The following is a 72,089-nucleotide window of genomic DNA, read 5'->3' as shown; positions in this document are numbered from 1 at the left end:
CCCAAAGTTTCATAGTATGACTCATGAGTTTTATACTATGATAGTTTGTGCAATCTTGTATATCACCCTTATTCCTATATAGAGGCACCAAAGTACTCTTCCTCCACTCATTAAACATCTTATTTGTCCGCCAAATCTTGTTAAAAAGATTTATCAACCATTCTAAACCTTTCTCTCCCAAGCATTTCCAAGCCTTGATAGATATACCATCTGGGCCAACTGTCCTTAATTTCATTTTCTTTAAAGCCTCTGCAATTTCTTTCTTTTGAATCTTGCGCATGAAGTCACGATTCATCTCATGAAAAGGAATGGAGAAGTCTCCAAGATCCTGAGCATGACTTCCATTAAATAGCTTATTAATAATGAAAGAAAGAGTATCTAACAATAATTGTAAAAGACATATCAGAGTTATTTTGATAACATAAAAGTAAATAAAGAAAAAGACTGAGTCACATTGTCCCTCTGTGATCTGTCCAGCAAAAGTGTGACACTCATAGTTCTAGCAGAAGCTAGTCGCTTCACTGGTCTCCTGTGGCTGTGAAAAAACCACAAATAGAGGGTGTCAGAAATTCAAAGAATTTTGCGTACGAATCCCTCTAATGAAATAAATGAGTATAAAGAACACCAATAAGATCCCATGCAATAATTCAGAGGAATGCAATTATGACAATTACATAATTCAATTAAACATTCATGCAACATGAAGCATTTATTAAGCATGAATGAACATTAATCAATAACAGGAATCACAAAATTGATGTACTTTTTTCTTGGTATGGGCCATAAACAAACAAGAAAACACAAGAGAAAAGCACCCACATAATCACAAAGATGCAATGATTTTAACGTAGTTCTGTTTTCATAACCTACATCCACAATCTCTCTCTTCTCTCAACACTTTTATGAGAGAGAGAGGTTCCTTATAAATAAACAGGTCGCATTACATCATGACTCTGGTCCTCGATAGACTCCTTGAATTCAGGAGTCTTGGTTAGAAGATAACCATTTTGGAGATTACACGTTGATTTGGATTGCCTATTTTCTCATTTGGGTTGCCAGTGTAGCTGGTAATGTTTATCACCTTACCACTATCTTGATGTAGTTCATTTGACGTGGGATCCAAACTACGATCTGCGTTAATATTCTTAACATGCCCCTGCAAGCTGAATGGCCTGAGAAGGATGTTGAGCTTGGATCTAAGCATAGCGAACCGAGTAGAGCTCAGAGGCTTGGTCATGATGTCAGCAAGCTGGTCCATAATAGAAATGTACAGGATATCCAATTCTTTCTTGGCCACATGACCCCGAATGAAGTGAAAATTGATTTCTGTGTGTTTGTTGCGATTATGAAAGACTGGGTTGGCAGCCATATAGGTGGCTTCAATGTTGTCACACTATAACGTGGGAGGACAACAAGGAACAATCTTAAGTTTCCATAAGAGTTGCTTGAGCCACAATAGTTCAGCGGTAGTAGACGTAAGATTCCGATACTCAACTTCAGTGTTAGAGCAAGAAACAATAGATTGTTTTCAAGCACTCCAGGAAATAAGAGTGTTTCCTAGATAGACAACATAGCCTCATGTGGACTTGCGATCATCGAGGCTCCTTGCCCAGTCAGCATCAGAGAAAGCAAAGACATGTAGATGAGAGCTACGACAAAACATGAGCCCAAAATAGAGAGTGGCCTTAATATAGCGAAGGATCCGTTTAACATTGCTCCAATGATTTGTCGTAGGCTAGTGCATAAACTGACATACCTTGTTGATGACAAACGTAAGATCTAGCCTAGTAAGCATGAGATATTAAAGAGCACCAACAATTTGTCTATACTTGGTAGGATCTAGATGCGACTCACTCTCCTTAAGACACACTTTGGTGTTGGAGGAAAGAGGGGTGAAAACAGATTTGGCCCCATCCATGGTAGTATGTTTGTGCAAATCAACAAAGTATTTCAATTGGGAGAAGAGAATCTCACCTATGACACAGATGGCTTCAATGCCCAAAAAATAATTTAGTGAGCCCAGATCCATAAGGGCAAATTCACGATGTAAGACAGGAATAAGATGATCAATGAAAGACAGAGAGTTACTGATAATTAAAGTATTACCCACATAAATTAAAATGTATGAAACCACGCTCTTTGATGAACAAACAGAGACGTGTCAAAGCGAGAACCAATAAAGCCCAAATCCTACAGGAATAAGCTAAAGTGGTGAAACCATGCCCGCGGGGCTTGCTTAAGCCCATATAGAGCTTGTGAAGCTTGCAGTTGTGATATGGATACCATGGATCCGTGAAGCCACAAGGATGGGTCATATAGACCTCTTCATTAAGGCATCCATGAAGGAAGGCATTGTGGACATCAAGTTGATGAACGTCCCAACTGAAATGGACAGCAATGGCGAGAACACTGCAAATGCTAGAGGCTTAACTAGCGGGCTAAACATTTCAAAATAACCAACGCGAGCCTCTTACGTGTACCGCTTTGCCACAAGTCGAGCTTTGTAGCATTCAAGAGAACCGTCAGCATGCCACTTTATTTTGAATATCCACTTGCAACCGACAATGTTATGAGAGAAAGATGGGGGATACTAAAGACCAAGTCGTGTTTTGGAGCAATGCATTAAACTCATTTTGCATCACATTGCACCAATTAGGATCCATGTGGGCCTAAGAAAAATAGGTTGGTTCGTGCATGCGATGAAGCTCAGTGAAGAAGACACTAGGGATAGGATATCGAGTGGTAGAGAGAGCCTTAGATGGGAGAGAACCTATTTGGGATCAGGTGACCATAGGATGAGATCGAGATAGTAAAGGAGGGGAAGTTGATGGGGAAGGTAACAGGTCCATATCCATAGCCGGATCAATGCCAGGCGAAGTAGGGTGTATAGGGGCTACATCAAGTGAGGAGACAATTAGCTGGCTGGACATATGACGAAGGAGGTTGGGTGAGGAGAAATAAGCAAAGGAGAGGGAAGAAAAAAAGACGCAGGGGAGGCAGGGTGAGTGACCATGTGTGGGGTGTCCTTGAAGGGAAAGGCTGATTCATCAAACACCACATGGCAATCAATCCAAGTCTTACCACTCCTCTGGTCAAGACACACATACCCTTTACGTTGGTTGGAATATCTGAGAAAAATATAATGGGTGCTATGAAAATCCAGCTTATGTTGATTGTATGGACACAAACAAGGGTAGTAGGCACAACCAAATACTTTTAAGAATGAATAATCATGTTCCTTATTAAATAACAAAGTGTAGAGGAACCGCATGTTCATGACAACTGAGGGAAGATGGTTAATAAAAAACATAATAGAAATAAACACATAGTCCTAATATTGCGTAGGAACTCCTGATTGAATAATAAGGGTGAGACCCATCTCAACAATGTGCTTGTGCTTACGTTCAACGAAGCCATTTTGCTCATGTGCGTACGGGCATGAGACGTGGTGACCAATCCCACATGATTTTAAATAAACAAAAACAAACCAATATTCACTGCCCCAATCACTTTAAAGTGACTTGATGGTTCTCCCAAAATGATTCTCAACAAGAGACTTAAAAGTTTGAAATGCATCTAACACATTAGATTTCTTTAATAAAACATAAAGCCATGTAAACTGATTGTAGGCATCAATAAAATGAACATAGTAGCAAAAACCTCTCATAGAAAGAATAGGGGCAAGCCCCCACACGTTCAAAAAAATTAAATCAAGTGGACCAGAGATACTATGCGATGACGAATTAAAAGGTAATGCATAACTCTTGCTTAGCTGACATGCTTCATATATAGTACTACTTGAGTTATTGAGAAATGGAAGAACAAATTTATTTATGACATGATTAACCACACACATTGTCGGATGACCCATGCGTTTATGCCATTGATCAACAATGGTTCACTCCTCAATGTGCAATTCTTTATTTTCTGATCTTGATAGCATAAGACTAATTTTGTAGAGACCATCTCTACTTGGTCCGCAGATCTTGATAGCATACGACTGATCTTGTAGAGACCATCCCTGCTTGGTCACTGAGCAACTAGTTTTCCCATCCAGTGAACCTTCATATAGCAAATAGAGGGGTGGAACTCAAAATAAATATTGTTGTCAGAAGAGAATCAATGCACAAGATAGCAAATTTCTAATAATATCAGGAACAAGGAGAACAACATGCATAATGAAATCTGAATGTTCAGATAAAAAAATGGAGCTACCAATGTGTTGGATATGCAAACATATGTTGTTACCCACATGAACGGAGTCACTACCTTGATAATCAGATTTGAGGAACAAATTTTTAAGGTTAGCGACGATGTGGTGGGTTGCATCGGAGTCAGGGTACCAAGATCCATCATCAGTTACTTGGGATGGAGCTACATGATAGACTTCGACAACAATTGGTTCTTTCTAAAACCAATAGGATTGACATTAAAGTGCACCATGGTCGTTCCTCCCGCAGGACTGGCAGACAAGTGGGGTAGACTGATTCCCTTGTTGACTTCCTTGCTACTGAGTTTGGTTCTGATTGACCCAATTAGACCAACCACCACTGTGGCTACCACCACGGGCACAATAACAATTCTGATTGTCGCTGTCGTTATTTCCAGCAATTTGGTTGCTGCGGTTTTGATTTACACTGTGATTGTTTTGTCGATAGGCAACATTGACAGTGGGGGTCATGGATTCACCAGTGTCAGATTCATTGACTTGAGCCTCATGAATAAGGAGCATACTCAATAGATCATCAATGGAAAAGAGGTCCACCCAAGTGGTTAACAAAGTGCAAAACACACCATAATCATTTGTAGGGAGGCCGACAAGAACAAAGTTGCATAAATCATCATCAGGAACAGGTTTGGATGCCATGGCCAACTGATGAGTCAACGTCTTTACCTTATGAAAGTAGACTGATATGGAATCAATCCCTTTTTTGATGGACTAAATTTGAGATCTCAATTTCTGAATGCGAGATCGAGAAAACACAATATACATGCGCTTGAGGGTGGTTCACAGCTCTTGGGATGATGTAATGCCAATAACTTGGTTATGCACCATATCAGACAACAAGATTAACAACCAACTTAGAAGCAACTGGTCTTGGCACATCTATTTATTGAAGGCCAAATTTTCATTGGGATCCTTGCTGGGCTTGGCAGGTAAGAATCGCGCAGGGAAGGGTGTTGATCCATCAACAAACCCAATCAAATTCAAATTGCCCATGAGGAGAGTGAGTTGGGACTCCTAGAGCGTGTAATTCTCTGACGATAACTTCGTCGAGAGAAAGTGTTGCGGATTTGTGGGTGTAGAAAAAATCAGAAGCATGGAATCAAAACTCAGACCTGAAGGATCCATAGAAAGGTGACCATGAGATCTTTGTCGCTCTAATACCATAAACGAACAAGAAAACACAAGAGGAAAGCACCCACGTAATCACAAAGAAACACAATGATTTTAACATGGTTCAGTTTTTATACAAACCTACATTTATGATCTCTCTCTTTTCTCAACACTTTCCTGAGAGAGAGGTTCCTTATAAATAAACAAGTTACGTTACATCATGACTCTGGTCCTCAATAGACTCCTTGAATTTAAGAGTCTTGGTTACAAGATAACCATTTTGGAGATTACACAAAAATCTATGAGACTTGTTGATTTGGATTCCTGATTTTCTCATTTGGGTTGCCACTATAGCTGGTAATGTTTATCATCTTACCACTATCTTGATGTGTAATGTTTATTATCTTACCACTATCTTGTGGTTCATTTGATGTGGGATCCAAACTGTCACGGGCTTAGAAGCAAAGGCCTTTGCGACGTAGCTTCGGATAATCACAAACACCAAAAGCAGGCCTTTTTAGCGCACAAGCAATGCACAACACACGTGCACGAGCGAAAGAAAGAGTATGTGCATGCACAATCACAAAGAGAGCAAAGAGGCAAGGATGCAAAAAGCTTCTTTATAGATACTTAAAAGCAAAGTACATCAAGAGGAGAAGAGAGGGTCCGAATACATGGGGTGCTTAAGTTATAAGGCCTTGTGGGGCACTCGAGAGTGACAAAAAGGTATATACATCAAAAACAAAAAGGTGAAAAACATGGTGGTTTGGAACACGCTCCCCCGTCTAAGTCAGCGCCATCCTCAATGCCAATTGTTCATGGTAGTCTTCTACAAGCTGTCGATTCTGAAACATGTCATTAGCCTTCTCCCAGGTAGCTTAACATTCTGGCAATCCTTTCCACTGCACTAAGTACTTTTTAACTTCCCCAAGGTAATTGTTGGAATGGTTGAGGATGACTTCAGGTTCTCTGCCTGGGATGCTAACCGTTGAGGGTGCATGCTGCAGAATGGGAGCTCATTGAGGCATGCTTTGTTGAAAGACTCCTTCATCTTCGTGGAACGACTTCAGGTTACAAATGTGGAATACCAGGTGCACTTGGAAGTTTGCTAGCAAGTCCAGCCGGTATGCCAAGTTTCCCACGCACTTGATAATGGTGAAGGGATCATCATACTTGCGAATAAATCCTTGGTGGTGGCCCCAAAAGATAGTTGTGCGATTGCAAAAGTGCTTCGCCTACACCTTGTCTCCAACATGTAATTTTGTTGGTCGACGCTTCTCATCTGCCCATTTCTTCATGCACTTAATTGCCTTATTCAGATTGCCTTTGCTAACTCTATCTGATCTTGCTAGTTCCTGATGAACTGGTATGCATAAGGCGCTTTGCCACATCCTCACGCAGAAAGAAAGTGCAGAGTCTACGGCTGTTGTTTGGTTGCAACTTCAAATGAACTGTGGCTGGATGACTCACTCTTTTGGCGGTTGTAACAGAATTGAGCTACATCGAGTAAATCAACCTAATCTCTTTGATTGTCACTGATAAAGTGTTGTTGGTATTCCTCCAACATTGTATTGATCCTTTCTGTTTGTTTGTCGGTCTGAGGGTGAAAACTTGTGCTGAAATTCAAGTTTTTTCCCATCAAGCAAAACACTTCTTGCCAAAACTTGCCAGTGAAGCAGGTATCACAATCGCTAACAATGCTCTCTGGGATTCTCCAATGCTTGACTACATTCTGCACGAACAACCTCGCAGTATCGACAACTCAGCAGGTAACAGGGGCATGTACGAAGATAGCATACTTCAAAAACCTGTCTACAACCACATAAATAAAATTATAGCCTTGTGCTTTTGATAAGCTCATAATGAAATCCATGGTTATGCACTCCCACAAACGGATTGGCACAGGTAGGGCTCCAGTAGTCAACCATGTCTCTGATTGATGGACTCACCTTCTTGGAAAATCAAGCAAGTCTGCACATAAGCATCCACATCATCGCGCATCTGTGGCCAGTAGAATGTGTGTTCTAACAACGCCAACGTTCTCTGCTATCCTGGGTAACCTGCCCAGGTAGTATCATGGCACTCGTGCATCAAGCGCCTCTATAGAGTATCCTGTCATGGAATATAACAACGGTCACCTGTTGAGTAGAGCAAATTGTCTTTCAGCCAAAATCTTCGCATATTTCCTTTATTCACCAATGTGATCGGTTGTTGAGCCATCGGGTCACTCTTTAAAGCTTCTCAAACTTGCTCGAGAAGATCACTCATCGGTTGGCTCACATTGTCGTCCCACGTGAGCAAAGCAACAAGTTTTACCTTTCGACTCAAGGTGTCGACAACAACATTAGTCCTGCCTAGCTTGTACTCGAGGACCATATCAAATTCTGCCAAAAAATCTTGCCAGCGTGCTTGCCTTGGGGTTAACTTCTTTTGAGTCTGAAAGTAGCTTATCGCAACGTTGTTGGTGCGCACAACGAATTACGATATCAAAAGATTGTGTCTTCATGTGCAGAGACAATGCACGACCGCCAACATCTCGCGCTCATGCACAGTGTATCGATGCTCGATGTCGTTCAACTTTCTGCTTTCAAAGGTAATGAGATGTCCTTCCTAGAGCAACACCCCTCTGATAGCAAATCCAGATGCATCGGTCTGCACATCAAACGGTTGCCGACAATCAGGCAACTTTAGCACTGGCTCCTCTGTCAAGGCGCGATTCAACCCATCAAAAGCCTTCTGGCATGCATTAGACCATAGCCATGGTCTGTCTTTCTTCAGCAGATCTGTGAGCACAGTAGCAATCTGCGAATATCCCTCGATGAAGCACCAATAATAATTTGCAAGCTCCAAGAAAGAGCATAATTTAGGAACCTTAGAAGGCGACTCTCATGCTTGAATAGCCTCAATCTTCTTATGGTCCATTTTCAGAGTGCCTCCTCCCATAATATGGCCGAGAAAGCAGACTTTCTTTTGACCAAATAGACACTTTTCTCGCTTGACATACAACTCGTGGTCCTTCAGAGTTTGAAACACAATCTGAAGGTGCTGAAAATGCTGCTTAATGGAATTGTTGTACACCACTTTGTCATCCAAGTACATAACGACAAACTTGTCAAGGTGTGGGTAAAAGATTTTATTCATCAGGGTCGAGAAGTTAGCAAGTGTGTTCGTCAAGTCGAAGGGCATGACAAGGAATTAGAACACCCCATATCGCATTACAAAGGTAGTTTTTGGCTCATCCCCTTCTACAACTCTGACTTGCCAATAGCCAGATCTGAGGTCCAACTTAGAAAAGACCATCGCCTTTCTGAGCTGATCAAACAAGTTCGTAATCAAAGGAAGTGGATACTTGTTCTTCATAGTCATTTTGTTCAGTGCCCTATAGTTGATGCACAAACGCTTTGACCCATCGTGCTTCGCGTGAAATAGCACGGGCGCTCCAAAGGGAGCTTTCGATGGTTAGATGATTTATGCTTTAAACATGTCATCCAATTGCTTGCATAATTCCTGCAGTTCAGAAATTGCCATGCGATAGGGAGCTATTGCAGGTGGTCGTGCACCCGGCACTAGCTCAATCTCGTGGTCTACCTCGCACCTCGGAGGTAGTTGCTTCGACAGACATAACATTGACAAACTCCTTCAATACTGTCGCTAAGGCCTTTGTGACATTTGCAACTTCTTCTGCCTCACCTGTAGCGCGGATTATGACAATAAAGTCTCGCTACTGCTTTTCATGCCTCTCTTCAACTGAAGTGTGGATACCAAGCGCTTGCAGGGCTTCACTGGTATCACAGTAACCATGCAGGGCTGATTCTCACTCTCAAAGCTGATAGAGTTGAGGTGAGGCATCGACACTGCCTTGTCGCTTCTCAAGAATTTCATCTCGAGGATGACTTTGAAATCATCCATAGGCATGACTGATAGCGTGATCCTTCCCAACCAGTTGTGGATCCGCACTGCAGCATCACGAACAACATCGTAGATGGCCTTGGCCTCCGAATTAACCGTTTTCATGCGGATCTCTTTCCTTTCCCACTGCAATCCCAATTGTTTTGCCTCTTTATGCGAGATGAAATTATGTGTAGCACCTGTGTCTACCAATGCCTTAGTGAGTCTCCAAAAATTGATGCATCTCGTAGATAAAGTTTTCGAGATCCTTTGAGTCTTGCGTTCCCTTATGCTTTGCGAGCTCAGATAGCCTGTAATGTAGTCTATCCATGTGCGCCATAGAGCCGCCAGCCAGAGCAGTCCTCAACTGCCGCTCCAACTGATAATTCTTTTGTCGGACAACATCCAACTCAGCAACCATGATGTTGAACTGACCCAACAGATCATCAAATCTGATGGCAAAATCCTCTTCTGAGTAACCAAGTTTAGTGGCAAGACTTTCTACAGAGTCTTTCACTCTCTCTACCATTGTCTTGATCTCTGCATTGAGATCCTTAAAAGCAATACAAGTCCCATTAACCAACTTCTCCATGTTGGTCACTGTCCCAATCAGCTTGGCAACATCAGGTGAGATGACTGACACCCGATCACCGGCCATGAAATCTTCTTCAGGAAGAACCATACCGCCTGAAGAAGTCATGATATTTTTCTTCGGTGCCATTGTTAATCCCAATATCGACAAGGCTTTGGTACCAACTTGTCACGGGCTTAGAAGCGAAGGCCCCTGTGACGTAGCTTCGGGTAATCACAAACACTGAAAGTAGGCCCTTTTAGCGCACAAGTAATGCACAACACACACGCACGAGCAAAAGCACGAGTACGCGCATGCACAATCACAAAGAGAGCAAAGAGGCAAGGATGCAAAAAGCTTCTTTATAGATACTTAAGAAAGCAAAGTAAATCAAGAGGAGAAGAGGGGGTCAGAATACACGGGGTGCTTAAGCCGTAAGGCCTTGTGGGGCACTCGAGAGTGCCAAAGAGATATACATCAGAAACAAAAAGGTGAAAAAACTAGTGGTCTAGAACATAAACTATGATCCACATTAAAATTCTTAATTGGCTGGCAGCCTGCTGTGATCAGTAACAGAATTTTACAAACAGCGCATCGTTAGAGATTTGAATATCACATTTGCTTGGCCGCGAATGAGAATATTTCTCTCATGGTTTTGAGAGAACTTTTCTAGTGTGCCCCCATTTCCCAGGTGCAAGCAAACATGAGAAAATGGGACAATAAGATTTAAGCCCGGCCATTTAACTCTCTTTTCATGTGATTCCAATACACATCATCCACCCGGTGATTTGGAATCACATGATTTCAAATTGAATGAGATGGAATCACATGAGATTCAAGCAAAAGATGCCCGGAATGTCACGTTCTATGTGCCATCATGACTTTCCACTTTCCTTTTTAGTGCCCATTTGTATCACAAGAGCGTAAAGAAGTGCCTTTCTCATGAAAGTTGTGCCCATCGCGAAACTACCTCATCCCATGCGGGCCACTGTGACTTCTTACATTCTGAGTACGTTTCCACTCATCCCCTATGTCATCTCTCATCTTCATATCCCTCTTAAATCTTATGATGCGAGTTGTTTGGATCAAATCTGGCCCTATAGATGGATTTAACATGGTCGATTTAATAGGAATTGACCCATGGATTATATTTTTTAATGAAAAATATGATTTATTTTTTTTAAATTACAATTTTTTTGTGTTTTGTCAACCGTTGATTTTTTAATCTCTAAAAAATATGGTAAGCAAGTGATCAGGTTTCGATGGTTTAAATGTTGAACTCCACTAAAAGAATGATGTAGATCAGATCTACTGAGTCAGATTTGATCAAAACAACTTGCTTCAATGAAATCCCAAGGAGGGGTACGAAGATAGGGATGACATAGGTGATGAGTCAAACCTATTTGCATCTTACATAGAGTGTTGGGAAAAGAAAACAATCAGCAGAAAGAGACAACATACATTTCGTTAAATAACGCGTAGGCAACAACTATTTTGGAAAGTAAAGGTGTGGGACCAAGTCACCAATTAACTCCATTGGGGGACATGTCAAGTGGCAGCTGTGCCAAGTTGACCTGGTTTCCTTGACCCATAAAACCCCTCAAGAATCAACAATTGACCAGCACTCCATTAAGAAAAATGGAAAAACTGTCTTTTTCCTTCTGATTGTGAGGAGAAAAAGAGAATGCATGTGCCCCCACAAAATTACAATGGGAATTGGTTGGAAGGAAAAAATAGTGCAGGTTGGGTTTGATTATTTCTCCTTGTAGTCCCTTTGTGGCATCAAACATTTTGACTAGTCCACAGTAACAAATATTATCAGTATTGTGAAAATATAGGGATTTTAACGCAATATTTGCAATGGATCATATTATGTTAATGCAAGTTTAAAGCAATATTAATGCAACGAAAACTATTTTTTGCAATTTTTATATATTATTTATACGATTACTGTATTTTTATTTATAAATTATGTAGAATCTATAATTTTTATATACTGATTTTTTAAGCTTTCTCGAGGAAACCATATTTTTCTAAACACTTATTTTCATGTAAACTTAACTCTCAAGTAAACAAAATCAACAACCTGGTTGTTATAATTAAATCAAACCCTTTGAACTCGTCTTGTGTGTGTGTGTGACAGAACCCTTTAGTTTGAAGTTTTCTCCTGAATAATGCTTGTGGGATACACAAAGATTTAGTAGTAGGGAAGAATAGATGCTAGGAGAGTTTCTTAGACCATTCCTGGCTTTATAAAATTGAAACAAGACAAATTTGAACAAAGTTGTCATTCTCCACAAGGAATCTCAATATTCTTCAATAGCTGCAATAGAAGAGTACTGCTTCACTTCATATGATCACACATCAGATTTGAAACAAGGATTGCTTGACCAATTAAAGTTCTTACTTCAATTCGTTTGGTCTTAATATATGCTTCCATATCACATGGAATTGCATGTCTAAATTACAGGTGTCTGAAAAATACATGTAAACAAGCTGTGCACGTGATTGTTTGGGGCATATCATGGAGTACTAGAGGACAGTCTGCTATTGCTTTGCAGTTTATTTAACCTGGTAAGGTATTATTACAAAAGTTTGCAGGTACAAATGCTTCTTGATCTCTATGGCGCAGGTTGTTTTAATCCAATCGGACATCATAGATGGATTCAGCTGTGTAGTGGGGATCAGCTTTTAAATTGTGCTTTTTCGATGAAATAATATGGTTTTATGACCCGGAAAGTATCATACATTATAGGCCTCTATGTCACAAAGACATGCGGACGCAAGGATGGGAGTTGAATTTTTATTTTTAAGAAAATTGGACAGGAGGGCACATATATTTTTAATTTTTAATTAATAAAAAAATTAAATTTTTGATAATTTAATGTTAAAAAATTCATTTATTGAAATAATACTTCAAATCTGCACGGGGGAGCCGTACACCATCATACATCCTGCAGGCTGATGTAAGGCGGTGTATGGCTCCCCCCTACTGCACTGTAGCTACAGTGCAGGTTTGGGAGTGCACACGCAACACCCCTTTTATGAGGTAAGACCTTTTCCTCCTTTTCAATGCATTAAATGACTGATGACCATAATGCAACTGTCATAACTTCCACAGGCTGGCAGGTTATTAGGTTTTTAAAGCAGTGGGGCCCACTGTACTGACTGATGTAAGGTAGAATCACAGTGACAAGAGTTAAATACGGTAATTTATCAGCTGTGAATTTCTCGAGAGAGAGAATTTTTTTTTATTGTTCTCCAGTTATTAGCTGCAAAATCTCAGGATAAATATAAAAAATCAAATAATTTTTTAAAAATCTCAAAAAATTAAACAAACTAATTATAGAATTAAAGTTAACTAACATCAATTAGCTAATTAACCCGTTGTACTATAACAACATAAATCTTAATACAAACCATACATTTACCCAAAAAAGAAAAAATCACCTGATCTCAACCCAATTCATAATCACAGTCGTAATGTTGATTCAAGATTACTGTATTCAGTCATACTTATCCCCTACATTTAGGGACACAGTGGACTTTGTCTCATAGCTTTCATTTTTCTAATCCCTACCCTCACTTTGGTTTCTATCTTCCTTAACTCAGCCATGATGCAGGAATAATTTTACTGATGTCCTTAACTCACTTTGAAATAAAGTCAGTTAACATGCAAAAGATGTCATAGAGTAGGCTATGGAGCTTTTTAAAGATGAACTACACTAGCTTACTATATGACTCAGTCAAAATGGTGACCGCAATATTCATGATCAAGAGTCAGTCACGAAGCCCCTATGCTATGTTACACACGTACACGTATGACATGCCCGAGTTTCACATGAAAGGGGCGCTACCCATTGGTTTTGAACTTGCGATGTCCCATCATCAATTGGATGACATTCACAAGTCAACCCTACCAGATGAGTGAAGAAGCCCTTTTGGGCGGTAAGGATGCTTGGCTATGGTGGTCGTGAGAAATCTGACACGGCCTTAACTCCTCTTAGCTGGACTCTTTTATGGATCTTAGTTCACATTAAATGATGAATACGTTCTTTCTAGAACTAAGTTTTGACAAAAACTTCAGTGGCAACTCAGTCAAGACTCAAAACTCTATGGTTAAGGGTTTCCCTGCTGGTTAAGAAACCTGGATCAAGCAACCGAACCAGCCAATAGAATTTTATGTCTGAGATTGACCCTCCAATTCAGCAAATTCCTCAACTCAAAAAGAGTAGAATCTTCAACCACACATCTCAAGTCGGTTGGTGCAAGTTGATGCATCTGCAGCCATTGGATCGAGCAAATTAAGCAAGCAGCTGGACCATTCTGGTGGTATCATGTAATACAATCCTTGGGATCAAATGGGTTGGTCTGCTCTTGGTCCATATATATCCACAACTATCTAAGGTTAGATGCTAAAACCACATTTGCTTCCCAGTATGTGTAATATATTTATTTCATTAATTTTATTTTTTGTTTTTGTTATATTCTGCAATTTCATAAAATAAGATCATGGTCATATGTATCCTTTTTTTTTTTTTGCTTTAATTTTAACTCAAAAAACTTGTTTATGGCTGTTTGTCATTGACTATGACATAATTCTATTATGGTGTGTTAAAGAAAATTTTTTTCTGACAGGCAAGCTGGGTTTAGGCTGACCCCTACGTAAAGTATCCAGTATACAAAATTTTCACCCTTTTATCAATGCGTGCCAATCTGGGGTTGATCTGTCCATAACTTTGTCATTCCCCCTCTAGCTAATTTAGCTCAATTTTTCAACAAACAAAAACCTTTACAATAGCTCTGACTAATATGGACTCTATCAAAGCTGTACAATGTGTTGATTAGACCTCTTGGAATTCCTCCCATCGAATCCCTCCCTTCCAATGATTTCAACAATCTATGGACTAGGTCCATTGTAAGACCTGAGAATTTTTGACATTTATTGAAATTAATAAAAATGGGTTTTCTCTATATAAGTTATTTTATTAAATGAAAATGAAAGCAATGGAAAAATTTGCAATATAAATACACATGAAATTAAAGTTATAATGAATTTAACTTACTAAATTTTAGGAGAAAATGGATTCTTAAGGTAAATGAGAGTTTAATCCAATTGAGTCTTGGATTCAAATAAAGTAATATAGATCCAGAATACGGATTTGGATATGATAATTGGATTTGGATCTCAGATATATCTAAAATCCAATTAGGTATTGGTGTTGAATTCTTAATAATCCAAAATAGGATCCAAGATTTATATTAAGAAACAAGAGTTGATGTAAAATAAAAATGTATACAGATATAAATTATAATAGCTTCCGGTATAAGATTGTAGATAAGGTGGCACGCCCCAAGTGGGACTCACCTAACAAGATGAGAGAAAAAAAAAGAACCGACCTTTCCTCTCCTCTTTTGTTTTGAAAGATGAAAAAAAAGAGAGTAATGTCAATAAGAAAGAACTTAAAAGAGGAAAGGATTCAAGTAACTTTGAAAAAAATATCAATGGGATGATTCACATGTATTATATTTTATAGATGCCTATGCTTTCCATTTTGGCAATATTGAATTGCTCTCGTACCCACATGTTTTTTATATATTTAGATGATTCTACTTTTCATTTAGACAATAATGATCAGCTCTCAATACCTACACGTTTTCTCCAGTTGATTCTAAGTCAAAAAAAAAAAAGAAAGAAAGAGAAAAATCAATTAGGAAAGAAGGAAAAGGCAATTCAAAATCACATTAAGGTAAGTATTGACTCACCTTATTTTATACACGAATTTTTTCAAAAGGGCTGCCATGTAAGCAAGGCTGAAAAAAAATAAAATAAAGAAAGGTTGGAAAAAAAAACTATACAATGAAAAAGGGCAATAAAGAAAAGATTTTGGTATGAGAGGCCAGCCATCATCAAGCTGTTAAATTGTCCCTCACATTCTTTCAGCCGGTTGGTAGACTCTTTTAACGTATTTTGTTCTTTTCCTTCATATGTATCTGATTGGTTTTCATTTCTTTTCTGTATCCAACCTATTATTGAGAAAAACTTGAAGAAAAATTGCTCGTGCTTTTGATGGCATGCTCCAAGTAAAATATCTGAAGTGGAGCATGAAAATGATGAGTGAAACCAGTTGGGGGCCAAGCAAAGTGAGCTCACATTCTAAGCCAACTTCCTCTCCTTTTGTGTCAATCCCAGCCTTCCATTGAGAGATCAATGCAGAAAAAAAAGTTTGATAACCAAAATGGTGGGTCTCCATACATTACAGTATGTCTGGATTATGAGCATCATGGACTAATTGGCAATTCTTTTGTTATTTGTTCAAGGTTACGCATAAACAAAAGTATTCGTAAGAACCAAGGAGCTAGACAATATTGCACTGTCCCACATTGACTTCCATATCATCCAATTGATCGAGTTGAAGCACCACTTGCATCAAAACCAAAAGCAGTCATCCAGGGTTACCGAAAATGCCATAGAACTTAGAGAAGCACGCTTTCCCGAAATGCATTTCGTAAACGCGAAACAAAACACGTCGCTTTCAAAATGTGCGGGGAAGTGACCCTTTTAAATGGAAAGCACACTTCTCATTTTGCTTCTTACTTGCTTTCCACTTGCTTCTCAATATCAGGTTTGGAGGGCTTGGAGCTTTTAACAATTTTTTTTACCCAATATCGGGAAAATTTGATTCTTATTTGCTTCTTACTTGAATCCTAGGTCGCTTTTATCTTCGCTTCCCTTCTCATTTTTAAGATAATTCTTGGTTCACTTCTAAGTCGTCCCACGCTTTCTGCTTCTTAAAATTTTAAAAGTTCCTCACTTCCTGCTTCCGCTCTCTGAATCGCTTCCTGCTTCTTCACAACTCTGACAATTCACTTAGCATAAGTGATAAAAGTGAGAATTCCATGATCCAAATTCTTTCCATGACTTTTTCATACCAACCACGGTAATAAAGACAAATAAAATCAATTAACAAGTATATATAATATTCATGATCAAGAGTCATGATGCCCCTACAAGTTTCACATAAATGGGGCACCACCCATGGGTTTCGAACTTGTGATGTCCCCTCAATTTGGTGACATTCACAAGTCGCCCCTACCAGATGAGTGAAGCCATTGTGGGCGGTAAGGATGCTTGGCTATGGTGGTCGTGAGAAATGTGACACGACCTTAACTCCTCTTAGCTGGACTCTTTCATGGATCTTAGTTCACATTAAATGATGAATACGTTCTTTCTAAACCAAGTTTTTGTCAAAACTTTTCTCAGTAGCAACTCAGTCAAGACTCAAACTCTATGGTTAGGGGGTGCCCTGCTGGTTAAGAAACCTGGATCAAGAAACCGAACCAGCCAATAGAATTTTATGTCTGAGATTGACCCTGCAAGCAAATTCGTCAACTCAAAAAGCGTAGATTCTTCAACCACACATCTCAAGTTGGTCGGTGCAAGTTGATGCATCTGCAGCCATTGGATCGAGCAAATTAAGCAAGCAGCTGGACCATTCTAGTGGTATCATTTAATACAATCCTTGGGAACAAATGGGTTGGTATGCTCTTAGTCCATATCCACAACTATCTAAGGTTAGATGCTAAAACCACATTTGCTTCCCAGCTAGCCCATGTGTAATATATTTATTTCATTTATTTTATTTTTTGTTTTTATTATATTCTGCAATTTCATAAAATAAGATCATGGTCATGTATCCTTTTTTTTTTTTTGCTTTAATTTAACTCACGAACTTCTTTATGGCTGTTTGTCATTGACTATGAGATAATTCTATTATGGTGTGTTAAAGAGGACAATTTTTTTTTTTTTGATAGGCAAGCTAGGGTTAGGCTGACGCTAACCAGTTCATTAATTCTAACATAAAGTATCCTGTATACAAAATTTTCAACCTTTTTTTTATACATGGGTACCAATCTGGGGTGATCTTTCCATGACTTTGTCATTCCCCTTCGAACTAATTTAGCTAAAGTTTTCACCAAACAAAAACCCTTACAATGGATGTGACTAATATGGACTCTATCAAAACTGTACAATGTGTTGATTAGACCTCTTGGAATTCCTCCCATGGAATCCCTCCCTTCCAATGATTTCAACAATCTATGAACTAGATCCACTCTGCTGGTTTCAATGAAAATCCTGTCATCTATGCGTGTCCTAAAGAATCTTTTGCCATGAAAGCCACTCCCTTTCCTCCAGCTTCCCTTGGAGAAGCGGCCTGCTTCAATTATATGTCCACTTGGACTACGCATAACCAATTTACCAACTCTCTTGGTATATGCTTTGGGTGTTGATCTTGGTCCACCCTAATGGGAGAGGATCCCATGATCACAAAAACCGCCATCTGATCGGTACTGGGTGTTCAGAATGTCCTAATATGCGCAGCAGATCCCTCACTGCATGCGTCACCTTCACTATTTCTTGACGAGATTGGGACAACATACCAAAAATCCCTTCATTCTTTGCCTGCATATTACCCATATGATTATATGAAAGGTGATGTCATAGCATATTTGGATTTGATTATCCTTAAATTTACTACCTGTCCATCTCATCAAATCTTCTCTGATGTCCACACCCGGGTTCCAGTGTGTCCCAAATAGTCCAGAAATGGATTCCCATATGTGCGTAGACCAAGAGCATCTAAAAAACAGATGGACGTCTGATTCCTCCCGCTTACAAATCACGCACATCTAATTGGCATTTGAAAACCCAACCATTGTAAGCGTTTTTGAGTAAGTAATTTACCCTCCATCGCTATCTTTAATGTAAGGGATGCTCTCGGAGGAGCTTTATTATTCCACACCTTCCTCGGTACACTATTCGTCTGGCCTTTTTCTCGAATATCCTCTCATGCAATTTTCATTGAAAATTCCTTGGATAATGCCCATTGCATCTCATCTTCTTCCCCAGGATGCCATATTTGTCTCTCCACCTCGTTCATAGATTCCACAGGAAGGCGTACCAGAGTATCTAACAACTTGATATTTGGGTAAGACCCTTTATCTATAACATCGAAAAGAGAGAGAGTACGCAGGGTATGGTACATTACCTGCTATGAGTTATTCGGAAGCTGCAGAAGGAGGGGACCCCATGGCATCCAAGGGTCAAACCAAAACTCAATTGATTTCCCTTCCCCAACTATCCATTTAACGCCCTCCATTAAGGCCTTTGCCCCAACTCTGATCCGCCTCCATCCACATGGCGAGGTATGATTTTTCCACGGCACCCATAAGGACTCTCTTTGCAAGTATTTGGCCTTGAATAGTAAGGTTCATGGGGTATCTTGTCGTTGGCACAACATCCAAGCTAATTTTATAAGAGCCGCTACATTTGTCTCCGCAATCTTCCTTATGTCTAGCCCTCCCTCAACTCTTGGCTTGCATACCGGGCTCCAACTTAACAGGTGTTGATGCTTATGGGACTCAGCATCATGCCAAATAAACTTTCGAATAAATTTCTCTATATCTTTGATAGTTGCACTAGGTAGCTGGAAGCAGCTCATCCAATAAAGCGGAAAGTATTGAAGAAGTGACCTGATTAGAACTATTCTGTCTGTCAAGGACAGTAATTTTCCATTCCACGTTTTCAGTTTAGAATGGAATCTCTCAGTCAGCTTTACACACAACCCTTTTCAATGCACCCTTAAGAAGGGGAAGTCACAAATATGGCACAGGGAGGCTTTTGATTTGACAACAGCTCCACCGATGATTTTGAACTGTCTTTGAAGGAGAGAGGTTGAAAGGCATCATTATGGTTTTCTTTTTGCTGACCTTATGGTTTTCTTTTTGCTGACCTGGAGCCCAGATGTTTGTTAGGTGTAAGAAGGAAGGGAGAGAGAATTCAAAGGAGAAACATGAGTGGTTTAGAGGAAGTGGTCTTGATGAGGTGGAATAGTCTCATATTGCTTGTGCTTGAGTTTTCTGTGAGCTTTAAAAGCAACATGTAAACTCATACACTTGTTCCTGAGAATAAGAGAGTGGGATGACCACCACACACACACGCCCGCCGTGCCGGGCCGGGTCGGGTTTGGGTTTGGGTAATTGGCCCTCACGACTCCTCGTAGTCTGAGCCCGTTATGGCTCTTCAGATTCCGTAACGGATCTCGATCTTTCGAAGTCCGTTAACGGGTCACGTTCCCTCGGATTCCGTAATGGGCTCCTTCCACATTTAATAACCGTTCGTGGGTTATAAAAGCGTGGTCAGGGGTGGGGTTACGGATATGCTAAGAGACAGACGCTCTGGTTTCTAAAGCTCTGTGATTTTCCATCTCCCCTATTGTTCTCTCTCTCTTTATTGAGTTATCCCAAAAGGGTGTTCTGCAGCATTTGGTTCGTGGAGGCTATTTTCGAAGGACGATCCACCGGAATGCACCGTTCGGTTCGTCGTGGCTATTGTATCCTGGGAGAAGGACGCCGAACCCTGATTTGCACTGTATGTGGGGGCGAATCTTCTCTAAGGGGAGTACTTTCGTACGCCTTAGCCTGTTACATAATCTAAACATGTGTCTGTTGTTTTCTTTATGTTCTTTGCATCTGTTTGCTCTTATGTTGTCGTCTGGATTTTGGTTGTTTGCGGAAACCGACATGCCTGCACCCTGTTATTGTTTCTGTCGTCTGTTTATCATGCTATTTACACTGTTATATTTCCTGATTCATATCGTGTTATATATCATGATGACGATTGTGAAACTATGTGATCCGAAATATGATCCAACAATGTTCTCTCAAACTTCCTCGTTAAAGAAACAAAGTTTTTGATGTAGTCCATTCGATTATGAATGAAGAATAAAGCATCATCAACATAGAAACTATGGTGCCACTGAAATCCTCTCACCTTAATGGGATCAAACTTATCTTTACTTTCCTCGTGATATAGAAGCCTTGAAAGCCTTTCCATAACCATAAGAAATAAACACGAAGACATGGGGTCTCCTTGTCTAATACCCCTGTTGTTGCTGCTATCGGAAAAGAGTTTACTTGACTCCTCATTAATGAGTATTGCAAAGTAGGGGGGTTCTGATGCACTGCATGATAATATCAGGAAAACCATATATAAGCTTTGCGCTTGTCTTCCAGAAATTGCCACCCTATTCTGTCATAAGCCTTTGGGAGATCAGTTTTGAATAACACTCTTCTTTTTCCCAGAAGCCATAATCTATCATCTCATGGGCAAGAAGGATACTATCTTGAATGAATCTACCTCTTAGAAAGGCCCTTTGATTATCCCCCGCATTCTATTGACCACTATCTTGATTATCACCTTATATATATAATTACATAGGCTAATAAGTCTAAATTAGTTAATCCTATTAGCTCCCTCCACCTTTGGAACCAAAGCTATGTTGGTATAATTGACTCTCTTGAGCATCTTCTTTATCCAGAAGAAATTAATCACAACTTTGCATACATCATGCCCCATTATATTCTAATAGGTTTGAAAAAACATCCCTGAAAAAACATCTGGGCCCGGTGCACTTTCCGGATCCAACTCAAAAACTGCTTGCTTAATTTCACTCACTTCCATCTTTGCTATCAACATAGAATACTCAACTTCTGACACCCTAGGCTTAGCCTATCCTAGAAGGGCTTCCGAAGAAAGATTTTGCCCAGTAAACAATGCAGCAAAATACCCTACAACCTCTCTCTTAATATCCTCTTTACCCTTTGTTGGATGTAGAAAAGAGGAGAGGGATTAATTCAAAGGAGAAAACAGTTTTAGGGACCACACCTTTTGGAGTAATTTTGGACAATGGTGATGTGGAATAGTTCCATATTGAAGAATCTCAAGAAGGTTGTGGGATTTATAACCTACATTGAGATTCTAACACTTGTTCCAAAGAACAAGGGAATGGGATGGCTACCACACACATGCGTGCGCGCACCCACCGCGTTGTGTCGGGGTCAGGTAATTGGCTCTTTAGGGCCATGTCCAATGTTTCCCACTTTTTATTTTACTATTTTTCCTTGGATTAAATAAATGAGAAGAGTCATGCCTTTTTGGAATTGGTGACCCTTTGCAGGAACACACCTGTTTAGAACTGGTGACCCTTTGCAGAGTCACACCTGTTCAGAACTGGTAACTCTTTGCAAGGAGTCATGTCTATTCGAAATGGGTAACTCATCAAGGGTCATGTTCTTTTGAACAGATCTCTCACACGTCTATAAAACGTGGTTAGAGGGGTTCAACCAGGATAGACGATTCTACAATTCCCTCACCTTCTCTCTCTCTTGCTTTTCTGAAACCGGGAGTTCTACAATTGTAGTTCCTGAGGTTGTTTTTAAAGGGAGATCTACCATCAGAGTGCACTGATCCAGATCGCTGCGGCTATTGTATCCTAGGAGAAGGATGCCAGACCCTTTTTACACCGTATGTAGGGGCGAATCTTCTCTAAATGAAGTATTTTTATATGCCTTAGCCTATAACAGAATACTGACATGTTGCATTTGATGTTGTTATTCTTTTCTATGTATTTGTTTATTCTGTTGTCTCCTTCTAGATTGTGGTATAATATGGAACTCGACATGCATATACCCTATTTCAGTTTTAATCAACTATTAATCATGATTATTATATTAATCTATAATCTGATTTGCACTAATATGTTGATTATGAAAAGAAGATTTCCAAGAGTCTTAGAGAAGATTCTAAGCATGTCGATTGCATCGGGTTTTATACCGAAAGTAGACATGTTCGGTATGCCTGAAAATTTTATTAGTCAAAATTTCAAGCACTAGCAAACACATGAAAATTTGGTTCACGACTATAGATTTGTTTCTGTTTCAGAACTCGAATGCCCTTCGGTTTTTTAGACTGACCCTAATCCTGCTGCAGTTAATGTAGCTATTAAGTGGAAAGAGAAGGATGGTATATGTCCTGGTTGTATTTTGTTGGCTATGTCCAACACTTTGTTCGATGTATATTGTTACTCGTCTACCACTGCTAAAGCCTTATGGGATCAACTTGACAAAAAGTACAATGTTGAAAACCAAGGTCTTGAGAAGTACTCGGTTGCCAAGTTTCTGAAATATTAGATGGTAGAGGGCAAGTCGGTCACTAAACAGGCACATGAGTTTCTGTTGTTGTTTCACAATTTAGCTGAGGCTGATATGAAACTTTCTGAGAAGTTTCAAGTCATGACCATCGTGGAAAAATTCCCTAACTCTTGGGTAGACTTTGGTATGTCTCTCAAGTACTATAGAGGAAAGATCTCCCTGGATGATCTTATGGTAGCCATAGCCATTGAGAAAGAGCATAGGAGTCAGAAACAAGTTGTGATACCAACTGAACAGCCTAAAGTCAATTAGATGACTGGATCTTTTAAAGGCAAGGGACAAAAAGTGAAATCTATAATAAAAACCCAATTTAAACCTAAGGCCAAAATTTAGAACAAGGCAAAGAACAAACTGTGCTGAAACTGTGGACAGGTTGGGCACTAGGCTAAGGAATGTCCTTCCAAGATGGCCAAGGCTCATGGGACCACAGATGGAATGCCTCAAGTCAATATGGTGACTGAGGTCGTTGGGACCAGTACTGGGTATGTTTTTGTTAACCCGCAAATCTATCATATTTATGAGCCAACTGAGTGGTTGGTTGACACTGGAGCTAATATGCACGTTTGTGCTGATAAGTTTGTTTTTGTCTCATACTAGACTGCTGCAGGCAGATCCGTGATGATGGGCAACTTCACAGCTGCAAAGGTGTTGAAAATTGGATGCGTGGACCTGAAGTTTCCTTCAAGACGAGTTATATCTTTACACAGAGTGCACCATGTGCCTATAGTTAGAAGGAATATTTTAAGTGGTTCATGTCTAGTTAGCAAGGGTTATGAGTTTAATTTTAAATATAATAAAGTTGTTATTTTACATTCTATGGTAAGGGGTATTTAGATGATGGTTTGTTTAAACTTCTTGTTGAACATGTTTGTTGTAATAAATTAGAGAATGATGTTTCTTTTGATTCATTATCTAATGTTGCTTATAACATAGAATCATCTGATTTGTGCCATAATAGATTGGGTCATGTGAATTTTAATTCTATAAAACGTATGATGAACTTGAAGATGATTCTTGAATATTTCATAGATAAAACTAAAAAATGTGAAATTTGTGTGCAAGCAAAATAATGTAGAAAACCATTCCATACGATTATTAGAGATTCTGAAATATTGGATCTAGTGCACACAAATATCTATGAGTTTAATGGAGTGTTAACCAAAAATCATAAAAAGTACTTTATCACTTTTATAGATAATGACACTAAATACTGTAATGTGTATCTGCTAAAATCAAAAGATGAAGCTTTTGATAAGTTTCTTATTTTTAAGAATGAAGCAGAAACATAAACTGGTAGAAAACTTAAAAGATTGAGATCTGATAGAGGGGGAGAATATACCTCTAACAAACTTGATGAATATTGCAAACCTGTTGGCATAATTCATGAGTTTATCGCTCCATATTCTCCTTAATCTAATGGGATTGCAGAAAAAAAAATTGAATTCTAATTTACATGATAAATGCTCTACTTGAGAGTTTCGGATTACCTACCTATATGTGGGGGGATGCTCTGAATATGGCTTGCCATATTCTGAATAGAGTTCCCCAGAAGTATAAGGATAGCAGCCCATTTGAACTCTAGTAAAATAAGAAATCTAGCTTGAAATACCTCAAAGTGTGGGGGTGCCTTGCAAAGGTACTTGTCCTAGAGTACAACAGGAAGAAGTTGGGTCCTAAAATCGTAGATGTTGTCTTTTTGGGTTATGTAGAGAACAACTATGCCTATAAGTTCTTAGTAATTAAGTATGAGATGTCTGGCATAGATGTAAACTATATTGTTGAGCTTCGAGAAGCTACATTCTTTGAGGATGTATTTCCCATGAAAGTTGGTATACCTCAAAATCTTTCTTCTTTAGATATACCTTCAACTTCTAGTCCCATTCTCGAACATGTGAAAAAATGACAGATGTGATAGTTGAGTCATCTTGTTCCTACTCTAGACCAATTGAGTTTGAGGAAGTGGTTGAACAAAAAAGGAGCAAGAGACCACAGATTACCAAGGATTTGGGAAGTGAGTATATCACTTACCTTATCGAGGATGATCCTCTCACTTTTCGTGATGCAGTGGCTTCTCCAAAAGCAAGGCATTGGAAAGAATCCATAAAGAGTGAAGTGGACTCCATTGTCTTTAATGACACTTGAGAACTAGTTGACCTCCCTCGTGGTAGCTCTACTATTGGGTGCAAATAGATCTTTAAGAAGAAGTTAAAACCAGATGGATCCATTGATAAATACAATGCGAGATGGTTGCCAAGGGGTTCAATCAAAAGGAAGGAATAGATTATTTTGACACATATTCTCCGGTTACCCCGATAACCACAATTAGATCCATGAAAGAAGCTCGTGTTTCGGTTTCCTTTAAGCCATCTGCATCACGATTTTTGCCTCCACATTTTCTTTTCCAATTGATGCAGAAGTTGGAGTTCATCTCTTAGATACAACTCTTTTCTTATAGCATCTGCTAACCCTGCTTTGGCTTCTTCTTGACATTTGTCCAACTCTTCCCTTATCACTTTGACTCTAGATGGGATGTTTTCTTTGGCCTATACCCCGAGGCCTTTCTTTACAGCCTCTAACTTGGATATCAATTGGTACATAGGGTTGCCAACCACTATCCTGTCCCACCATTCCTTCACCACCTCCTTGCATCCTGCTATGTGTTTCCAAAATTTAAAGAATTTAAAGGATGATGTTTAGAAGTGTTGCTTAGCAGCAATCCGTTATGATCTGATATGGATCGAGGCATGATGCTAACCTGCCTACCCAGAATTGGGTGCCCTCTTGCCCATTATGCCAAGTGAAATGGGGACTAAAATGTTCATCCTCAGATAATTCACACCAGCAAATCATTTTGTTAAAAAAGATCCATGTTTGGGTGGCCTAAATGAGAGCCTTTTCTTTCCTCTCTCACCTTGGTAGTGTTCCAATCCCCCATGATCACCCATGGGACATTCCTGGAATGTTGTTTTATTAGGTCCCATATTGTCTTACGATGAAGCACGTCATTTTAGCCATATACACTCGTTACCAACAAAATGTCATTCTCATCATCCACCAGAATAGACATAATCTAGTATGAGAAAAATGCTACTTCCACTGAGATTTTCCTCGGATCCCACATATAAATAATTATATTATTCATATATGTTTCAAAGTTCCCTACCATACGGAAGTGCTAAAATTCTTTTTGCATGTTCGATATTTTTTCCACTATGATCTTGGTTTTCAACATGAATATGATATTAATTCCTTGGTCTTTGACCACCCCTGCTATGTGTTTGTGGGCTCACCTTCACCCTAGACCTCTAACATTCCAGGTCATTACTTTCATGGATAGGAGTCTGGGGGTTACTCTCAATTCCTGGGTCGACCATTTGGTCCCCATTCTCCTCGAACATCTCTGCCTTTCTTTCTAAACTATCACCTTTCAGAGTTCCTGATTTTAGTTGCCAAACCTCTTCTGTTTCTTGTGTCTTGCTGACCCACCTCCCGTGCATATTGCTCAAGTCTGTGACAACACCTTGATGGGTAACTACAATTTTTTTTGTTTGAAACTTGGTTTGGGGCCCTTGAGAATATTTTATTTCCCTGTGAGAGACTTTTTTTGTTTCTTACTCTGGCTATCTGGTCTGACCAGACTGAATCATGACTCCAGATCCATTTTTTTCTCAACCCAATTGCCATTGGGGAGTATAGAAAAATTGGGGGGTAGATCCAATATTTGGCTCCATCCATCATTAACTTGAAAAGAGTATTTAGGAGGAAAGGAAAAGGTGGAGGGGGGGGGTCTCGAGACCATAGTGACAAACGTTTTTATCGACAATTTCTCATTTTTCAAATACTCGCAAGAAATTGAAAAAATTCCATAAATCTTGTGTTTTTTTTGGCAAAATCTCGGCAATAAAAAAATAAATTAAATTTTTTATAAGAAAATATTAATAAAAATTATTTAAAAATATAAATACATGATTTTTTCATAATAAATAATTGTTTAAAATGTAAATATCACGTTTAAATCATGATATTTATGTTTTTTCATAAATCTTGTGATATTTTGAGTGGTGACATACCTGGTTCTCTTGGGAGACCCCCATGGTTACATAAATCTCGTAATATGCCCCCTCAAGTTGGAGCATGTTGATCGTGCATGCCCAACTTGGTCTTCAGAAGGGATAAGTGTGCACTACCCAAGGCTTTGGTGAAAATATCAGCGCACTCAGAGTGGGTCAGAACGAACTGAATGGTGATGGGGCCATGGTGGATTTTCTCCCGAATAAGATGGTAGTCGAATTCAATGTGTTTGATGTGTTCATGGTAGACAGGGTTGGCTTCAATATGTAGGGCGACTTGATTATCGCAAAACAGGGTCGTGGGTTGTGGATGGGAGATACCAAAGTCAATGAGAAGAGATTTGATCCAAGGAAGCTCATAGGTGACGAGAGCCATGGAGCGATATTCATCCTCGACAGAGGAGCGGGGGACAAAGGATTGTTTCTTAGACTTTCAAGAAATGGGGCTTGAGCCAAGAATGATGCAATACCCAGAAGTGGAACATCGAGTAATGGGGCAAGAGGCCCAATCAGAGTCAAAATATCTGACAACTGTTAGAGGGCCAGAGTTTTTCAGTAAGATTCCATGACCCGGGGTGCCTTTGAGATAATGCAGGATGCGGAGGGCGGCATCCAAATGAAGAGTGCATGGTTGGCTAGAGATCTGACATAAAAGATGCATGGTGTAGGTGATGTCGGGGCAAGTAATGGTAAGGTAGATGAGTCTACCAATCAACCGACGAAACATGCTCGAATCGTCTAAGGCCAAACCATCAGTGTCATTGAACTTTGAATGTTGCTCCATGAGAAAGGAGCATGGTTTAGATCCAAGATAGCCCATGTCATTGAGGATGTTGAGTGCATACTTGCGTTGAGAGAAAAAAATGCCAGATTTAGAACAAGTCACTTCAATGCCCAAGAAATATTTAAGAGGACCAAGGTCTTTAAGACAAAATCGCCGATGGTTGCTCTCCTTGAGGGCATGGATTTGAGGTAGGTTGTCACCTGCAATAATGAAGTCATCTACATAAATCAAGAGAAAAAGGTGAGCACAGACCTCGATTTATGAAAATAAAGAGTAGTCAGCCTTGGATTGGATGAAATCAATATCTTGTAAATAAGAGGAGAGCTAGGCAAACCAGTTCTGCCAGAACTGTTTGAGGCCGTAAAGAGAATTATGAAGATGGCAAACTGAATGCGCCCTCTGACGTGTAAATCTGGGAGGAAGCCTCATGTAAACTTCTTCATGTAGATTGCCATGGAGAAAAGCATTGTTGACATCCACTTGAAAGAGGTGCCAACGACAAATGGATGCAATGGCAAGAAGACAACGAATGGTGACCATCTTGGCAACGTGAGCATAAGTCTCATGATAATTGAGGCCTTCAATTTGGGTATACCCTTTGGCAACCAGTCGGGCTTTGTAGCATTCAGTAGAGCCGTCAGACCAAAATTTAATCTTATAGACCCATTTTCAATCAACAAGATGCTTACCTTCAGGTAAAGTTGTCACAGTCCAAGTATGGTTCTCCTCAAGGACACGAATCTCAGCAACCATGGCATCCCGCCAGTGTTGATGTTTCATGAGAGAAAGTCTTGGGTTCAGAAGGGTGGGTAATGGCGACTAAGAAAGTGCAGTGAGAAGGTAAAAAGTGGCGGTAGATAAGATGATGGTGTAAGGAATGAGGAATGTGGGGAGTCGCGTCACAAGGAGAGTCCGATGAGAGCACGAGGGGTGCAGAGTAGCATTTATAATCCTTGAAGTAGCTCAGCAGTTGACGAGGGTGATCAGAGCGGCGAGGAGGGGCGTAAGAGGAAGTATGGTCAGATGATAGTAGGAGAGGACTAGAGGTGGGTGGGGGTGGTAGAGGGCTCAACGGGAGGTGGTTGTGGAACAGAGTCTGGAAGGTCAAGGATGAGTATGGGAATGACATTGGTGGCATCAAGCAAAGAAGTTAGATGGTCGTGAAAAGGGAAATTTTTTTCATAGAATTTGACATCTTGGCTAACAAAGATTTTTTTAGATTCGATGTCATAGACTTTATAACCAACTTGGCCGTATGGGTAGCCAACAAAGATGCATTGGTGGGCCTGTGTGTTGAATTTATGGTTGTGATGGATATTAAAAACATAACAGAGACAACCGAATGTACGGAGACGAACATAGTTAGACGGTTTGTTGTATAATACCTTATAAGGGATTTTACTCATTAATGGTTTGGAAGAGAGGCGATTAATAAGATATGTAGCAGTAAAGACACATTCCCCCCAAAACTTGAGAGGTAAATTGGATTGAAAACAGAGGGCCCGAGCGATATTCAACAAATCACGATGCTTGTGTTTGACAACCCTGTTTTACTGCAGGGTGGCGATGCAGCTATGCTGATGTTGGATGCCATTATCGGTAAGGGAGGTTTGCATATCATTGCAAAAGAACTCGGTTCCATTATCAGATTGAATACTTAAGAGGTTGGTTTGGAATTGATTGCAGATTAAGGCAAGAAAACTTTTGATAATATTGAAGGTCTCATACTTATACCTCATGAGTTACACCCATGTGCATCTGCTAAAATCATCTATAACTATCAAGAAAAACCGAGCTCCGGATATAGAGGGAGTTTGATAAGAACCTCATATATCACAATGAATTAACTCGAAAGACTTGGACGAAGACATGGTCCAATGGGAGAAAGGTAACCGGGTTTATTTAGCTTTATGGCAAACAAAATAAGGATCATAAGAAAGCTTCTTATTAATTTTATTATAATTAATAAGAACTTGAACACTACAAGAAAAATGCAGATTAGCGGCAGACGCTATCCATCGTAAATTCGTCACTGAACTATTTAGCGATGGATAGCATTCGTCGCAATTTCTTGGTCGCTAATTAGCGACAAAACTGATATGTCGCTACTTTCATCGCTAAATTGCAATGAATTAGTGACGATCATGATTTGTTGCGAGTCCGTCCCAAAATAAGCACAGATTTGGTTTTGTGACAGGTGCATGATCGGCTCCGGGTACAGGAAGGAGTGCGTGAAGATCTACAGGACCATCTGAAAGTCGATCGATCGTTTCGTGTCTACTAACTTTTTGAAAATATATATAGGCTTCCAATCGCTTCGCGACTATGGTGGAGGAACATGATGCAAGGAAGGTGTGATAGAGGGTGGCTGCCAATCGATTTGCAGACATGCTGCACAATATGAAGACTGCAGCAAAAAAAATATCTGACGGAATAGATGATCCACTACAGTGGAAGGGCCATGGCCTTATTACTATCAGGAGAGATTATTGGGAGAGAATGTGCGACAAGTGGGCGGGGATGCATTTCGAAATCATTCTGCGAAGGCTGCATAAAGTCGAACGAAAATGCCCGAAGCCCATCTACACACAAGTGGATCTAAGACTTTTGGCAGCCACCTAAAGAAAATGGTAATTCATCAATATATAATATTAATTTTATAAGTATTGTTGCAAACTTGTTAACTAAATTTTTTATCATTTAACTTCGCAGGAAGCAGAAAAAGGAGGTATTGTACCATATAAGGATGTGTTTGTTGAAACGCATAAACAGAAGACCATGGGAGACTTCGTATCAGAGAAGGCGAGAACGACAACGGTATGTATTTATTCTATTAATAATCATTGCAATATGCAAGTTATCATAATGTTATCATTAATTATTAATGCATATTGTAAACATTATTTTGTATGAGGCATATAAGCAACATATGGTAGAGCGATATGGCGATGACGCTACTCAACATCCATCATTTGATCTTGCAGCATGGGTGACTACAACATGTGAACCCAAAAAGGGTCGTGTGTTCGGGTTTGGGAGTAATATGAACACTTCACCTATTATTGCTTCTTCCAGTTACGGCTTACAGACTTCTTTCGTTAACATAAGCTCCAAGCAGCATCCTATTCTTTTCGGTGATGATGTATGTCAGATCGTTAAGGACACAATGCGTGACTACTTCCATCAAACTGTCGCTGACGTTCTCCGAGTTGAGTTCAACAGTTTTTTGCTGAATAGGGGAACTTCGATTGCAGGTCCCTCTCAGGTATGAAAGTTTCATGAAATATATTGCATGTCGTTAGATTTCATGTAACTTTGATTGCCTTAACATATTCAATTTTTTTGACTGCCTTAGAACACATATGAGCATGCTATAATTACATATTAAGTTTTTTGACTGCCGTAGAACACATATGAGCATGCTAGAATCACATATACAACTTTTTGCCTGCCTTAGAGCATATATGAGCATGGTAGAATCACATATAGAGTTTTTCTGACTGCCTTAGAACACATATGAGCATGCTATAATCACATATTCAGTTTTTTGACTACCTTAGAACATATATGAGCATGATTGAATCACATATATAGCTTTTTGCCTGCCTTAGAGCACATATGAGCATAGTAGAATCACATATAGAGTTTTTTGCCTACCTTAGAGCACATATGAGCATGCTATAATCACAAATAAAGTTTTTTGCTTGCCTTAAAGCACATATGAGCATGATAGAATCACATATAAAGTTTTTTTGACTGCCTTAGAACACATATGAGCATGCTATAATCACATATTCAGTTTTTTGACTGCCTTAGAACACATATGAGCATGTTATAATCACATATTCAGTTTTTTGACTGCCTTAAAACACATATGAGCATGCTAGAATCACATATAGAGTTTTTTTACTGCCTTAGAACGCATATGAGCACATGATAAAATCACATATAGTGTATAATTTATTTCAATATATTTTGTTTATCAATATTGATTGTTATTTTCTTGTGTAGGTTGTTGGCGATAATCAGCGTAGCGGAGCTAAAGAGACAGATCAAGGCAATGAACAAGAAGACGCACAAAATCTTGGCGATGATTAGATTAATGTGTTAAATTTGTTTTTTTTTTTCGTTTCGAAAATGTAATTATTGAATTGTAAATAATTAAACTTGTGAATTTTAAAGTGGAACGATTAATTGTTTTAGTTTTCTTTTATATATAATTTTATGTGTACTTTGTTTTTTATTTACAGGAAATATAAATTGCAGCGTTCTCGATATTTAATTTTTAAATATTTTTTTTATTTTTTTCTTGTTTGCGATAGATTAGCAATGGATATATCTGTCGCTATACATATAATTTAGCGACGACTGTAAATTTGTCGCTTAGCCGAGGTCGCCGTTTAGTACCGACGGATTTGCGACAAAATTCGTCCTTCGTTATTTCGTCGCAATTAGCGACGGAACTGGCGACAGATTTATATCATCGCCAGTTAGCATCGAAAAATTCGCGACATAAGATATCTTCGTCATAAATTGCTCAATTTTCATAAAATCAATGATCAAAATAACTTAAATAAATGTTAAAATATTATCGATAATTATTTTCTATTTAATCAATCAATAATGGCAAATTAATTATCTAAAAAATAATAGTTTAATTCAACAAAGGTGAGACTAAAATCTCTTTTATTTATTTTAGAATCCAAAAAAATTACAAGTATTATATCTTGTGTCGGGACGTTGCATGTTTAAAACCCAATGACATAGTTGAAAATTTTTTGCCATACAAAAGGACCAAAATGAAGTCAGAAGGACAAAACGTCAGTACTTCGTAAAAGCTGGTCGTTAGGATAGAGGTTTAGGTTTACATCTTATCAAAGTAAGCCCATAGAGTTTTACACGTGAGATCAAAAGTACAGCAGTCACCAGCCACGTCTACGTCTCTGATCATCATGACAGCCGTTTTTCCGTCTAATTTTCTTTTTAAAATTTTATTTAATGAAAAAGGTTGGTGATCCTGAAGGGTAGCTTTCGAGAAGCTTCCTAAGTTCAAGTTAAACATGTAACAACATGGACTGCTAGTTCCAATGTGCTAAATTACAGTTAAAAATATTTCTGCGTATCACCAAAATACCACTGACGTTTGTTAGCTTTTGGTGCTATAAACAGTAAAGGAGAGACACAGGTGGGGTGGACATCAGGCAAGGTACTCGGGTCCGAGTTTGGGCTGGTTTGAGAGACCGTGCCATTCTCCAAGCTGGGGGCTTAAGTTTACCAAGTTTGAGCCTCAACATTATTTTTATTACCATTGGGCTGGGTTTGGTTCGCCCTATGGACGGTTAGGTGTACCAGGACGGGTCAACAACAGAACTCGTCCTTGAGTCAAGTGCCTGTTTCTCCGAATGGGGTGAATCCAAGAAAGGGTCAAACTCAAATCTGCCAATGGACAAGGGGCAGTTTAGTTATTATCCAAAACCTTAATTCAAGGGCGGCCCAGGCGCTAAGCGAACGACGGGCAAAGCCCGGAGCTGCCGTCCTCTATATAAACCCCTCGACTGTCTTTCGAACATTGTTACCTCACCATCCCGATACCTTCCACTCGAAGATTCGAGAGAGAGAGAGAGAGAGAGGGATGATGAAGAAAGTCACGCTACTCAGCCTCTTCTCCTCCAGAGAAAGAGGAGAGGACGATCCTTCCACCGCCACTGCCACCGCCACCTCCTCCTCCTCCACCGGCTCAGCCTCGCCTTTCCATTCCCTCATCGCTCCTGAGACCCCTCTCCGCCTCAACGCCTTCAAGGTGCAGCAGATCCTCGCGAGCGCGGAGGCGATCGTCTCCAAGTGGGATCCGAACGCCTCCGCCTACGCGAAGATCACCTCCCTCTGGTACGAGAGTCGCCAGGAGGCGAAGGAGTACCTCCTCTCCGTGAGCAACCTCCAGAGCGCCATGCACTTTCTGGCAGCCAGCGACCTCTCCTCGCCGGACATCGTCCGGGCGCAGATCGTCATGCAGACCGCCATGAAGCGGCTCGAGAAAGAGTTCTTCCAGATCCTCGCCGCGAATCGTGATGTCCTCGACCCGGAGTCCGTCTCCGGCCGGTCGTCCACGAGTACGGTGGAGTTCGATGACGATAACTACTCCGACGATGAGATCAGGGAGGTTGGGAAGTCGATCGGCGAGGTGGAGCGGGCGTCGTCGCTGGCCATGGCTGACCTCCGCTCCATCGCCGAGTGCATGATCGGCTCCGGGTACGGGAAGGAGTGCGTGAAGATCTACAGGACCATCCGGAAGTCGATCGTTGACGAGGGGCTCTATCGCCTTGGGATCGAGCGGCTGAGCTCGTCCAACATAAAGAAGATGGATTGGGATCTCATGGAGATGAAGATAAAGGGTTGGACTCACGCCGTGAAGATCGCCGTCAAGACTCTCTTCTCCGGCGAGCGCATCCTCTGCGATCACGTCTTCTCGGCGTCCCAGTCCGTCCGGGAATCTTGCTTCTCCGATATCACGAGGGAAGGAGCGTGCCTGCTTTTCGGCTTCCCGGAGGCCGTCGCCAAGGGGAAGAAGTCGCCGGAGAAGATGTTCAGGATGCTCGATCTATACGTCGCGATCGCGGAGCTCTGGCCGGACATCGAGTCCATCTTCTCGTACGAGTCGTCCAGCTCCGTCCGAGACCAGGCCATCTCCTCGCTCATCAAGCTTGGCGAGGCCGTGAGGACGATGCTGACCGATTTCGAGGCGGCGATCCAGAAGGGCTCGTCCAAGACGCTCCTCCCCGGGGGCGGCCTCCACCCTATGACGCGCTACGTCATGAACTTCCTCTCCCTCCTTGCCGATTATCGAGAAATCCTCGCCGATATCTTCGCCGAGTGGCCGATCAAGGGCTGCCTTCCGGAGGAGATCGCAGTGTGCCTCGAAGACGATCCGATCGTCGTCCGGTTCGCGTGGCTCATACTCATCCTCCTGTGCAAGGTCGACGGCAAATCCGACCTCTACCGAGACGTCCCGCTCTCCTACCTCTTTCTGATGAACAACCTACAGTACGTCATCGGGAAAGTGCAGGGCTCCGACCTCCAGTACGTCCTCGGCGATTCCTGGGTGCGAATGCACGCCGAGAAGCTCCGGCTGTACGCCGCGAGCTACGAGCGGGCGGCGTGGAGCAAGGTCACAGCGGCACTGGAGGGGTTCTCGGCTGCGATCGACGGCGAGAGCGTGAGTCAGGCGTTCAGGCGGTTCAACTCGGCCTTCGAGGAGGCGTACATGGGGCAGACCGCGTCGGTCGTGACAGACAGCCGTTTCAGGGCGGATTTGAAGTTGTCGATCGCGGAGAAGGTCGTCCCAGCCTACCGCTCCTTCTACGGCCGGTTCAGGGTCTTCTTGAGGAGGGAGGGCGAAGCGGAGGGAGTAATCAGGTTCTCGCCGGAGGATCTGGAGAACTACATCTCTGACCTCTTCTACGGGAGCGGGAGCGGGAGCGGGAGCGTGAGCGTGAGCTGGAGTGGGAGCGCCCCTTCCTCCGTACACTCTCAACATTCTTCCCGGTGAGCTTCCTCGGGCATATCGCGGGAACTTGGGCCTTTGTTGATAGATGGCTTTTGTGTACAGAAAAAGACAAAAGAGGATGTGAAGGCATAAAAAAGAAAGATTATTTGTTTTATTTGTTTAATCGATAAATGTAATTTTCGTGGGGTGGACAGAAAGTCTTTGTTCATGTAATAAATAAAAGGCAGATAATATTTTTCATATTTGTTTGCACACAAAGCATGTTGGACTATGTGGAATAAAATATTGAGTTTTCTATTCATATTATATGTGGAGTATATAGACTTTTAATCGGGTTGCGACGATGTCTGGGCGGAGTTGCCCGAGTTTGTCTGGTGGGTCTGGTCTGGACTTGGTTATACAAGAAGAGTTGCGTGATTCATTTTTAATTGTGAGACGAAGAGGACCAGTGCACACGTGTCAGCGCTTGTTTTCGTGGTCTTGCCTACAAAGAAAGAACTGTTCAAAGGGCTTGGCACTAAATGCAGACGCGCATGGGAAGTGAACATCAAGGGTTTTACCAATCAGAGCTCATTCAATGTGCGGTCGATGATGAGGTTTTTTACTTGGATTATTAAAAAAAAAATCCAGACCCATTTGCTCACAATGGTACCGTTAGAAGGTGCAGCTGCTGGTTTAATTTGCCCGATCCAATGGCCGTAGATGCATCAACATGCACAGACCATGACCAAGTTGAGATGTGATTGAAGAATCAAATTCCACCTGTGAAATCTAAGGCAGTTCAAATCTAAGGGCTACCATGGGGCCTTCCACCTATTTCCTGAGCAGGTGGGCAGAGTTCAAAACTTTTATTCAGACCCCTTGTTTATTATTCAAGGAATTGGTGATGACTACTTTAGGTATTCATTGTATAATATTCTCTCCTTTAGGCATGGTTTTTTCTTCTTTACATCCGGTTCTTTAATACTTTTATTTGACTTCTACCATTGTAAACTACAAATCTGATTCTATAACTTTCATATATACTTTTTAAATTGACGAATATGCTTGGATGGTCAAGCTCAGAATCATAAAAAAATCTGATGGCTAGTTCGATTGTTTGATCCAGGTTCCTCAACTAGCAGGGCACCACCCAATAAAACAGAATTAATGAGTCTTGACCGAGTCGGTATGTAGTAAGGTTTTTGACTAAGAGCTGGTTTTAGGAGAACCTATTCATCATTTATTTATTTTTTTAACAAAATATTGGCTTCGAAAACCTATTCATCAATCATCATTTAATGTAAACCATGCAACAAGACAAAAACTATTGAATCATGAAAGCACATCTTACAGGCAAGACTAGTTCACCTATATAGTTCCTTATAAATTGATGCAACCTCGAATTGAGATCGCGAGATCTAGCGCGATGAACTACCCCTGCGTGATTCCTAACCATGAGAAAGATATGATCTAATGAGTAATAAAGAACTAAATTGCATGAATTAAAGAAAACAACTGATAATTCATCAATCAATCAACCCTAGAAGAGTCCTTATAACATGTATAGAGAAATAGATAATGTTAATTTTACTATGAATCTTAGAGAAGACTTAATATCTAAGATTATCCAAAGCAATCCAAAACCAAAACATTAATTCAGATTCAAATTGATCTTGGATGTATTATCAGTTCTTCGTCTTCGGAGCTTGGTTTGCTTGTCTTGACTGGACCCTAAGCCTTGACTGCACTATAAATGGACTACAAATGTGAAGGTGTAAGTGTTGTTTATGGACATGAAACTCTTCAGAACTTGAAACATAATTGGAAAAAAAAATGAAGTTGAATGACAGTTATGTTCTTGACTTCTTGCAGATAGTGAGGAATAATAGCCACAGAACTTCTTGACTGCCCTTGCATCCCAAGTAAACTTGTCTATCCACATACTTCAATATGAAAAGTCTTCCATGAAGTGATGATTTCCTCCATTTAAGCAAGGCAAACGATGAAGGATTCTCTTTAATATACAGGACCACATGCATATATCTTGTATCAATTTTCCTCTTTGGAAAATATGAAGGGAACAACACAATGAGAAAACAGAACCACATGGATATATATTATATCAAAATTTTCCTCTTTGGAAAATATGAAGGGAAGAGCACCAAGAGTTGAGATAAGTGAGTCAACCGACTGTCTCAAACAATGAGAGTATGGCAACTTGAGGATGCCAGCTAAAAGCTTTAATGAAAATAAAGTAGTAACCAAGTTAGTGGGAATAGGAAAATAAAAATATGAATGGATAAGTTTTGGGGGGCTACATGTTTTAAAAATAATATGTTCAACATTGATATGCTTCAAAAGTCAGTAGCAGCTTATTCCGGAATCATGGTCGTCAAGAAAGATAGCAACAACAATTAATAAAAACGGTGGGGAATGTAATACCCAAAGATATTGGGACCAAGTCCAGTCTGTCCGTGGGAGTGCTGACTGGTTCATCCTCATTGCTCAAATAATATAACTATAATAATCTCTTGGTCAAGCATTATAAATGTCACTAGATATGTCAGCGGATCAGATTTGTATATGATATCTAAGAATAAGTGACTCAAGTCCTCCTGATTACTAATGTGATATCATACCAAATCCGACCCAAGTCCACCCTATTACTAATTCGATATCTGACCGAGTTAGGTTGGAAATTTCACTACCAAATCCGATGGTTATCGGAATCTGAATGCATATAAAAATACAAATTTGTAATATCATATGTTTTCAATCATGATAAAAATTTAAAAATATTAGGAAATGCATCCAAAGAGAGGAGTCGAATTGTCAAGACCATTATGGGTCTCATCGAGCAAGTTTGGATTACTCCGAGGACAACTAGATTGCCAAGACCATTTGGTGGTCTTGCCGAGCAAGGTTGGTGCCAATGTCAAGAACCGTTTTATTTGTAGTAGAGTAAAAAAATGATGGGGTTCAGGTAGGGGTAGCATAAGAGAAATGTTGCTCCATTTTATTCCTTTTAAGCCTGTTTTGATTATTGATATCTTTATGGTGATTTTTCATTTGAGAATTTTGCAAAAAGGCCATTGGGGCAAATACCAGGAGTCTTATACTGATTGTGGGTTCATGAATAGGGTAGAACTGTCCTAGTAAGACCTTAAGGTGGGGGTGCCTTTCTTAAGATAATCAATTTAGACATGAAACTTTCAGGCCCTAGTAAAAAGAGTTAAGCATGATTTGGTCATGTGGGACTGAGAAATGATAGATCTTTCTGTAAACTTCTCATATTCATGATCTTCATTATGATGCATGAAATAAACTTTATTATATGCAGTGGGACTCGTGCAATTATAATAGAGTTTGTAGCCCATGACAACCATAAATGATTGATTTAAGATAGTAACACTTGGCTTCACTAAAGCTTTTTTCCTCTAATTCTGCCTTGGTTTTTAAGTGATTAGTTATAGGGATATGAGATTAAGTCTCAAAGCATACGTGTTAGGTCTAATGGTCCCCACGAATGCTTGAACTCTAAAGGAATAGAGCTTGATGATAATGCATTTAAGTGCACCTTTTGCCTCTAAGTCAGTTTTTTAGAGTTTTTGTTTTTAGCTTGAAGTATCTTGATTCCTCACTTTTGTCATCATTTTACCTGAGACCTAGCAACCATGGGTTTCATGGCTTCTCAGTTCAGGATGGTTGCCCATAGCTATCTAACCTCTACCTCCAATGCCCATATGGTCGGAGCTTGCCACATTTTCATAGGTTTAGAGGTAAGTATTGACATTTTTCTCACACACTTTTCTATTTCTACCTCTACCACTAAAGCCATGGGCTCGGAATAGGTGTCAGCCTAAATGCAATTTTTCTTTTTTGGCATTTTTTTATTTTTTTCTTATTTTTTTCCTTTTTTCATGCATTTTCAATGTCATTCCTCATCGAGATAAAAGAAAAAGACTCCTTAGGGGGTCAACCTATGAACCTAATAATCATTGAAGTTATTCAGCACCCAACCCTTTTCTTAGAGAGTTGGTTGCCTAAGTGGGTTTTTCATAGAATCTATACTTATGCATCAATAATGATCTAATACTCGTATAATTTATCTTTATAGATTCATAAGCTGAAATCATTGGATTAAAATACCTTAGTCTCATTGTGTCACTTTCTTATCTTTTCCTAAGACTTGGATGTCTTATACGGTAGACTCTCAAGTGCAGGAATATACTTGGGGGAATGACCATTTTGAAAGAGTTGCATATGTTTTTTAAATAAGACCCCTGACCTTTAATGATTTTTCAATAATATGCATAGCATTATGATAAAACTCTATCCTCCTTCTATGACCATTATAGCCAAGGTGAACTAGACTGACAAAACTGTTTTGGGTTTTGCTGAACGAAGTCGGACCAGTTCATGTATGGCAGGGGTATGGAGACCATTGTGGGTCTCGCCGAACGAGGTTGGACCAGTGTTTGGAGGTAAAATAGGCTTTCAAGACCATCTAGGTCTCGTCAAACGAGGTTGAGCTCATTTGGGATCGACTATTTGTATGCTTGGTTGATAGAGGTTCCTTCTTGCCTAAGAGATTTGGACTTTGGATGACTTTATGATACCCTATCATTGGATTTGAGATAGGTTCAGACTCCTTTGACATGCCTTCACATGATTTTGACAAAAAGGCATCATTAGAAATGGTTTGAAAAGAAATGATGGGTTTGACAAAAGCTTTCTTAGCCTTGTCAAAAAGAATAATATGATCCTGCAACGAAGATGATAACTTGGACCTTAGAAAGAAAAAATCTTTTTGATATTTTTTTTTTTTTTTTTTTAATTTTTTTTTTAAACTTTTTAATTTTTTTTAGAATTTTTGGTTTTTTGATTTTTTTTTTGTTTTTCAAAAGACTACTTTACCGAGTCTGGGTTTTGAGGGCTTGCCTGGGGTTGTGGGATGGTGACATGTGCAAGATGTTTTTCTTCTCTATACCATTGTAACTTTACACTGACTTCTAGTAGCCTTTTTCTGAGCAAGCTGGTCTTTTTCAGAGGAAGAGGAGGAAGGACCTGAATTGTTGTTTGACTTTTGTGAGATTAGGCTAAGTTGATGCAAAGTAAGTGTAAATCTTGTGTTCTCAGATACAATCAAACTCTCTGCTCAGCTGACAATGGTTGACCCCTTTTTGAAATGTTTTCTTAGGACCATGTGAGCTTTTTTATTTTGCCCTTTTTCTTTTTAGGTCTTTTATATCTTAGGCCTTGGGCCCCTGCTTTTGAAACTGCAGAGAGAGACTCTCTTATGCCCTGATGGCTTTTTTCCAATCCTTTGAAAGGTTAGTACCCCATGTGCAAAGTGATTTTTCATCTATTACCATATTTTTGCACATGTTGATACATGGGATGACTCTTGAGGTAGGAGTCATCAATCATTTTTTTTTGGCTGAAAACCTTGAGCCTTTTGGATAGGTCTCTGACTGACACTCGACCCAAATTTGATGAAGCCACATTCATGACTAAGCTAGATGATGGCATCATTTTCTCCTTTTGCCAAACTGTTGATATGTCAATCTGCCCCTTAGATTTAGACAATGAGGGTTGTACAGGGAGGATATCTTTTTTTGTGATGGACGTTAGGAGAGGAACCTTGATGTGATTATTGTCTGGTGGGTCTAGACGAATTACACTTATCTGAAGCAACTGCCTCAAAATCTTCTCGTTCTCTGGATTTTGCTATCCTTGTACCCTCATCCCCTCCTTGGTAGTAAACTTAACGAGCCACCATAGTTGATAAGAATTGGCATTGCATGTGATAGCTTGGGGAATGTGTACCACTGAGTTTGCAGGTAGTCTTTGCTTTATAGCCTTTTCTGGAAGCCAATTCTCTATTTTTTCACATGCTTGGGCCTCCTCTTCTTCATTATGATTAAGGAAGGATTCTTGAAAATTGCTCAGGTCATTATTGCCCTGGTTCTGTGGTTTCTTATTAATCAAGAGCTACCATTCTCAATATTGTCTTCTATGATGTGCCCAAGGATGTGTCATGGCTCACCACCTAATAATATCGACAATATTTAGATGAATCTTTACCCTTCATCTGTGGTGGATCTGACACTTTGGGTAACTTTACCAAGCCATCTTATAATAGAAGATTGAGGACCTGTGACCGAGCTTAATTAAACTTTTTGAATCTTCAATCTCTAGTCCATTTCAAGTTTCTAGTGTACGCATTTTCATTTGAGTTTGCCTTCTTTGGAGGGTTCTCTGGTTGCTCGCCTTTTGACCTGAATTACCCTGCTTTTGGTGGCCTTTGACAATATTGATTTGACCTTTGGATGAATCTGACTTCCTGTAGACATTGTTCTCCCTGTTTCTCTTCAGGAATTCATCATGTAATCCTCTCCTGAAGCCTACCTCAAAGGTGTTAGTCTTCTTGATGAGTTCAACATAAGTTTTGACTTGAGCCATACTGATCAGGCTCCTCAGAAGTTATGAGAAGTTTTTCATAATAATCATTAAGGCATGAGAGTTTGAAATTGACTTTTTCATTTGATTAGTTATGGACTGTCATCTATTGATAAACTTGTGAGTACCTTTCTTTTTTTCCACTTTAGGTTATAAAGCTAACTTATGGTGGGGGAGGGCCTCTAGATTGAAGCAAAAACGCTCCATGAATAGGTTCATGACCAGTTTGAACTCTCTTATCTGTTAGAGGTTCAGGGTTGCGAACCATTCTAGAGTCTCTTCCTCTAGACTCTTGAAAAAATAGTTGATCAGTTTTCTATCATTGTGCCAATATTTGACTATGCTCTCCATGAAGAAGAAATCCCCTTTCCCACTAAACTTTAGAAACTTAGGGGGAGCATCCTCATCATCATCATACCCCTCAGGCAAAAAATTCTCTACGGAGTACTATTTTTGGTCTAAATCCATCTATTTTGTTCTGGCACTAAGGTTTCATACCATATCCACTAGAGACTTAATTTTTTTGTTCGATTATAAAGATATGGTATGGACAGAGGGAGTCAATCAGGGTCTATGAATTTTTCTCTTCTCATCGGACACTTGAGACTCACTTTATTGGTTGTAGGCTTTCTCAAAATTTGACTCTTGGACCTTCCTATAGGCACGTGCTTCTTTGTGTTCTGACCCTTGGGCTCTTCTAGCCTTTTTGTTGGCACATGCTTATTTATGATCCAAACCTTCTTGAATTTCTTTCATTCTCTCATATATCTCCTCTATGTTTTATCTAGATTGCGTTTGTACATCCTTTTCTTTGGACCGAGATTTAAAATGCGAGGTCTTAGGGGCTCATCTCTTTGAGGACTCACATGTGCTATTGTCTATCTTGTAACCTGTATGAAAACCTTACGAGACTGGTGAGAGTACTCTTCTTCGGACCAAGCTTTAAAATACGAGGTTCCTCAGATTTGTCTTTTGGTAGACTCATACATGCTAGAATTATCCATCTCGTAACCCACATGGGAGACTTTGTGAGACCGATGAGAGTACCGATGTTAGCTAAACTCAAGAAACATCAGGGTCTTTTCCCATTTTCGATCACCCATAAACTCATTAGGAATGTCAGTATGCATCTTCTCTTCTGGATCCTCATCGAATATGATATTTTGCATCATATGGGGTAACATCTCATATGTAGGATTATTCAGAGATAGTTCATTTGGGACGGATTGGATTTGAAGTTTTTGAGTTTTGGATCAGGTATTCATTATACCTCAAGTAATTGGTTTAGACAGGCCCAAACAAGTAACGAGAGATTTTCAAAATTGGTAGGTACCTTAATTATCCTCAAAAGATATATCTATGGAATCTGCAAGGTCTCTTCGGATTCTATGGACAAGGGCTCCAATTTGAATCTACTATTGATATACCCAAGCTAACCGCTTAAAGGTACTGATAGGTGGATTATCCGACTTCAAAAAAGTACCACCACCGATATACTCAAGGTCACTGCTTAAGAGTATTAATGGGGATATCTGGAGGTCCAAATAATAGGATATAATTTTTCAAAAATTCTCAACAAAAAGAAGGGGCGCTAATCCTATGAGATGGATAAAAATTAAAAGCACATAAAAGAGAACAAACAATGTCTCACCCAAAGATCATAACTTACTAAAGGTGATGTTTTCGTAAATTCTATGTGATAGGATATTCTTTGATAAGAGTTTTCTAAACTGTGTTATAAAACCTAGCCCTATTATGAATGCAACTAATGCAAAGAACCTATGTGCATGGAGAGAAAAAGAAAAATGATCTTAAAATAAGATAAATAACAAAAAAGTTATTGAAAAAATCACTAAAATGGTCGAGTGAAGTGATCACGAAATTCTGGACAGCAAGGTTTTGGACGACAGGGGTTCGAACGACAAAGGTTCAGACGGTGGAGGGCTGGACGGCAAAGGTTCAGTGAAGTCTGGATTACAGGCACTCGGACGGTAATGTTCCAAACAACAGGGGCTTGGACGTCTGAATAGAGCTCGCAGATGGGGCTAAGCCTTGGACGACACAGTCTACAGGGTATTGCACCTTATGTTGGGTCGTTGCAGGTTCAAAACCCAATGGTATAGTTGTTCAACTGGTAGGGGTCTGCCTAACCCGAACTTGCGTTTTGAAAAAAAAAAGGAAAAGAGTTGTGTTTTTGTCCTGCCATTGTCTGGTAGGAGCAACTAGTGGACGTCACCACTGTTGGGACATTGCATGTTCAAAACCCAATGGTATAGTTGTATAGTTTGACTAACTCCAGATTGCCTTTAAAAAAAAATTTATTTTCTTCGTAGGAATATACCTTGCAAATCCAGAGCAAACCAGCCTATCGGGATTAAAGGTGTCAGATCTGGTTTGGAGATAGGTAGGTTCAAACCTGAATCCAGTAAGAGGTGTGGGATACCGGGTCTGGAACCAGTCCTATCAGGTATGCCATATGACAAACCATACTCAGAGAGTACCCTGTAAGAATTACATGAACCAGACCTGGTACATACCATGTAAAATAATATTTTCTATCCTTTTTTACATTGAAAAATCACGGGTCTTAACCAAAACTCGAGTCGGGCTCAGATCTAGTATGAAATTACCACACCCAGCTTCAAACCCTAGTGGCTCAAATACAACTTATTTAGAGAGTGGAAGTCATGATCCATTATATTGTATGGTGATGATGAAAATGAGTCAAATTATCCATTGAAAATTAATGACCAAAAATGAAACATCATAGAAGGAGGGATCAGGGTGACAAAACGTCTTACTTCCTAAAAGCTGCTCGTTGGTCTCTCCATCACGTCATCAACTGGCAGAGGTTCAGACGACAAAGTGAGCTCACCGAGTTTGACAGGTGTGATCAAAAGTAGGGCAGTCAGAGCTAAGTCTCTGATCATGAGAACCGTTTTTCCGTGTAAATATAAAAAAAGAAAAACACGCAGTTAGGTTAGGATGGCCTCACATAATTTTCTTTTTAAATTTGTATTTAATAAAAAAAATGTTGGTGTTGATAGCTTTCGAGAAGCTTCCAAAGTTAAAGTTAAACATGTATCAGATGGGACATATGGACTGCGGGTTCCATTGTGGTAAAGTTAAAGTTAGGTTAGGATTGCATTAGGTTGTCAGCTGACCATTTTTGTCATGTAAGCCTACATGGGCATCATGAATTGCACGTTTCCATATCCTCTAACTACCATCTCCCAAAAGGATCCTAAGCCCTGATCACCATCATGGGCCAAACCTAGTTCAATAATTACATGCATATTTACAAAAATGTTTCTTTATGTAAAAAATATACTTTTCTCATGAAAATTTGATTTTTTATTTTTTTTCTAAGTTGGTGCCAAGTTTTCTATTTTACTTTTCCCCATTAATTTTGAGTCGAATTTATCTTCGTCCCCAAGATATTGATATGAGAATTTGTGGGATTAGGAAATATAAAAGAAAGTAACCCCCCGGCCGGAAGAGAAGGGATAAATATCAAAAAGTCATGTTGCCGAGGATGGATCAGGTGCAATCACATTGTACATTTTAAGCAAGGGATATAGCCTTCAAGCTTTGAGCTGTGAGGCCCAACAAAAGATGGTGCAAATCAGGTGCAGAGCGGCTCACTAAAGTGTATGTGATTGCACTGCACTTCATCTGATGTCCTAGTTGCTAAGGCCATACCTGGCTTTCTTTTGTTGATCCTTTTCCTGTTTTTTCTTTCCCATGCACTTACATCACACAACTGGGTAGAACAGTATCACGTAGTCACCTCCTTTTCTTTCATTTTCACAACCAAAATGTTTTTAATTTGACCTCTTGTGATTATTCAAAAAGTAGTTTCATTGATGCTTGGCTTGAAAGTTTATTTATTTATTTATTTATTAAAGGTAAGCTAGCCGGGGTTAGGCGGTCCCGTATCACTTATTGGTTTTGAACCTGCAAAGTCTCGACACAAGGTGACGTGCACTAGCTGCTCTTACCAGACAAGCAGAGAAAGTTTTGAGCACATTAGTTTTCACAATCTATGGGATTTTTTTTTCTCACCAAAGCTCGCTCATGTGGCAGGCGATAAGGTCACCAAACGCATCATTTATTGCAAGAAAAAAGCTGGGAACCTAGGCTTTCATGTCGATCAACAGGCGATTTTTTCAATGTGATCAAAGAAAAAAAATAGAATAAGAATTTTATTGCTTGGAAATCTCTGTCATGCTAAAGTAAAATCATGCTTTTGAATTTGTAGTTAATAGGTTATAAGATCCTGAAAAAAATTAAATATTACGGCAAATTTGCAATATGTTTAAAAAAATATGGTATTTATTATTTATTGTATTTTTGTCAAGATTTTATCATTTCGAACTTATCAGTGATCGAAGATATTTCTGATATAGATGGCCAATTTATATTATCAAGGCGCTCTGTTCAACCAAATAATCTTATTTCTTGGTAATAATCTGTATTATAAGCATGAGTAATGCGCTGGTTCTTCCCACTTTCTCGTTCTGCCCTGTTATGTTCCTTCAAAATTTTGTTTAGTGGGGAACCAGCTTTTGGATCACTGGAATCCGACCTGTATCCAGGTTTTTTAGGTGATCTAAAATCAATGGCTAAGAAGGCATCAAAAATTTTTTGGCTCATAATAATATATTTTTTCATCAGAAAAACATAATCCGAGGATCGATTCCCACTAAATCGAGCATGCTAAACGCATCCAACTGTTCAGATATATCATAAAATAGTTCAAACTATACGACCTAACGAGAAAAATGGGCCTAATATGTTCAGTTCTCTATAAGCATAGTCACAAAATATCAACCTTGGTATACATTAGAAAGAAAAATCTCAAACTTTTTTAGAAAATAAGGAGAAAATTGACATAAATATAAAAAATAAGTAATAAATTGACCTAAATTGATTTTAAGTTGTTGTTGTTGTTGTTGTTGTTGTTGTTGTTGTTGTTGTTGTTGTGAATCTCACATGTTGTGACTTAAAAGGAACCAAAAATTTAAGAAAATTTTCAAATACCCCTCAAACGTTTGGGCCTTTCATCATCACACTAAACTTTTCAGAGTTTGCAAATCCCCACCAAAGTTTTTACTTTGGTTAATCAAATTGTCCTAATCATGAATTAATATTGGGTCGTTATTGGGGTTAACCGTAACTACTATTTAAAAGTTACTATTTTACCCTTTTTTATTTTTCACTCATCGTAATTAGAGTCCCAATGTCTGTCTCTCTCCATTGATCACGTAAATCAACTGACTCTTTCCTGATTTCCTACATTATCACGGTAATCTCTCTCTAGATCTCTTCTCTTTTTCTTGTCATTGACATGCACCCACCGACTCTTCCTTAATTCTCTGCATTATCACAACAATCTCTCTCTCACTCCCTAGAGACTGTAGTTCTGAGGTTGTGCTTCTCCTCTTTGGGTGATGGCCAGAAAAATTTTCTGACTTCCTGTCTTCGGCCACTTTCGGTTTCTCTCTCTCTCTCTCTCGCTCTCTCTGGATCACTGACCTGCTCGAAGAAAAGTCCCCACTAGAGGGCTTTCTTGATGTTGGGGGCGTCTCAATGACTGGGGAGGCCTAACGATTGGCGGTCGGATGCCAAAACGATGATGTCAATGAACCCCTTCACCAAAAACAAGAGATCTGCTGTTACGACAATGAAGCCGTACACGATACTTCAAGTACAAGGTTTTGATGATGAACAAATTAATCAACTGTATTTCAGCTAAGGCAATGAAGAAATATGACAAGAATTGAAGAATTCGATAAAGAATCTTTGAAGACTAGGGTGCAAATATAAAATCCATTAAATGTCTTAGATTCTTATAAGAACCTTACTTAGAGTGCATATTTTGATTCAATTTCACCTAAAAAGTCTTTACAAAAACTTTTCTAAAAGAACCCCTCATGAAAATCATTTTAGAAAAAACTTTACTTAATTTTTCATGTTTATTAGTCGACCAATAGACTCACCAGTCGACCAACTTTCTCACGCCAAATTTTCTAAGCAAAACATCATTTTTGTCAAATTAGTCGACTAACAATTTTATCAGTCGACCGGACAGAACGTGTGTTTTCAAAAAATTTAGCAGCAGTCGACTAGACAGAACATGTGTTTTCAGAAAAATTTAACAGCAGTCGACTGAAAGAAATTTCAGTCTATTGATGATATTATCAGTCAACTAACTTTTTCTTTAGTCGACTAAGTTTCAAAACTTCAGATTTTCAGTCGATTAATTTTGTTATTTTTTCTGAAACTTTTAAAAGGCGTGTCTTTTCATTTTTCAAACATTTTGATCGTTCAAAATGGACTATTTTGACACCCTTTCATACTCTCAACGTATGAAATCTTTCAACTATAAATATGAGTGCATTCCACACTCAAAAACATCAAATTGAATCGAATCCAATCGAATTACAAAGATCAAACTCTTTGCTTTTTACTCTTATTCATTCAAGTCTTTGTTTTCTCACTCACTTGATATTTTTACTTCAGTTTTTCACTCAAATTCTTTTGAGAGACAGTGAATTCGTGAGTTGAGTATTTCAACAACCTCAAAAGCCAATTGCATTTCATTTGCATTCATAAGAAGGACTCAAAAGTTGATTGTAAGTTACTTATTTCATTTTTCTATAAAAGGAAAGGACTTCTTGATTTAAAGGAGTTGTTTGCTTTCAGTAGGTTTGTTACTGAAAGTGAGACCAGATTTGGTTTGTATGATCTTTTAGTTACGTAAGGTTGATAGTGGAAATCTCAAGCGAGTTTTGCTTGGGGATTGGATGTAGGTCTGGAAGACTGAACCAGGATAAATTCTTGTGTTCTTTGTGTGATTGCTTTGCGATTTTCAAAATCCTTCAAAATTTCAAAGATGATATTTAAAAGCACTATTCACCCCCTTCTAGTGCTCATTGCCTCGATCCTATAGCACTTTCATTTGGTATCAGAGCATGTTAGCTATATTTTGATTTGACCATCATCTAGCATGGCAACACCTTCTCAGCACAAAAAAGGATGCTCCTCTGTTCGTCTTCCTCTTTTCGACGGAACAAACTATGGATACTGAAAAGTAAGAATGACAATATTCCTACAATCCATGGATCTCGAAATTTGGAGAATTATTTCAAAAAAGTACTGAATATCATCAACTGATTTTAGCCAATAGACCGATGAAGAAAAGAAGAGTGCTTCACTCAATGCCAAAGCTATGAATGTGATATATTGTGTCATTGACAAGGTAGAGTTCAATCGCATCTCTTAATGCTCTACAACAAATTAAATCTGGCATACTCTTCTCGTTACTCATGAAGGTACATCAAAGGTAAAGGAATCTAAGATTGCTTCTTTGGTTCATAAATTTGAATTATTTAAAATAAAGCAAAATGAGTCTATATCGGACATGGTAACAAGAATGACCGAAATTACTAACACTCTAAAATCCCTTGAAAAAGAATATTCACAAGTGGATTTAGTTAGAAAAGTCCTGAGGTGTTTAACTTCTGATTGGGAGAGAAAGACCACAGCTATAGAGGAAACCAATGATTTAAACACTCTATCTCTTGAAGATTTGGTTGGTAACTTAATAGCATATGAAGTCCAACTTCATGATAGATAAGAAGAAGAACCCAAGAAGAAATCTTTTGCTTTTAAGGCTACTTCTGACTCTGAAGATTCAGAAGAAGATGAAGATATTGCCCTCATCACAAGGCAATTCAAAAGATTCATCAAAAATAGAAGATTTCAAAGAAAGGTAAAGAAAACAGATTCTTCTAATCCTAATGAAGTCAAGTGCTTTAACTGCAAAAAGGCTGGACACATCAATAAAGATTATCCTTTTCTCAAAATCAAACCCAAGGACCAATTCAAGAAAAAAAAGACATTTCAAGCATGTTGGAATGATAGTGATTCATCTTTCGATGATGAATCTAATGAAGAAGTCGCCAATATGTGCTTTGTAGCACAAGAAGACTCGGTAAGCCAATTTGAATATGATGATTTATTAGAAGCATTTAATGATTTGTATGCTAAATTTAAGAGTCTAAGATCTAAAAACAAAGAGTTAAAAACTGAAAATTTAACTCTTGACTCTCAAAACAAAGTGTTACTTCAAGAGATAGAAGATCTCAAGAAGAAAAACTCTTGTCAAGCATTTGAGATAAAAGAAATTGGAATTAGAACCAATCTCTTGCAAGAAGAAATAACAAGTTTAAAAGAAAAATCAAATGAACTTCTTTCTATAGTGACCAAATTCACTAATGGACAAGAAAATCTAGAAAGACTTCTTGGTTCTCAAAGATGCTCGGTTAATAAAACCGGATTGGGATATAGTTTCTTTGATACTCAAAATATACCAAACTATGTGGTGATGAATCAAAGACAAAATTCTCAACCATTTGTTCAAAGAACTAAATTCTTTAGTTATAATAGAAATGCATCTAATCATGGTACTTATAATGCTTATAAGCCTAGACATGATTACTCTAGAAATGCTAAATCTTTTTATAGAAAGAATATTTATTATCAAAGGAAACCAAAATCCAAATGGATATGGGTTTCTAAGACTAACTCTCATGAACCCAAAAATAGAAAGGGGTCAAATGCTTTGTCTTCTAATTTTGTTGTAGGTACACAAAATAATGAGCAAATGGATCTTAGACAACGGTTGTTCCAAACATATGACTGTAAGGCAAGAGTTATTATCCACCCTCCAAAGTAAGGATGGAGGAACTGTCACCTTTGGTGACAATAACAAGGGAAAAGTAATTGGTATTTGTAACATTGGTAATCCAAAATTTTCCTTGATAGAAAATATTCTTTTAGTATATGGTTTAATGCATAATTTATTATCCATTAGTCAATTATGTGATAAAGGTTTTCTCATTTTTTTTGAACATGATTTATGCTTAATTTCTGATTTTCAATCTAAAAAGATCATTTTTAAAGGTAAAAGAAGGAATAATGTATATGAACTTTATCTAGATGAGTTACCCACTTTTAATGAGAAATGTCTTATTGTTTCAAATGAAATTCAATGGTTATGGCACAAGAGACTTGGACATGTTAACTTTAAAATAATTTCCAAGTTATCCAAGAATGATCTTGTTAGAGGCCTACCTAGAATATCATACAAGAAGGATCACTTATGTGATGCTTGCCAAATGGGTAAACAAATCAAGAGTTCTTTCAAAGCAAAAAATATAGTTTCAATAAAACGTTTTCTTGAACTTTTACATTTAGATCTATTTGGACCATCTAGAATTCAAAGTTTAAATGGTAGCAAGTATGCTTTTGTTATAGTAGATGATTATTTTAGATTTACATGGGTGATTTTTCTAAAAAGCAAAAATGATGCTTTTTTCTGAATTTTGTAAACTTTGTAGAAGAATTACAAATGAAAAATCTGCATCTATTATTAAAATTTGTAGTGATCATGCTGGTGAATTTGAAAATGAATCTTTTCTAAAGTTTTGTAATTTACATGGTATATCTCACAACTTTGTTTTTCCTAGAGCGGCTCCACAAAATGGAGTCGTAGAAAGAAAGAATAAAAGTTTGCAAGAATGTGCTAGAATCATGCTTCAAGATAAAAATAATGATAATAATAATAATAATAATAATAATAATAATAATAATAATAATAATAATAATAATAATAAACGCATTGTTTCATTTTTATGCCCGTATGTTTTTCTCTTTTCATAAATAAAACCCTCTCTCTTTCTCCTTTGTCTCTTTCAAAAACCCTAGGAGTGTCGGACGAACTCCTTCTCGCCAGAATCCTCTTGCCGTGACAAGGTGCCTCTTCAGCCAATGACACTTGTGATAGCCTCTTCTCAACTGCCGTCATCCACCGCGTCATCTTCTGTTTCTATAGTAGATGAACTCCTCGCCTCTTCTCTCTTGCCTAAAATCCATGGAAACTCGATATTCCTTTTTTGTGGACTGCTCGCGCCAATTGTTTTGGCCACTACCAGAGGCCTTGATCGTAGAAGGCACACTGACCACATCGCACAAAGTGATTCAGCAACATTTGATATCTTCTACAATGTCGAACAACTTCTTCCTCTCCCACCGGATGTCATTTTTAAAGCATTTGGAAGCCGACATCAACAGTGTCTCCACCTATTCCTCTCAACGATTTTGTTGATCAACCACTCCTTGCAACAACGATTCTCTTTGACAGGTGAATTCGTTTCGTTCTTAACAACCATGTTTCGTCAGAAAACAACCTCCGCACAAGGTTCCCCTCCATCTACACCACAAGCACGTCATGGATTTTCTCTTAGACTACTCAGAAATCCTCTTTTATATGATACCTTTGGATCGATTTCTGCACTTCCTATTTTACCAGGCCGAAATGTTCTGTCTCACATATTTTCTCGCTACAAAATCAGAGAATTATTTACAGGCATTTCACACCTTTTTTACGCTGGTGCAGACCCTCTTCATTATCCTTTACTGATCCATTTTTTTTACACAAATTTACAAATTGATCATGAAACGGGATTTCTTTCCTCTTGTTCGCGATGTTGAAATTGAGTTTGATTCTAAACTTCTTGGACAAATCTTAGATATTCCACCTTCAAAAACTCTTTTCAATACTATTGAACTTAATGATAAAAGAATTTTTGAACAAATTCTTCTTCTCAGTGCACCTCATTGTCCTCCTTTCAAGAATATCAATCTTCAAACTCGTGCTCGCATTGTTGGATGAATTCTTGCCCACAATGTTCTACCTAAACTGGATCTTTTGATTACTATTCCACAGATCTCTCTATGACTCTTTACATCTTATTTGGAAATATTTTGGTAAATTGGGCCAACGTGTATTTTACTACTTTGTGAAAATAAAAACCCTTTCTTTTGTATGAATGTCTTCTTACCCATATTTTCAGATATTTTAAAGTACCCCTAACTAATGAAAAATATATTAAAGAAAAAGAGTTCTTTGATCAAACTATTTTTAAACGAAAGAAAATCAAATATCTACCTCCTTTAAATTTTGATCAAACTGAACCCTCTGAACCATCACCATCTCCTGTGACACCTTCATCTCAAGCAAAACGAAAGAAATTCTCTACTAGTCAAGACAATGATGAAATTTTGCAGCAAATGGAAGCTTTGGAGCTACATCAACACACTTTTCATTAAGATGTGACTCAACAACTTTCTTCAATTCAGAAAGATATTGCTGAACTCAAGGAGATGATCAAGCAACACTTCTCTTGAACTTTGTTTACTGTCATTACTGAACTTTGGTACTTTATGGGTTGTAATATTTTGAACTTGAATTTGCATTTTGCTTATGCTATGTCTGCCCATACTCTTTTTTATTATGACAAAGGGAAAGAAAAAGACAAAAATTGCATAAGAAAAAAGAGAAAAAGACACATGGATGGAAATTATTGGAGAAAAAGAACATGATACATGGAAATTGCATATTGCATCATGACATAGAAATTGCATCATGTGAAAGCATTGAAAATTGCATTCTTGAAAAAGTTGTAGAAATGCATGAAGTAATGATGGAAATGCAAAACAATCAATATGTGATATATGTGCTTTGATCATGCTAACTTCATATGTTTTGCAGCATATTGATAAGGGGAGTAAAATCTCCATCTATGCATCTAAATGCTCTATCTTTGACTAGTTTGTCATCATCAAAAAGGGAGAGATTGTTATGACAATGAAGCTGTACATGATACTTCAAGTACAAGGTTTTGATGATGAACAAATGAATCAACTGTATTTCAGCTAAGGCAATGAAGAAAGATGACAAGAATTGAAGAATTCGATGAAGAATCTTTGAAGACTAGTGTGCAAATGTAAAATCCATTAAATGTCTTAGATTCTTATAAGAGCTTTACTTAGAGTGCATATTTTGATTGCATTTCACCTAAAAAGTCTTTAGAAAAAATTTTCTAAAAGAACCCCTCATGAAAATTATTTTAGAAAAACCTTTACTTAATTTTTCATGTTTATTAGTCGACCAATAGACTTACCAGTCGACCAACTTTCCCGCACCAAATTTTCTAAGCAAAACGTCATTTTTATCAAATTAGTCGACTAACGATTTTATCAGTTGACCGGACAGAATGTGTGTTTTCAGAAAATTTAGCAGCAGTCGACTAACGATTTTATCAATCGACCGAACAGAACGTGTGTTTTCAGAAAAAATTAGCAGTTGTCGACTGAAAGAGTTTTCAGTCTACTGATGATATTATCAGTCGACTAACTTTTTCTTTAGTCTACTAAGTTTCAAAACTTCAGATTTTCAAACGGCTCTGTTAAATAGATTAGTCGACCGACGAAAACTGTCAGTTTGCTAATATTTGTTTTCAGTCGACTAATTACTGTTTCTGTCGACTAATTTTGTCATTTTCCTAAAACTTTTAAAAGGCGTGTTTTTTCATTTTTCAAATATTTTGATCGTTCAAAATGGACTGTTTTGACACCCTTTCATACTCTCGATGTATGAAATATTTCAACTATAAATATGAGTGCATTCTATACTCAAAAACATCAAATTGAATCGAATCCAATCGAATTACAAAGATCAAACTCTTTGCTTTTCACTCCTATTCATTCAAGTCTTTATTTTCTCACTCACTTGATATTTTCACTCCAGTTTTTCACTCAATTTCTTTTGAGAGACAGTGAATTCGTGAGTTGAGTATTTCAACAACCTTAAAAGCCAATTGCATTTCATTTGCATTCATAAGAAGGGCTCGTAGGTTGATTGTAAGTTATTTATTTCATTTTTATGTAAAAGGAAAGGACTCCTTGGTTTAAAGGAGTTGTTTGTTTTCAGTAGGTTTGTTACTAAAAGTGAGACCGAATTCGGTCTGTATGATCTTGTAGTTACACAAGGTTGATAGTGGAAATCTCAAGTGGGTTTTGCTTGAGGACTGGATGTAGGTCTGGAAGACCGAACCAAGATAAATTCTTGTGTTCTTTGCGTGATTGCTTTGCGAATTTCAAAATTCTTCAAAATTTCAAAGACGATATTTAAAAGCACTATTCACCCCCCGTCTAGTGCTCGTTGCCTCGATCCTATTGCACTTTCACTGGCAACGAGATGTCAAGGTGAGACCACCCCATCTCTCTCTCTCTCTCGCCATGTTTCCCCCTTATGCTCTCTCCCCCTTTCGACCCCATTCCTGCTCCAACGACCATCACTCAACCCCGTTCCCTCTCCGATGACCGTCGCCCAACACCGTTCCCCCTCCGGCCTTCTCATCGGGCACCCGACCCAGCCAACCTCCCCTACGTCTCATGCCTCTCTGCTCCCTTGACTCGTCGGAACCCCCTTTGCCTCAGGCTATACCTCGCTCTTCCCCTGCGATCTCCCTTGCTCCCTCTCTCCCCTTCTTCCTCGGTTCGTCGAACCACCTGCGTCAGTGTCTCCCCTGTGACCCCCCTTGCAGATCTGTGGCAACCTCAACTCTGCTCGCTTAGACCTATGGCTCCATCTGCTAGAAATATGCAAATGCAGAAGAAATGGGTGTTCACATATTTGCAGTCGATTGAGCATTCGCACAGAGGAAGAGGGTGTTCCCTCAACTTAAGATTCTCTCTAATATTCGAAAGAAGAAGAACAAGAAGCACAAGGATCGACTGTTCACACATTTGTAGTCGATCAAGTTCCATAGAAGAAGCTGCTTGTGAGGGAAATCGATCGTGCATTCTGGGTCAACAAAGAAGGAGTTGTGTCATACATTTCCAGTCAATCACACGTTCTTGGGGTTTCTGGATAGTGGCTACCCGTCGTCTGGTCCTCTTAGGTTTCTCGAACGGCAGGCACCCTCGCCCTTCTGCCTTCTGTGAGCTCCCAAACAGTGAGTACCCCCATTGTTCATCCCTCTCTCTCCCTATTTTGGAATTGAACGTTCGCCCATCTTGCCATCTGACTCCCTCTCTCTCCTTATTTAGGACCCGGGCAATGGCCCATCTCACCGTCTAGCTCCCTTTGTCTCCTTATTTGGGACCCAAACGAAGATAGTCCTACCGTCCGTCTCCCTCTCAGTCCTGATTTGGGTCTAGATGGTGGGCTTGTTGTCGTCCGACCCATCTTGCTTGTTTGGTCTAGCCTCAAACAACAATATCGTTGTCATCCAACCCCTATTCTCTTTGTCTTATGATGTACCCAGGGACGGTGACACCTAGCATTATCCCATCTTGGGGCGACAAACCACTGAGATGATAGTTTATTTGGCTGTCACTACTTGGGGCAGCCAAACAACTCTGTCATCCCTCACCTCGATTAGAGGATAAGCCATTTGGCTTATTCTCATCTTATCTTATTCCAACCTTCTCCCCCTCTTTCATGATTTTCAAGAGGGGAGGACTCTTTTAGATTGGTCTTATCCCCATTAAGGATAGACCATGATCCATTTGGACTGGATCGTAACCCGAAAGAACCAAGTGATTTTTATTCCACTCAAAAAATTATAAATAGGAGCCTACTCTTAGAGTCTGGTCATCAAAAAATCTCATGTTTGAGTGTTGGCCCTAGAGAGAACGAGCCATAGCCGAGTCATATCCTTCTCTCACAAGTTGTCATACCTATGTAGAGGTGTTGTTGAAGCGATTGAAGAACCCTTGTAGCTACATGGAAGTGTTGTTGAACAAAAAAAGGAGCCTAAAAGCTTAACGGACCCTCGACTCTTAAAAAGGCAAATTTTCAGATTATTCAGTCATAATCATTATTTTATTTTGATTTTTATTGTTTTAGAATGGGTAATTATATACTTCTGATCTTTATTGCACATTCGAGCGTCTTGACGCTACAATTCAGGCTATAAAGATCAGAGAACTTGTCTGGGTCCTACCTTCCCATCATGTAAAGGACGATTGATGCTTGTATATGGCATTCCTATAATTTCAAAAATGATTTTAGTGAATCTGGGTGAGTCCCCTCTTTCTCGCATTAAAAAAATTTTGTAAATAGTTTTAGCAATCACGATAGGATGCCATAGTTTTTTCTCCAATTTTTGTAGTTAGATAAGCATCCTGAGACTCAAAAAGTTCATTCTTTCTTTGGATGGCCAAACCTTGTAGTCATCCACCTCTGCCATCCAAACCCCACCATCTGGACTCCTATCGTCCTATATTTTTCATCCGCAAACCCACTGTCTATGAGACTTGCCATCTACAAACCCAAAGTTTGTTGTTGCTCTATTTATGGAATTCACCGTTCGACAACCTGCCGTCCAAAACCCCTCACCATATGGGCCCCTGCAATCCGCAGACCCCACGTGTCTATAAGACTCTCCTCCTGAAAGCCACCGTCTAACAACTCTATTTTTAGGCTTGACATCTCAGACAACGATCAATCCCAGACTCACCATCCGACCTAAACTTGGGACCCGGCGTCCGGCACCCTGCTCTTAGGACCAACCATCTCAGGATCTAGACCATCTCCCCCTCTAAACTGTTCCATCCTAGGCTTAGCCCAATCTATGACCTCTATTCATAATAGGGCTAGGTTTCATAACACTGTTTAGAAAACACTTACTTGAGAATATCATGTCACATAGAATTTACAAAAATATCACCTCTAGTAAGTTACGATCTTTGGGTGAGACATTGTTTGTTCTCTTTTATGTGCTTTAATTTTTATTCATCTCATAGGATTAGAGATCTTCTTTTTGTTGAGAATTTTTGAAAAATTATGTCCTATTATTTAAATCTTTGGATCTCTTCACTAGTACTCTTAAGCGGTGAGCTTGAGTATATCGATGGTGGTACTTTTTGAAGTCGTAATCTATCTATCAGTACCTTTAAGTTGTTAGCTTGGGTATATCAATAGTGAATCTGAAATGGATCTCTTGTCCATAGAATCCAAAGATAACTCACAGATCCATGGATATATCTTTCGAGGATAATTAGGGTACCCACCAATTGAAAATCTCTCATTGCTTTTTTTTGCCTGTCTGAACCAATTACTTGGGGTATAATGAATACTCGATCCAAAACCCAAAAACTCCAACTCCAATCCATCCCAGATGAACTACCTCTGAATAATCCTACATACAGTATGCTACCCAATATGATACAAAATATCATATTCGATGAGGATCCAGAAGAGAGGACACACTAACATTCCTAATGAATCTATGGATGATTGAAAAAGGGAAAAGGCTCTGATGTTTCTTGAGTCCAGCTAACATCGATACTCTTATCGCTCTCTTAAAGTCTCCCATATGGGTTACAAGATGGGTAATTCTATTATGGACGAGTTTACCAAAAGGCAAATTTGAGGGTCCTTGCATTTCAAAGTTTGGTCCAAAAAAGAATACCCTCACCAATCTCATAAAGGTCCTCATGCGGGTTACAAGACATACAACTCTATCACATGTGAGTCCTCCAAGAAATGAACCATTTAAGACCTCACATTTCAAAGCCCGATCAAAAGAAAGAGATGTACTAGCACAATCCAAAAAAACCATAGAGGAGATAAATGAGAGAATGAGAAAAATTCAAGAAAGGTCGGATCATAAACAAGCACGTGCCAAAAGAAAGGCTAGAAGAACCCAAGAGTCATAACACAAAGATGCACATGCTTATAGTATGGCTCAAGTCGAAAATCATGTTAAACTCATCAAGAATGCTACTACCTTTGAGGTAGGCTTCAAGAGAGGATTGTATGACAGATACCTGAAGAGCAAGAGGGACATCGTCCAAGGGTCAAATCAATGTTGCCCAAGGCTACCAAAAGCAGGATAATCTGGGTTAAAAGGCAAGCAACCAGAGAACCTCTCAAAAAAGGCAAACTCAAATGAAAATGTGTACAGTGAAAACCTGAAATGGAACAGAGATTGAAGATTCACAAAGTTCAATTAAGCTCGATCATAGATCTTCTATTACAAGATGACTTGGTAAAGTTATCGAAAGTGTCGAATTCACCACAAATGAAACATAAAGATTCATCCAAATATTATCCATATTATCAAGTGGTGAGCCATGACACTGAAGAATACGCCGTCCTTGGGCACATCATACAAAACAACATTGAGAATGGTAGCTCTTAATTGATGAGAAACCACAAAACCAGGGCAACAATGACTTGAATAACTTAAGATCTAGTGGATCTAATGTACTTATTTGGACATTTCAAACTTGCCTAAATGTGGGTTGATTATCTTGGATCTCTACTGAGGTCCAGATCTAAATACCTTATTCAAACGCTATAAATTTCCCAATTTTCATAAAATCAAAGATCAAATAACTTAAATAAATGCTGAAATATTATCGATAATTAATTGCTATTTATTTAATTAATAATGATTAGTTAATTATCCATAAAATAGTTCAATCCAATAAATGCCAAAATAAATTTCTTTTTATTTATTTTGAAATCCAAAAAATTTGTGAGTATTACACCTTGCATTGGGGCGTCGCAGATTCAAAACCCAATGGCATAGTTGTTTAACTGGTAGGGGTCTGCCTAACTACCCCAGCTTGCCTTTCAAGAAAAAAAATAGTTGTTTTTGTCCTACCAACGGGGCTTCGCTTGTCTGCCAAGAGCAGCTACATCACCTTGTGTTTGGACATTGCAGGTTCAAAACCCAATGGTATAGCTGTATAACTGATAGGGGTCTGCCTAACCCTAGCTAGCCTTTAAAAAAACAAAAAAGTTATTTTCTTCCTAAGAATCCGCCCTTCAAATGCAGAACAAACCCGCCTTTTGGGAGTAAAGGTGTCAATTGTTCAGATCTGGTTCAAACCCAGGTAGATTCAAACCCGGATCCAACTAGAGGTGTGGGTACCGGGTTTGGAACCAGTGTTATCGGGTCTGGAACCAGCCCTATCTGGTCCCCCCCCCCAACACACACACACACACACACACACACAAGCTTTTTCTATCTGCTCTTCTAGAAACCGCGGAAACAGTATGGGAAATTAGTCACGCGTTGATAAGTTTCTCGGTTGATAGCGTACGTGAGCCCCACCATAAACCGAAAGTTTTTCCCGATTGAAAAAAAGGCGTCAAACAAGAGACCTCTGCAAACAATTCCAGGTGCATCACACGATCCCCTTGCCAAGGCTGCAGAAAGAAACAAAGCTAGTGTAGGACCCAGCTTGTGATCAGTCGAGCCTACTTTCCTGCCTGCTTTACTAACTAACTAGGCACATAAACCGAGTCAAGTTGACCCGAATCCTAAGTTTTTATACATTTAGCAGAGACTTCCTCTTCTACCTTACATCTGTGCGTGGACCCCAAAGCTTCAAACCCGAAGGACTCAAATACAATTGCTTTGGAACGTGGAAGTCATGATCCTTTAATCTGTATAGTGATGATGAAATTTTTTTTGCCATATTAGTCAATTTAAGCATAGAAAATGACCAAAAATGAAGCATTATAGAAGGGATCAGAGTGACAAAACGTCTTACTTCCTAAAAGCTGCTCGTCATCAACTGACTGACGGAATTTTGAAAAATGCATATAATAACAAGCAGTTAGGATTAGAGGTTTAGGTTCACACCTTATTGGCGTCATCGCTTGCGCAAGCCCGATCATGACGACAAGTAAGCCTCAAGACTCTTACACTTGTGATCAAAAGTATGGCAGTCAGAGCCAGTTCGGTTAGGTCTCTGATCACGAGAGTCGTTTTTTTGGCATAAATAAATACTCTGCATGTAATTAGGATGGCATCACATAATTTCCTTTTTAAATTTATATTTAATAAAAAAAGGTTGGTGTTATTCCTGAAGGATAGCTTTGGAGAAGCTTCCTATAAGTTAAAGGTAAAAACATGTATGATATACTGGTTCCATTGTGCTATAAGTGGGTCCCAAGGCAATATTATATGAGAACTCACCATCATATATGACTACCCTAGCTAGAGAATAAATGAGGAATCATTATCACTAAATTCTTTTAAGGAAAATTAATTAATGACGTTTAGGAGATTATGAAACTGGGATGGTATTTTCTCACGCCAGTTCCTTACATCATTCTTTTATGTTTTTTCTTAATAACAAAGAAAGCTGAGGAACTTATGAACTAATTGCTCTTACCGTACAAGAAAAATTAATTAAGGCCCCCCCCCCCCCCCCCCGTTTGGTAAGGTAGTTGTTAATATCTACGCTAGTTTAATTAGCCGTCCGACGGAGCTTTGGATTTGTGTTCGATCGATCTTCTCATGAGCTTTTTCTTAATTTCTTAGGTTGAAAACTCTGTTGAGTATACGTGGAAAATGTGGCTACAACTCCAAATTCTCATTTGTTTTATTCTCGTGTAAACGAAAGACTTTACGTAGGAATGACACTGATTTTTAAAAAGTACTGTACGTGGGCTCAGCCCATGTGAAAGCTTTCATAGGATAGGAGGGAGGTATGAATAGATTCGCTCAAGTGGCCGGTGGTCGTCGAAAAAACTGAAGCTCACTTGTGCCATCCTGGCACTTTCCCACCATGATGATTGCATAATTCACCGTGGGAAAGGAATGCATTAGGTTTTCAGCTGAGCATTTTTGTCATGTAAGTTGCATGAAACAAACCACAAGCCTAAATGGGCATCCTGAATTGCACGTTCCATATATCCCAAAAAAGAGCCTAAGCCCTGGTTACGTACCATCATGGGCCAAACCTAGTTCAATAATTACATGCATATGGTCCTTTCCCTGTTTTTTCTTTCCCACTTACATCGATCACACAATTGCGTAAAACAATATCGCGTAGTCACCTCCATTTCTTTCATTTTCACAACGAAAATGCTTTTAATTTGACCTTGTGATGACTCAAAAAAGTAGTTTTCACGTAGTCACCTACTCCTTTTCTTTCATTTTCACAACGAAAATGCTTTTAATTTGACCTTGTGATTACTCAAAAAAGTAGTTTTCACGTAGTCACCTAGTCCTTTTCTTTCATTTTCACAACGAAAAAGCTTTTAATTTGACCTTGTGATTACTCAAAAAGTAGTTTCATTGATGCTTGGCTTGAGAGTTTTTTTCTTTTGAAAGGCAAGCTGAGGTTAGGCAGACCCATACCAGTTATACAACTATATATATATATATATATATATATCATTGGGTTTTGAACCTGCAAAGTCTCAACACAATGTGACCTTCACTAACTGCTCCTACCAGACAAGGGGTGAAAGTTTTGAGCACATTAGTTTTTCACAATCTATGGGAATTTTTTTTTCTCACCAAATTAAGCCCGCTCATGTGGCAGGCGATAAGGTCACCAAACGCGTCAATTATTGCAAGGCTTTTATGCAGGCGATTTTTTCCTTGTGATCAAAGAAAAAAACAATAGAATTAGGCTTTTATTGCTTGGAAATCTGTCATGTTAAAGTAAAACCATGGTTTTGAATTTTTAGTTAATAGCTAAGATCCTCAAAATATTTAAAAATTATGGCAAATTTGCAATATGTTTAAAAAATGTAGTATTTATTATTTATTGTTATTTAATTTGTCAAGATTTTTATCATTTCGAACTTATCAATTATCGAAGATATTTCTGATATAGATAGCCAATTTATATTATCAATTAGGCGCTCTGTTCAACCGAATAATATTATTTCTTGGTCATAATCTGTATTATAAGCATGAGTAATGTGCTGGTTCTGCCCACTTTCTCGTTCTACCCGGTTATGCTACTTCAAATTCATAGTTTTTTTAGTATTTTTTCTCACATCTCACACCATAGTGTGATCTATATAGGTTTTGTTTAGTGGGAACCGGCTTTTGGATCACCAGAATTTGACTGGTATACAAGTGATCTATAGGTTTTGTTTAGTGGGAGCCGACTTTTAGATCACCGGAATTTGACTTGTATATAGGTTTTTTCAGTGATCTAGAATCAATGGCTATGAAGGCATCAAATTTTTCAGTTCATAAATACAATTTTTCGTCAAAAAAACATATATAATCCAAGGGTTGATTTCCACTAAAACGAGCATGCTAAACACATCTAACTGTTCAGATCTATCATGAAATAGTTCAAACTGTCAGAGCCTAACGGGGCAGAACGACAAAAATGGGCCTCATATGTTCAGTTCTCTAAGCATAGTCACAAATATCAACCTTGGTATTCCTTAGAAAGAAAAAACTCAAACTTTTTGAGAAAATAAGGAGAAAATTAACATAAATTAAAAAATAAGTAATAAAATTGACCTAAATTGATTTTATGAGATTGTTGTCGTGAATCTCACATGTTACTTGAAAGGAACCAAAAAATTCGAAATACCTTTCAAACATTTCTGACTAATTCATTCGCAAACCAAACTTTTAGGAGTTTAATTTGCAAATGCCCAACAAAGTTTTTACTTTGGTTAATCAAATGACCCCAATCATAAACTAATGTTGGATTGTTCTTGGGGTTAAATGTAATTCATGTTTAGAAGTTTCTATTTTACCCATTTTTTTTTATTTTTCACTCACCATAATTGCACAATCTCTCCCATCCAATAATGTTGAATGGTGAATGCTCTCTCTCTCTCTCTCTCTCTCTCTCTCTCTCTCTCTCTCTTGACGTGAACCCACCGACTCTTTTCCGGTTCCTAGCATCATTACGGTAAAATCTCTTTCTCTTCTCATGAGCTTTTTTTTCCTGCCATTGGGGTGCAGCTACCGACTCTTTCTTGATTCCCTACATCATCACGGTAATCTCTCTTACTTTCGTCTCTCTCTCTCTCTCTCTCTCTCTCTCTCTCTCTCTCTCTTACTTTCGTGTCTCTCTCTCTCTCTCTCTCTCTCACTCTCTCTCTTACTTTCGGCTCTCTCTCTCTCTCTCTCTCACTCTCTCTCTTACTTTCGGCTCTCTCTCTCTCTCTCTCTCTCTCTCTCTCTTTTCAAAGTGTTATGTATTTACCTTGTTCACACCAATTGCAGGATGTCTTGGTTAAATGCCTACTATATATACACCACTTGATAAGGAGTGTAAGCTTGCTAAGTGATACATTCGGATGCTAAGCCTCTTCTTAATTAGCATATGTATCGGGTTTTGTCCTCTAGTTTCAAGTAGTAATGTTAACAAAACTGTAGTCGAACAGTTGATGCAATGGTGAAGATTATGCTTGTTTTATCATTCTGTGTGCTTTAGATGGGTTTAAATTGCATTCATTATCGGTTTCTCAAGAAAGAAGCACAAATAAATAAATTGTGCAACTCAGAGGGAATAACTTTTTCTTTGAAGTGTCTATAACAGTCGAACCCCTCCGCATAGGGAAGAAGAGTGTCAAATGCATGGTTCACGTCAATGGTGATCAGAGAGGGACATTGGAACTCATCAATTATGGAGAGTGAAAAATAAAATGGAGTAAAATAGCAACTTCTAAACATGAGTTAGAGTTAACTCAAGAACAACTCAACGTTAATTTATGATTGAGGTCATTTGGTTAACCAAATCAAAAAACTTTGATGGGTATTTGCAAACTCTAAAAGGTTTGATGTGCACATGAATTAGGCCAAACGTTTAGGGGGTATTTAAAAATTTCCTAAAAACTCAATACACTGCTTTTGTGTTTGTAAACAGTCAAATTTACAGCGAGAACCCCTGGCCGCGGGAACGTGTAAAATGGTGAGCACGTGTAAAAACTTTTAAAAAGATAAAATTAGAAAAATATATATAACTAAAGTACAAACCAATGTTGTCAGTATCAGTATCGGCCCTGAATCGTTGGGCCACCGATTTAACTGTATCGACCCATACCGATACTCAAGTGAATCATTTTGTATCGGCCAAAAAATAATAAAAAATATTATGTATCAAAGTATATCAATAAAATAACCATATTTCCGTGATAATTTATAAATATCTTGATTTTTTAGAATTATATCAATATCATCTTAAAATTACAATTTTTTTTTCTACTTTCACCGGGTGTGCGGGGATGCCTTTAACTGGTGGGCTATATAAGAGCTTGTGTGTTGGTGATCGCTCGCAGAGGCCAGACCCATTAAGTGATCCGATTCTCGGCAAAAATTCATCGTCGTCGAAAAAAAAGTAACAATGTTTTCGGAGTATCACCAAAATACCACCAACATTTGTTAGCTTTAGTGCTATAAACAGTAAACGAGAGACAGGTGGGGTGGACATCAGACAAGGTACTCGGGTCCGAGTTTGGGCTGGTTTGAGAGACCGTGCCATTCTCCAAGCTGGGCTTAAGTTGACCGAGTTTGAGCGTCACTATTATTCTATTACCATTAGGTGTACTAAGCGGCGTTTGGTTCGCCGTATGGACTTAGTAGGACCAGGACGCCTGTTTCTCCGAATGGGGTGAGTCCAAGAAAGAGTCAATGGCAAATCTGTCAATGGACAGGAGCAGTTTAGTTATTATTCAAAACGTTAATTCAAGGTTGGTTCAGGTGGAGATGTGACTTGTGACCCCCTAACCGTCCTCTATATAAACCCTTCCAGTCTCTTTCGACACCATCCCGATACCTTCCACTCGAAGAGAGAGAGAGAAAGAGAGATGATGAAGAAAATAACGATACTCAAACTCTTCTCCTCCAGAGAAAGAGAAAGAGGAGAGGCCGATCCTTCAACCGCCACCACCACCGCCACCTCCTCCTCCTCCAACGGCTCAGCCTCGCCTATCCATTCCCTCATCGCTCCGGAGACCCCTCTCCGCCTCAACGCCTTCAAGGTGCAGCAGATCCTCGCGAGCGCGGAGGCGATCGTCTCCAAGTGGGATCCGAACGCCTCTGCCTACGCGAAGATCACCTCCCTCTGGTACGAGAGTCGCCAGGAGGCGAAGGAGTACCTCCTTTCGGTGAGCAACCTCCAGAGCGCCATGCATTTTCTGGCCGCCAAAGACCTCTCCTCGCCGGACCTCGTCCGGGCGCAGATCGTCATGCAGACCGCCATGAAGCGGCTCGAGAAGGAGTTCTTCCATATCCTCGACGCGAATCGTGATTTCCTCGACCCGGAGTCGGTCTCTAGTCGGTCGTCCACGAGTACGGTGGAGTTCGATGACGATAACTACTACGACGACGAGATCAGGGAGGTCGGGAAGTCGATCGGCGAGGTGGAGCGGGCGTCGTCGCTGGCCATGGCTGACCTCCGCTCTATCGCCGAGTGCATGATCGGCTCCGGGTACGGGAAGGAGTGCGTGAAGATCTACAGGACCATCAGGAAGTCGATCATTGACGAGGGGCTCTATCGCCTTGGGATCGAGCAGCTGAGCTCGTCCAACATAAAGAAGATGGATTGGGATCTCATGGAGATGAAGATCAAGGGTTGGACTCGCGCCGTAAAGATCGCCGTCAAGACTCTCTTCTCCGGCGAGCGCGTCCTCTGCGATCACGTATTCTCGGCGTCCCAGTCCGTCCGGGAATTGTGCTTCTCCGATATCACGCGGGAAGGAGCGTGCCTGCTCTTCGGCTTCCCGGGGGCCGTCGCCAAGGGGAAGAAGTCGCCGGAGAAGATGTTCAGGATGCTCGATCTATACGACGCGATCGCGGAGCTCTGGCAGGACATCGAGTCCATCTTCTCGTATGAGTCGTCCAGCTCCGTCCGAGACCAGGCCATCTCGTCGCTGATCAAGCTTGGCGAGGCCGTGAGGATGATGCTGACTGATTTCGAGGCGGCGATTCAGAAGGTTTCGTCCAAGACACTCCTTCCCGGGGGCGGCCTCCACCCTATGACGCGCTACGTCATGAACTTCCTCTGCCTCCTCACCGATTACCGTGAAATCCTCGCCGATATTATTGCCGAGTGGCCGATCAAGGGCTCCCTTCTGGAGGATATCGCAGTATGTCTCGAAGACGATCCGATCGCCGTCCGGTTCGCGTGGCTCATACTCATCCTCCTGTGCAAGCTCGACGTCAAAGCCGACCTCTACCGAGACGTCCCTTTCTCCTACCTCTTTCTGATGAACAACCTACAGTACGTCGTCAGGAAAGTGCAGGGCTCCGACCTCCACTACGTCCTCGGTGACTCCTGGGTGCGAATGCACGCCGAGAAGCTCCTGCTGTACACCGCGAGCTACGAGAGGGTGGCCTGGAGCAAGGTCACGGCGGCTCTGGAGGAGTTCCCGGCTACGATCGACGGCAAGAGCGTGAGTCAGTCGTTCAGGCGGTTCAACTCGGTCTTCGAGGAGGCGTACCAGGGGCAGACCTCGTCGGTCGTGACGGACAACCGTCTCAGGGAGGATTTGAAGGTGTCAATCGCGCAGAAGGTCGTCCCGGCCTATCGCTCCTTCTATGGACGGTTCAGGGTCTTCTTGAGGGGGGGAGGGCGAAGCCGAGGGAGTAATCAGGTTCTCGCCCGAGGATCTGGAGAACTACATCTCGGACCTCTTCTGCAGGAGCGGGAGCGGGAGCGCCCTTTCCTCCGTACGCTCACAATATTCTTCTCAGTGAACTTCCTCGGGCTTACCACTGGAACTTCGGACTTTGTTGATATACGGCTTTTGTGTACAGAAAAAGACAAAAGAGAATGTGAAGGCGTATAAAACAAAGTTTATTTGTTTAATCAAAAAATATAATTTTCGTGGGGTGGACGGAAAGTCTTTGTTCATGTAATACATAAAAGGCATAGAATATTTTCATGTTTTTTTTGCACACAAAGCCCGTTGGATTATGAGGAATTAAATATTGAGTTTTTTATTGATATTATATGTGGAGTACACAGACATTTAATGTGGTTGCGACGGTCTGGGTGTTCCTGGGTTTCCACTGAGCGCCGCGTGGCGCTCAGTGTAATGTACGGAAAACCGTACACCAGCCTGCAGGATGTTTCTGTAGGGGGGGGGGGCACTGAGCGTCACGCGGTGCTCAGTGGCAACCCAGGTACAGTCGTGTTTATGGGGGAAACATATAACCTGCCCGCGTTCATAAATGTAAAGTCTGGAATTTTGAAGATTGTGAGTGGGAGACAGCAGCCAACTAACTTGGAAAATGTGAACGGGCTCGGGGATACCTTTGCACGCACTTTACAAAAAGTGATTCTCACCTTTTTGAATCTGTCTATCTAGTCGAGGACTCCAAGTCACTTCCCCCGCCTCGTGATTCCCTTTCTTGTTAAATTGAAGATTCATCCTGAGAATCATTCTCTCGTGATTAGTTTCAGGCAATTTTCTTGAAAAATTCTCGAGTTTGCATTTCTTTTCTTTCATAAATTGGGTGAAAAAAACATCAAATCATCATGTTACTAAAGTATCGCACAAATCAGCCCTAGTTTTTCCGGCCACCCATCATTTTTTATGTCAAAATCCTTTCATACCTCTTCCTCTCTTCTCCTGAAATTATTCTCATGAAAAAACTGATCTGGTAGTATTTTTCAGAAATCTGTACTCATTGGCATGATTCATTTTCATGAGAACGAAACAAACCGGAGATAGAACGTCATAAGTTCAAAACCGAAGGTCTTGCCATAATTAATGTCAAAGCTGGATGTACTCCAGGAGCACAAGGGGTAGACCTGATCAAGGGTTTCATCTAGGGGAGTCAATGGGTCGGGTTTGGTTCGGACCCAGTTAAAACCTGAACCTGATTTTTAGGTATGGTATCTGGTCAGACCCAGGTCTAATCGGATCCACTATAAGAAAAGCATATCCAGACCCGATAAGAACTATATGAATCAGACCCGGTAAAGCCATACTTTTTATCATTTTTACATTTAAAAAATGAAGGTCTTAATCGAAACTCGGGTCGAATCTGGGTCTGGTATAAAATCTCACAAACTATACTCGGTCCATGTATTAATTAGCAGACCTTCGGTTCTGGACCCGGGTCTTAATTGGATCTTCTTATTTATCACCATACCCAGACCTTGTAATGTTTGGTTCGTGTTGGGTCAGGATATACCCGATCCGTTAACACTCCTACTTTCATCAACTGGAGGACAGCCATGATAGGGTATTTTCGGTTGGATTATGCAAAAAGAAAAAACCCATATGCATGTGCCAAGTGGCTTGCATATGTGAGTCGAGTAGTTAACGATGTCAAGTCAGACGAGTTTGTTTGGTGGGTCTGGTCTGGACTTGGTTATACAAGAAGAGTTGAGTGATTCATTTTTAATTGTGAGACCCGGGTTGGATTCAATGCCAACCCAAATTGGGCCCTGTCCAATACAGAAGGTTAGCACTTATCCACAGCGTATCATGATCCTATGCATTGATTGTAGCCGGATCCTACTTATCCGAATCCAAATTTTGAACCTAGAAGTACGAATTCGTATCCAAATTCAAACCACATCTGATGAAGTTAGCTTAACGCTAATCATATATGGTAATACGATATCAAGTAAAAACAGTTCCAGAGCAGGCTCCTCATTTACAAAGCTCGAACAGTTCAGATTTGATCCAAACGCGAACATAGATCTGCCAGAAAAAAAAATGATCCAAGCCTGTCCACAAACACTGAATCTGATCTCGATACATGTTCAGATCTTGTATTAAGATCCGTACCATGATCCAAAGTTGACTTTATTCAATTTAATTAGATCAGATCCAGACCCAAATGCAGATCTAGATCAACCATGATCCACCTGCATCAGCCCAATTTTCGCTGCTACTTGAGCGGCCATTAATATCGTGGCACCTGATACGACAATCTAGGGCTGGTAAACGAGCTTATGAGTTGAAGCCCAGCTTGAGCTTGGGTCGAACTGAGCAGCTCGAGCTCACGATGATCACTGATTCAGGCAAGCTGAGCTCATTTAAAAGAATGTATAGTCTTTTTTTTCTTGTTAACGATAAGAAAGGATCACCAACCACCCCTTATCCAACCCACATGTTTCTAGCAACTTTTTACATCATTGTCTTTTTTTTTAATAATCTTAAGGGAAAAACCCTACATCACCAAACACATAATGGTTGGCCTCTGGTTAGGCTCCCCTGGACAACCAGGGAGTACACCCAACTTCGAGCTTGAGGCAAGAGACGCCACCCATGTGTTTCGAATTTGTGATATCCTGTCAACATGTGTTTCTCGTTTTTCAAAAACTCACTAGAAATTGAAAAAAATCCATAATTCTCGCATTTTTTTGGCAAAATCTTGGAAATAAAAAATTAATTACAAAATATAAAAATTATTTTTAAAGAAAATATTAATAAAAATTATTTAAAAATAAAAATATAGGATTTTTTCATGATAAATAGCAGTTCAAAACATAAATATCGTGTTTAAATCATGGTATTTATGTTTTTTCATAAATCTCGCGATATTTTGAAAATCTCGCAAGAAATTGCCGTTTTAAACTTTCAAGCAATTTCTCGCGAGATTTTCATAAATCTGGCGATATTTGTCACACTGCAATCACATTGTACATTTTGCTGTGAGCTGTGGTGCCCAACAAAAGATAGTCCACAGCGGCTCACTAAAGTGTATGTGATTGCACTTGATCTGACGTCCTAGTTGCTAAGGACATACGTACGTGGCTTTCTTTTGGTGAGCCTTTTCCTGTTTTTTCTTTCCCACTAATTACATCACACAACTGGGTAAAACAATATCACGTAGAGTCACCTTCTTCTTTTCTTTCATTTTCACAACGAAAATGTTTTTAATTTGACCTTGTGATTATTCAAAAAGTAGTTTGATTGATGCTTGGCTTGAAAGTTTTTCCTTTTTTTTTTCTTTTTTTAAAGGCAAACCGGGGGTTAGGCAGACCCCTACTAGTTATACAACTATATCATAGGGGTTTGAACCTGCAAAGTCTCATCACATGCATATGATCCTTTTCCTGTTTTTTCTTTCCCACTTACATCACACAATTGCGTATATAAAACAATATCACGTTGTCACCTCCTTTTCCTTCATTTTCACAACGAAAATGTTTTTAATTTGACCTTGTGATTATTCAAAAAATAGTTTTATTGATGCTTGGTTTGAAAGTTTTTGTTTTTTTAAAGGCAAGCCGGGGTTAGGCAGACCTGTACCAGTTATACAACTATATCAATGGGTTTTGAACCTGCAAAGTCTCATCACAAGGTGACCTGCACTAGCTGCTCCTACTTGACAAGCGATGAAAGTTTTGAGCACATTAGTTTTCAGAATCTATGGGAATTTTTTTTCTCACCAAATTAAGCCCGCTCATGTGGCAGGCGATAAAATACAACCAAGATACCATGAAATACGGGCTGACGATGCTTATAGTCTGGCTTGGTGCGTTGCTTTTAATATAACTGACGGAATCGGCTATAGTCTGTTTGCAGCAAATATAGTGTTGTTAACGCACCTACACATGACTTACAAATATAGAAAACTCCTACTGGTTTCATACAAACAAAATTACTGATCATGTTGCATTGTGAGAATTCATTCCACATTCATTTCAGGTCCTCCAGGAGTGATTCACTAAGTTTGCGCCCAACTTCGTCGGTGGATGTTCTACTGAAATGAATAAGGACATTAAAATTACGGGATTAAAATTAAATTATATAGTACACAACACAAATTGCAAAAAAACGACATGAAAGAGACGATGTGTAGACAATATACGCATGATTCGCCATTGTTGGTCGTGTAGTTGTCTTCGTCTGCCTCACCGTCCACAATTTTCTATGTGGGATCGAGGAACTCTAGGTTTATGATGGAACCGTCGGTTTGATTGTTACTGGTTCACGAAGTATAAAATAATCACACTGTCCAGTACCTGTGCGACTATTTATGACCCAAAAGATCTACTACTCAACCAACATGATCAATGAATAATGTACGACAACTAAAAAATTTATGGTTATCCGTTGGAACTTTGTAATTCGACTACATATTCGGTGCATAGCGAGTTGTGGGTATCGCGGGAAAGCGATTTGTGCTGTAATACTCGGCCTTTGTAAACGGTGTTAGTCAACACCGAATCGCGCTGTCAAACGATAGTAGTATAAAATGCGATTGTTAGAAATTGTGGAGTACCACTCATACTTGCACTTCCACTGTTAAAGCGAACAAAGCTCCCCTTGTAATAGATCAAGAGGTTTACTTACCGCTTAAGAAATGAAGTGAGGAAGAGAAAAGAGACATTGATTAGCCTTTTATTTATAATATATGGCTACATGTTTTCACAAGATAACAATAATGATTTCAAAAGGCAATCGGAGGTGCTGGAGAAGAAGTTGAATCGACGCTACGTCATAGCTTTACCAACTAACATCGGTAAATTGACCAGAATTTCTTCTTTGTTCCATGGTTGAACTCTCTTCGTCCAGGCATGGCGCCAAAGAAGTGTAAGCTTCGATTAGTGCTTATCGCTTGGAGCTGTGTAAGTAGACTTCGTATTCGTTGCATAGCCAATTGTGGAAGTCGATTCCTGACATCACTGAAAGGCTATTTGTGGTTATCGTTGAATAGCGATTTGTGGCATCGCAACATAGTGATTTGAGGGTATTGTTCGACTGCCAATCTAAGCGGGATGAGAAACGTTGTTCAAGTAAGGTTTCTTGGGGCATTGATCAAGGTTGTGCTTCATTTTATGATCTAAGTAGGCTATCACTTGCGCGGTGATAGCTTACT

General features: G+C 39.4%; 2 pseudogenes; both read left to right on the top strand.

The window, feature by feature from the left end:
- Window positions 1–33,324: 33,324 nt before the first annotated feature.
- On the top strand, window positions 33,325–35,509 carry LOC149839707 (exocyst complex component EXO70H1 pseudogene; annotated as a pseudogene).
- Window positions 35,510–65,107: 29,598 nt separating this feature from the next.
- Window positions 65,108–66,998, top strand: LOC149839706 (exocyst complex component EXO70H1 pseudogene; annotated as a pseudogene).
- Window positions 66,999–72,089: the final 5,091 nt, after the last annotated feature.

The sequence above is a fragment of the Nuphar pumila genome, chromosome 4, assembly GCF_984573655.1.
Source record: "Nuphar pumila chromosome 4, dmNupPumi1.hap1.1, whole genome shotgun sequence".
In the NCBI taxonomy this organism is placed as follows: Eukaryota; Viridiplantae; Streptophyta; class Magnoliopsida; order Nymphaeales; family Nymphaeaceae; genus Nuphar; species Nuphar pumila.
Note: the sequence above shows the minus strand (reverse complement) of the source record. Positions and strands in the feature narration are given on the sequence as shown.